General features: G+C 35.9%; 2 protein-coding genes across 2 annotated transcripts; one reads left to right on the forward strand and one right to left on the reverse strand.

The window, feature by feature from the left end:
* Positions 1-29,006: 29,006 nt before the first annotated feature.
* Pex7 (peroxisomal biogenesis factor 7) lies at positions 29,007-34,940 on the reverse strand. Its single transcript, XM_073985595.1, has 3 exons — positions 34,852-34,940; positions 29,415-30,146; positions 29,007-29,338 (listed from the first exon to the last, which is right to left on the reverse strand). Exons 1-3 carry the CDS (start codon positions 34,938-34,940, stop codon positions 29,176-29,178), a joined length of 984 nt encoding a protein of 327 aa, XP_073841696.1. The 3' UTR covers positions 29,007-29,175.
* Positions 34,941-36,269: 1,329 nt separating this feature from the next.
* Arr2 (arrestin 2) lies at positions 36,270-44,030 on the forward strand. The gene is made up of 3 exons (XM_073985594.1): positions 36,270-37,380; positions 43,269-43,463; positions 43,532-44,030. Exons 1-3 carry the CDS (start codon positions 36,525-36,527, stop codon positions 43,687-43,689), a joined length of 1,209 nt encoding a protein of 402 aa, XP_073841695.1. The 5' UTR covers positions 36,270-36,524; the 3' UTR covers positions 43,690-44,030.
* Positions 44,031-72,089: the final 28,059 nt, after the last annotated feature.

The following is a 72,089-nucleotide window of genomic DNA, read 5'->3' on the forward strand; positions in this document are numbered from 1 at the left end:
TTCGTGTGATCTCTTTAACATCCTGCTGGAAAAGGTTATACGAGAGGCAAACGTCAAAAGAAGTGGCACAATCTACACCAATAGTCACATGTTACTTGCTTATGCTGATGATATAGACATCATGGGCCGATCAGTAAAAGAAGTAACTGATACCATTATGAAGGTCGAAGGAGAATCTGCTAAAGTGGGTCTGGCGGTAAACGGTGAGAAGACCAAGTTGATGGTGTCGACGCGCAATGCGTCCATTGAGCTCGGACCGACTGTGGAAGTTGGTTCCTATAATATTGAGGTATAAAAGACTTCGTCTACCTCGGCACCTCCGTAAACACAACAAACGACATCAGTTGTGAAATAAAAAGAAGAATTGTATTGGCCAACAGATGCTACTTTGGTTTAAGTAAGCAGTTTAAAAACAAAGCCACATCTCGTCAAACAAAAATAACGCTCTACAAAACACTGATACTACCCGTGCTGATGTATGGCTCCGAAGCCTGGGTACTTGCGCAAGAGAGAACAATTTTGACCAGTTTTGACAGTTTTCTCTTTTACCACTTTTACCATTAAAAACAGAGCTTTTATCATTTGAAGACAAACCTAGTTACGCTACGCACACTAGGTGAAGGCCCAATATTCGATGCAAATATCGAAATGTTCTCTTCTCCAAAAATTACAACTTTTTTTCTAATTTTCATTTATTATCTTTTTGTTTCAGGAGAGGGCAATAATAGGGGTGTCTTTTTACTTACTAAATGTTGCTGAAACATTTTTTTCATCAACTTTTCCTTTATAAAGCTGTCAAAATCTGCAACATTAGTAATAATTAGGTTTGTCCTTTTACGTACTGAACTTTACTGAACATTGTCTCTTCAGTAATGTTTAGCAACATTTCAATTATACAATTGTCAAAACTTTACTGAAGAAAAAATGTTCAGTAAAGTTCAGTACGTAAAAAGACAAACCAATTATTACAAATTGTCACGTAAAAAGACACAGCTCATATTCGAATAGGTAAGTAGCATATGTCAACTTACATACTTATTTTTCAGAAAAAAAAATAAAGTTGTGACTTTGGATAATAAAATGACAATTGATTTCCAATGGCAAAATCAATTCCAGTTAAAATTACTTTTCACTTATAAAGAAAAATTTCCCACTCACTCCTCCCTCATTGCCAATGAGCGAGCACACATTGTTTATTTAGATCAGATAGCGAGCGTCTTGGCCTAAAAAGGATTACCTTGGCGAAACAAAAGACTTTGCATTTTTTCCTTGAACTAAGGCACAAACTAAACTAAATGTTACAGTTTTTTATTGTTGGCAAAACAAAACTCCTTTTATTCTTTATCCTTTGCTTCGGACATGCACTCTTTTTTCTGCTCTAATATCCTACTTTGGTCATTGGTTTATGACACAAAACAACAAAAAATCAGAGCGTATCTAAAAAAGGATACTCGCCTGTGCCTTGTGCTTTTTGTGTCTTGTTCTAATTTCAAAGAACCCACCGAACTAGATTACTAGAGCAGAGCACGCCGCCGCCTAAGCAACAACCTTGGCATTGTCGCTCGTAAAGCCATAAAATCGAACGAAATTAGATTGTCGCGGAAAAAGGGGTAATAAAACGCGCACGAAAAAGGGTTGTTGATGATTTTCTTGTAAACACGAACGCACACAAAAAACTAAAGATGCACAAAAAAAACAAAAGAAAAGTGAACAAATAAAAATGAATATGTCACATGCCTGTCACGTATGGGTGGATGGATGTTCTTTGACAATTTTTGGTCTATTTTTAGAGGGAAATTGTAACAAATATTTGGTTCATTTGCATGGCCTCGCGTCATGACCTTGTCGTCAATTATGGCCACAACATTTTGTTGTTGTGAATATGCACATTGCTGTTGTTGTTGCTGTCGCATAGCAGCGATAGAGTTGACGTGGAAATTTAACTTTTTCAGTTGACAAATTACGGCGTTGAGACACCATCTTGGCGTTGATTTTTGATGGCATTTTATGGTTGGTGTTTTAAAGTGAAATTGACATTATTTTTTCCCTAAAAGAGTTTCAATTGATTTAAACGGGCAGACGATGTACTGTTGTGACCTTCAATCGTCAACGCTAATAACAGCAAAGAGGGCGTGTACGCTTGCGCACAACACTGTATAACAGTTACAACAACAACAACAATTTATGACAATGCAGTGACGACGACACTATGCCTGCCACCTCTGTTAATCCTTTTGCAAAAGAGGTGTAACGTAGACAGATTTCGTTGGCGATTTGACTCACTTAATCTCTCCAAATCTTGGACGGCATACCAAATGCCCTCTCTGAATGCATGACAAGCATGTAGCGGAATTTAATCCAAACATGTAGGCGTATTGTTTAGCAGCAAAATCAAAACATTCACAAATCCCCCAGGATTCCCAAAGCCATCTCAATCCACCGTGGCTTGTTTCTTAATCCTTGCCTTCCTTGTTAGGGGAAAATATGAGATCTAAATTCGTAAATCCTTTTTTTCCTTACTAACATTACCATGAATTACTACTTAAACGTTGAAAAACATGGCACAATATTACTTGGTGTGTCTGTAAAAGTCATTGCATAGACAAAAAAGTCCTTGAAATGTTAACGCATTCAAAATGTTAAATTAATTATGATTTGTTTAAATTTAACGTTAAAGAGTGTGGTGCCATGTCACTCAATTCTCTCAAAAAATCAATTTTGTTATAACATAAGTTGGATCTAGGACTATTATTTTGATGTGTTACAAACTTTTGGGGTATAAGCCAAATACTCCCTATGTCAGTTTGACTACCAGCCACCGGGTATATACGGCCTTTTAAACTTGTAGCCTTCTTCCAAAATTAACGTTAAGGCTAATTTTCGCCAAATAGATCCTCTAAAAATTGTGCAGGATACGTTTATGACCAAAATCGGTATATAATCTTCGAATAATGGTTTTAGGATACATTTGTATGTATATTAACGGCCTGTAGTGGGATTCTGTAACTCGTTTTTGCTGTTATCGATAATTGTCGGTAAAATTAAAATGCTTATAATTTCGATAATTAACGAAATTTTTCGGTAAGTTAACGATGAATAAAAAGTAGTCGCTAGCCTCTACCGACACAAACAGTGATGCCAACTTTTCTTTATGTTTTTAGTCATAACTTTGCGATTTAATTTTACCGATTTTTGTCGGTAACAGCAAAATGAGTTACAGAATCCCACTACTGTTTCTTTAAGACGATTCGAATTAAAATTCGTTCGAATGACAACCAAACTCCTGTTTTGTGTAGGAAATATTTGTTTGATTGAAACTATAAAAGGCCCCACTCATTTATCAGTCTGTGCCGTCAGTCCGATGAACCCTTTCTGTATGTGTGACTGACAAGTGTGTAGCACGAACCATCAGTCAAGTCTAAAAATCTTGAATTTCTCCTCCAAAAATGAATGAATTCCACATTTTTTGTGTTCCTACACCAATATTATGTTCTGTTTTTCAAAATTGTTTATTGACAATTTGAAAATAAATACAATTCACCCAGACTGATGAGGGTTCATTTTGAAATCAAAACTATTTTGATTTTCATCAGTCTTGGAAAACTCACACATACATTCTCAAAATTTCAAAATTTATACATACTACCATAAATGCTGGCAGTCAGACTGACTAATATTGTTCAAAAAACAGAATTTTGGTAGTAGTTCGAACGAATTTGTATTCGAATCGTATTAGTGAAACAGGCCATAAATTTTTATTTGGAACTCCTCCCCTCTATTTTTTCCACGTTTGATCTAAAAACATTATATGTATATGAAATTTTATTGCGGAGCCTCCCGTGCATTCTTTGTTTCCATAGTAATTTATTTGTTTGAGACCAAATACTCATTTTCACGACAATTTCCTTCAGTCCAAGCGCTGAAAAAACGTTACCAGTTAATTATTGTGGCTAACAAACGATTTCTACAACAAGTAAAAAGGATCAGTCGGCTTTGCCGACAGAGATATACCCTCAGCCTGTGTAAATTGAAGCATTTTTTTTCACAAAAAAAAAAAACGTATGTATATATTTAAGGGGTTTTGAAAATTTGGGCGTATGAACCGACAAAAATATGGATTTGGATAGAAGCTCAACAAGTTTTGCGGTTAAGGTATCTAAAGGAATGGGCCTACATATTCCATTTTGAAAGTGGGTCTTATTTTGGGTGTCATTCTCCACGATAGATATCGCGACCACCTGTTGTTTCAGTTGGTCACCATATAATTCAGAGGTTTTGGACCCTTATATCAGGTAGCATGTACTTGCCTACGAAAAACATGATATCGCTGTAAACAGGACCACTAGGTAAAAATGTTCAACGGGTCCTCGCACAGACCCTTAGCCGGGTTGCTCTGTTTAAAAGATATCGCTCGTACTATTTTAGCTAATATTTTCGAATTTTTGTGGGGGAGGTACCGGAAGGAATGGACCTACAAGCACCACCTTCGAATTTCATCTAAGAAATATTATGATATGCAAAGTGTGGATCAACTCAGTATTTGGTTCGAGAGTTGTCGTGCTCTCCAGCCACTACATGGTGCCATAGAGGTTTTTACACTTTTCGGGCTGTTATCTCAAGAAGTATGCACTTGCCCCTGAAAAAAACTTTTACCGTCGTAATTGAGGCAGCGAATGAAAGTTGCTTCGACAAAAATCAAAGTGATTCCAGAGCAGTTCTTAAAGTGAACTTATAAAAAATTTGTGGGAGGTACCCGAAGGAGTGGACAAATATAGTCCATATTCGAACCTGATATATATTTGGTAGATATATTGGGATGTGTAAAGTATGGGCCAAATCGGTCACTACCATCAAGAGTTAACATGCGCACAATTTTCCGAACATTTTTGAACTCTTGTGGGGGAGGTACCTGAAGAGTGTATACTAAGTTTGTACAAAATATTACGAAGGCTAAATTTTGGACCGAATCGGCAGATCCGTTTAAGAGTTATCTTGCGCTCCAACTACTACACACGGTGTCATAGGGGTTTTTGAACCTTTTAGGCTATTTTCTCAGGAAATTTGTACTGTTGTATAGAGGACAGTGAATAGAAGTTGATACAACAAAATTCAAAGCGATTCTAGAGCAGGTCCTTACCTGAACATTTCCGAAATTTTATGTGGGAGATACCCGAAGGAGTGGACGGATTGGGTCCATATTGAAACCTCATTTAAGTCTAGTAGAAATTTCACGATGTGCAAAGTAGGGACCAAATCGGTTACTCGCTTCAAGAGGTTTATGGGGTTTTCAAACTTTTGGGCGTATGAACCGACAAAAATATGGATAGGATTATAATATATAATTGTTCCACAAACATCCCAGATGGGACAAGGGAGACTTCTCTCATATCAATGAGTGCACGCCGATTCATATTGGCTCAATGATATGGGACCTACTTTTTATTGCCGAGTCCGAACGGCGTGTCTTACGACACCACTTGTAGAGAAGTTTTTCATGGCTTAAATACTCAGGAAATGTCGCCAGCATTACTGAGGGGGAATTTTGCCACCGTTGGAAATTTGGGCCTGGGATTCGAACCGCAGACCTTTTGAGTGCAAGGCGGACGTGCTAACCATTGAAGCAACTTGCATTCGCTGCCTCAATTACGACGGTAAAAGTTTTTTCAAGGGCAAGTCAATACTTCTTGAGAAAACAGCCCGAAATGTGTAGTAAACACCTATAGCACCAACTGTAGTGGCTGGAGAACATGATAACTCTCGAACTGGTCCAAAATTTTGCCCTCGTCATATTTTGTCATAGTTTCAGTTCGAAGATAGGCAATGCCGGTGCTTCCCCCAAATATTTAAAAAATGTCACTTAAATGCTATGCACCACATCTCTTGAGCAAATGTTATCCAAACTTTGGATCTCCTAATATTTTGTCCAAATTTAGTTAAAATTATAAAGTGGAGGTACCTTAGGGTAACCACCAAAGTTCAACATTTGTGTCAAAGGGCAGTTTAGGGTCTGTTCGAAGATCCTTTGGAAATGTATACCGATGCTTTAACGAATGGACGGATATGGCCCGTCTTCGAACTTAAACTAAGTTTGGACAAAATATAACGAGCCCAAATCGACTCCAAATTGTCCGAAACGGATGTCGTCCAAACGTATTTGGGGTCTAAAACCATTATTAGCCTAAAAGCTGCAAAAATACGAGGATACGTTGTTTCTAGTCAAGGATAGATGGGAGCACCATCACCTAGAACTGGATACAGCAGCAGGTGCGTGAGACGAAGATGTTCTCTGTCAAAAGTCAGAAAGTCATTGACGACGTCATCATAGGCGAGATCAAATTTAACACACCAGGTACGCATACAATACCACAAAAACAATACAACCCGGAACACCACGGTAATACGCTAAAACTTGCCAATAAACGATCACCACACGGAACAATGTAGGCATATAGTTCTAGGTCTCCTTTGGATTCCTTGAAGGTGTTGCCTCCTCGCTGTAGAAGTTGGGAAGTCGTACAAAACCGACTATAAAGAGATCGTCAAGACCCACCACAAGAAGACTGACTTCTTCTTCTTGTCCAAGATATTATGTTGAGCAAAGACTTCTATTGTGCATTCCGTCTCGCACTTTCAGCCCTAGAGTATGTTGTAGACTATTTCCTGAAGAGTTGTAATTTAGAATGATGCTAAAAATGTAAATTGGGCCACCATATGTACCCTCGGTGTGGTTTGAAGATCGTCTAACAGTTTCTATTTGTCTTTTAGTGACATACTTGCTACTCAAAAGTCACATACTGATGGAAATTCGTCATATCAATTAAATGTCGAGCAACTCACCTTGTTTTGACTACATTTTAGCTCTGCTCTAATGTAAACATTTACAATTAGATTCTTAAAATAGATCATATTGACCAATGCTGTGATTTTGCTGATGCATTTCTAAAATATGTGAAAGATTATTTATGTAAGACTATTTTTAAATATTTACAAAAAAAGAAAACACACACATACATACATGCAATTTATAAATTGCAATTTTATTTTCAAAAACATAGTAGCTCGCTCACACTTACACAATTGCTTACGAATGCTTTGTGCATAATATGTACATTAGACTATCCCAAGAAGCAAATTTTTTCTTGTTGAAATGCCCACCCTCAAAATTGGTATTATTTGACACAAAAAATCTAAATATGAAATATTTTTAGGGAATATTTTTTCAACCACCATCAGACCAAGAAACGTGGATTTTTAAAGAATATTTTTTCAACCACCAGGTGAAGAAACGTGGATTTTTAAAAAATATTTTTTCAACCACCATCAGATCAAGAAACGTGGATTTTTAAAAAATATTTTTTCAACCACCATCAGATCAAGAAACGTGGATTTTTAAGAATATTTTTCAACCACCATCAGACCAAGAAACGTGGATTTTTACATATTTTCCAAGCACCACCAACGTGGATTTTTAAAGAATATTTTTTCTGCCACCATCAGACCAAGAAACGTGGATTTTTAGAGAATATTTTTCCAACCAATATCAGACCAAGAAACTTGGATTTTTAAAGAATATTTTTTCAACCACCATTAGATCAAGAAACGTGGATTTTTAAACAATATTTTCCAAGCACCACCAACCCAAGACAAGTGGATTTTTAAAGAATATTTTTTCAACCACCATCAGATCAAGAAACGTGGATTTTTAAACAATATTTTCCAAGCACCACCAACCCAGGACAAGTGGATTTTAAAAGAATTTTTTTCAACCACCATCAAATCAAGAAACGTTGATTTTAAAATAATATTTTTTCAACCACCATCAGATCAAGAAACAAGGATTTTCAAGGAATATTTTTTCAACCACCATCTGACCAAGAAATGTGGATTTTTAAAGAATATTTTTTTAACACCATTAGACCAAGAAACGTGGATTTTTAAAGAATATTTTTTCAAATACCATCAGACTAAGAAACGTGGATTTTAAAAGAACAATATTTTTTCAAATACCATCAGACTAAGAAACGTGGATTTTAAAAGAACAATATTTTTCCAACCACCATCAGTTCAAGAAAAGTGGATTTTTAAAGAATATTTTTCAATACATACTCCTTGGGTCATGATAATAATGACCTTCGCCCTAATAAGACCACAATAAATAAAAAAAATTGTTTTCTTGGGGCAGTCTAATGAACGTATGTTCATATATACGCCGTAACTCAGCGCACACGATCTTGGACGAGATCAACGCGGCGAATGTGTTCCGTTTTACAAATGCCAGTGGTCAGATTTTGTTTGGATTTTTAAAAATAGACATTAAATTTTGAATGCAAATTGTGCTATATGCCGGAATGCGTGTGCCAAGCCAGTACGCTGCATATAGACATAAATAATTCGGCATTTCAAAAAATTTTAATGAAACATTAACTTTTTGCCAAATTTTCCTCCTGCATCCACATAACGTTTCTTCTGTTATTTGGTAAATTCCTACATTTTCAGTTTATAAGTCATACGTATATAATATATGCAGGCAATCTGCTTGTCTGTACAATGGTATCATGTGATTTTATGCGAGATCTGTTTTTCATCTTTGACTCGAGAAAATTATTTCTTGGTCTAATAACCAGACAATAATGAATGGGTAATTTATAGACTTTTCTACACGTTTTTATTTCTTCAGGTTTATGGCTTCAGAGAGTGTATATTCGTACAGTCTTGTAAACGTGGTAACTCTCAATGATTAAATCAAGGTCAAAGATGAATTATATTTGTCAGTTTAAGGGCTGTTCGAGAATCTCTTTGAAATTTTTAATGAAGCTGGTGTTATTTACTTCCTGAGATGGTGTCATAAAAGCTGTAAAAAAAATCGGCCGGTACCGACTAAAATGACCGAAATGACCACAATAAATGACGAATTGAGTATCCGATTTGGCTGAAACCTTGCAAATCGTTACAGAACTTCCAAACTTCCAACATTTAGAATTAAGTGCACTTTAAAGTTTGAAATTTTCATCAAAGTTATTTCTTGTGTGTCACCGTGGTGCAATGGTATGCACGCCCGCCTTGCACGCAGAAGGTCGGTGGTTCGATTCCCCGGCCAGGCAACCCCAAACATTTTTCAACGGTGGCAAAATACCCCTCAGTAATGTTGGCGACATTTCCTGAGTATTTCAGCCTTGAAAAACTTCTCTACAAGTGGTGTCTTAGGACACGCCGTTCGGACTCGGCAATAAACAGTAGGTCCCATATCATTGAGCTAAATATGAATCGGGGTGCACTCATTGATATGAGAGAAGTCTCCCTGGATGTTGTGGAACAATGTTTTACGTATGTTTGTTAGTTCTTGTGATTCTGATCCTTTTCTGTTACTCACATGAGTCTAATAACCTATTACCAAGTAATGTAAACAAGCTACTTCCTGCATTACAGTAGACTGAAAAATATTAGGCTATTTTTTTAAAAATGTACAAGGTAAAAAGACTTACTTTACTTAATACCGAGTAATAAGTATGGTGTATGTGCCTCCGTGCGTGTCCGACTACAAATCCGAGGGTTGTGTGTTCGCCGCTCGCCGTCGGCCCGGGAGTTTTTTGTTAACAAACAGTTGATGGTGCACTCGAAAGCGTTTGAACAACCCTTAATGTTCGTACGCGTGACACAGTGTGTGGTGTGTTTGGCTACAAATCAGAAGTTCGCATGATCAAATCCAGCAGAGAGCAACATAAAACAAACCAAAAATAAAGAGTGTGTTAAAACAAGCCCATATCAACATATGTTTTTTAGCTAATTTTTTAACTCCTAGTGATCATAGAATTACTAGTTAGTCAGTGCGACATGCCCTTGTTAAAATAATGGATAAGTGACTAGTTAATCAGACATGGCCTTGTTAAAATAACAGGTTAGTAGGGTGTTTTGTAAGTAGTTGCGATTAACAAAATGTACTATAAAAACCCATTATTTTTTGGAACTGATTTCTTTTGGTGGGTATGATCGTCTTAAGGGGTTACGGTCACGTATTGAGCACAAAAAAATTTTTCATGATTTTTTACAAGAAATCTACCAAGCTTGTTTTTAGAAGATTGTGTTTTCCTCTCAAAGGTCACATATTGAGCTACTTATTTGTTAAAAAAGATTGCACAGTGCTCTGACAAATGGCCGCCTACGAAAGACTGTTTTTACTAAAGCAGTTTGCGGTCCCCACTGTAGCTCGAAAACGAATAAACTGATCAGCATATACTTTTGTGAGGTCATTAAGAACCTAATTATCTTGTCCTTAAGCGAAACGGAATTAGAAATATACGCCAGTGCCGATTTTCTCGCTAACTACACGCGCTAGAAAACATCCGTTAAAGGCAAAATTGTGAGATCAGTGAAGATCTATCATCTCCCATAAGTTGACAGTGGTGTCATGGATATGATAACGGAGGCACGAGGTTTTGTGTTTTCAAGGTATTGGGAAAAATAATTGCGGTAGTTATGTATGTTTTGTGATATCTTCTTTACCTTTTGTGATATCAAAAACATATTTTATACCCTTAGAAGGCAACTACTGAAGAATATGAATCCCAATAATTCGCATGAAAAAACATTTACAAATGTCAATATATTAATATTATGAAATATGTAAGGGGTGGGGCGCCTACGCCATGACAGGGGTGTGGTGCTTTAATGTTAGAAATTTGACATGTTTAACTTAAATTCTTTATGCCATAGATATAGCACACTATAATTTGAAATCAAATATTATACCTAAATATTTGTACCTAAATTCATAGTACCTACTAAAATGAAGTACTAGAATCTGGTTCTTTTTGTGAATTCTAAAATTATTTTTGATTATTCAATAGAAAACATGTTCCTTTTTCACATAATGTTGATATTTAAGGAAGAAGTATGGTAAATTACATTTTTAGAGTCGTTTCACAGTGGATCCACTTGTATGGAGAAAGTGGCCAAAAATATTTAGAGTGTAAAATTCAAGCCAATGTGCCGGTTACAGCTTTGTGCTGCTGCGAAGAGTGTTTTAAGAACCCACGAGCGCAACATTCTCCCCCCTTTCCCCTCTGGAAGGGGTATACGGTAAGAATAGTTTTATGCTGTTAACACAAAATGACCGATTATCTTATGATGCAAAAATTGGCTTGGGGAAACAAAACAATCTCCAAAACAACATAAAATCCAACCAATTTTGCGGATTAAAAAATCAAAATGTTTGTCTGAAAATTGGTAAAATTTTTAATAAAGATCTTTTAGCGTTCTTCTTGGAAAGCACGTACCGCCAACGTAAGACAAATTTGGAAGAAGATTTCTCCATCTTGCTACTGATGCCAATTATGTTAATGTACGTGGTCAAATAACAGAGGTATACGCTAATATATCCATAGAAACCCTATTTTAGAGCAGCTTTAGTCAGTGACCCACCGTTTATAGTTTGGCACTAGATGACAGCTGATTTTAATACTGAATAATCTTAAACCCATGACCTACTTTGGAAAATTGTTCCCGAGGTGGGCACTGGTGGGCATCATGGCTAAAACCTTAGGTCAAATTTAAGTATATGATCGAATTGACATTACAAAATACTGTAAGCAAATACATATGCAGCTAACTAGAATTCCACAACAGGCTAAACACTATTTTTTAATGAAAAAAGCTATTACCTCCTCCTTCAAAATCCACTATAATAATTTGCTATACGTATTAGTTTCGCTATATTTTGAATATACATATTTACTTGCACTTAAAATATAGGTTGTACTCACAACAAAAAATATTAGTAAAATGTTCCGACTTTTGAAGCTATTCTTAAGAAGATCGCGTTCGAATGAAACAACAACTAATATATTTTTAAAAAGGTCAATGTCATAGCTGTTAAAATTGCCAGATGATGTACCAAAATTTTGACATTAATTTTTTTTTATTTTTGGCCAATGGGTGGACCCACTGTGCTTTTGGGGAATGTTCCATATCAATGGCGAAGCTGCCCCATGGGTGGGTAGGCTTCGCCACTTTTTAGACATTTTGTAAATTCTCACAAATAGTAATTTAATAACCATTTATATATCAAAACTTATAGTCATGATATGGTACTATTTTTACCAAAAATAATATTTGAAAAAACTTTAACGGTGTCGAGAAATGAGAAAATTTTGAACAAAAACGTGGTGAAGGCGCCCCATGTTACCATATATATTTTTTTGTTTTTGTAGAATTTGCACGTGGCCATAACCCCTTAAGGTATGGCCGATCGAAATCCATTTCCCTTGTTTTATCTGCTTTTGTATGGGTTTCTCGTTCGTTAACTTCCATAGCTATATGTTATTTATCGTGACATCATACATACGATTTATTTATGAATTCATGTAGCTTTCGTCTGATGGTGTTAGACACAAGCCAGGTTTCCCTGCCGTATAGCAGAATCGATTTTATGCATGCTTTGAATATTTTAACTTGGTTTTCCTGGATATATGTATGTAAGCTTCTCCATACACCTTGCAGTCGTCCGAATGCTGCTCTCAATTTGTTTATCCTATTGGTTACGCCCGTTTCAGCTTTCAAGATATCAGAAGCTATCGTCATATACAATTGCTTGGCATGATTATAATGGCCTTAGTTTTCGTGATGTAAATCTCAAGTCCAAAGTCGGGAACCAGTCTCACCATGTTAGTCTCAAGAGGCATAATATGGAGTCTCTCACGACTCAACTCGAAGACATAGATTATGCGGATGATATGTGGTTTCTCTCTCACAAGATATCTTGTAATAGTGAAAACAGGTATCATCCGCATAATCTAAGTCTTCGAGTTGAGTCGTGAGAGGCTCCATGTTACGCCTCTTCTCTTAGAGCAGCCTTCATTTATTATTTGATCGAGCACAATGGTGAACAGTAGGGTAACAGGGTGCATCCTTGCTTTACTCCCGCGTTTGTGAGAAACTGTTGGATCATGTTCCCTTTGTGAATAACTGGGAATTCTGCACCCTAAAACATCGTTCGGTTTACTCGTATACTCTTTTTGCTCAACGCTCAATATTGCAGTTCGTTTGATAGTGTCGAAGGATTCCTTGAAATGGACGAACCGTAGATACAGGAAATGCACCATTCTATAGAGTGTTCTATTATGACGCGTATGGTGTTGGCCTAGTCCATACAGCTTCTATTTGGACTGAAGCCAGCATTTTCATCTCTCAGTCGCATACTTGCATTTGAATTTTTTATTGTATTATTGTTGTTAGTATCTTGTATATGGCGTTGGACAGAGCTAGTCCTCACCAGTTATTACAAGCATTCAAGTCGCAATTTTTGGGTAATTCTACAACGATGCCTTCCTGCGACGTGGGAGGCAGTCTTTCTTCCTGCCACGATGTGGTTCAATCCTTGATCAAAACATCAAAAATTTCGGCGGTGACAAAGCAGCAGGAGAAGATGGTTTACCGGCGGAATCCCTACAGGCCGAACCACTGTTGAGTTACTTCGACCTCACATCAAATATCGGTCCACTCCTTCAGCTACCACTCACACAAAATTCGAAAAAAATTGAGGTTTAAGAACTCGTCTCGCACCATTTCCAATTTTTTTTTCCTTGCGGCTTCCTTTACGACGGTACAGTTTTTTTTTGGAGGCAAGTCCATACTTCCTGAGATAATGAGCTAAAAGCTCCAAGAAACCTTGAAGGCGCCAACTAATATGGCAAATCAGCTATATAACTGTCGCGGAAGTTTCTGATTGGTGCAAACTTTCACATGGTTTTAGTTCATAAATTCATGTATCAGGTTGGAAAATAGATTATTTCGGTCCCGTCCTTCGGGTACCTCCCACACAAAATTTAGGAAAAGTGCAGTTGACTCACGTTTTGCAAAAGGTTGTTTTACGGTGTTATTACAGAGGAGTCCCTATATCCGGGGTAAGTCTAAAAAACCCCTACCGGAACATACTAAAATGGATATTGTGTCCCGTGGCTACGATGTTTCTGTTTTCATTTCAATTTTTTTTAATTTCACCTATGATGACCTCGTGGTCACTGGTAATGTCACTGCCTCTTTTGTGTCTGACGTCTGGCATAGAGCTTATCCATTTTTTACTCACGCATATGTGATCTATCTGATTGCGAGTATTGCCAGTCGGCCAGATCCACCTGGAAGTCGGAGCCACCAATAACCAGCGGGAATGTTTGACACCGTTCTCTGAGTCGCTCTACGTTTTTTATTGCTGAAAGGGCGTTGGTGTTGTCACTCCGTATTTTGCGTTAAATTCACCCATGCGTAAAATTATTATAGAGTTGTATAGTTCAAGAATGGAATAGTTCAAATAAAGGGTTCATTGAAAAGACCGTAATAAATAGACAAGTCGATATAGTTCGTTATAGGTACCTTGTTCAATGAGCACCGACCGAAACATGATGAACGGGCGTTGGTCTTATCTATTTATTTATTTATTTATTTCAGTCTTTAGAACATAAATTCCTTACAGACTATGATAACAAAGTTAAATTTAATTAAATACAGTAATAAAATACAATTTAAAGTTCTCTTTCGAAATGCAAAACTCTAAATGTTGATTATATTTCCTTTGGTAGTTCATACTAATCTCATTAATATAATAAAAAGCACGCGTTAAGGGACTATGTCGAGCATAATTTGTTCGATGCATTGGTATATTAAAAACGTCAACGTACCTCATTTGCCGCGGAGGAGCATACATTGGTATCAATGATAATAATTCAGAAGAATTAATCTTATTATTCAATAAATCAAAAATGAACAAAGCCGATTGAATTTTCCGTCTATGCTCAAGGGTTTGCAACCCAAGCAACAGACATTTTGATATGTAAGTGGAGGAACCAACGAACTGAAATGATCTTAAAGCATATTTGACAAATACTCGCTGAACTCTCTCAATACGAGAAATATGGTTTTTACTATGTGGATTCCATATTATTGAGGCATATTCAATTTTAGATCTGACATACGCCGTGAAAATTATTTTCAGGGAATGAGGATCTGTAAAATCTTTACCGTTTCGCTTTATGAAAGCTAGCATTTTATATGTTTTTGGGAGTATGTAATCAATGTGGGGTAAAAATGTCATTGCTGAATCAAAGATGACCCCGAGATCACGAATTGAAGTGACAGTTGTAATTGCATTCTCACCCAATGTAAAAGAGCAATGAATAGGATGACGTAATTTATTATAAGATAAATGAAAGCATTTGGACACATTTAATGGTAATTTATTTTTCCGACACCAATCATAGAAATTATTCAAGTCTGATTGAATATAAACAGCGTCAAGTACAGAATTTACTTTTGAGAAAATCTTAAGATCATCCGCATAAAGTAAAAACTTTGACCTGTGAAAACATATTGAAACATCATTAATGAATAAATTAAAAAGGAGAGGGCCTAACACACTCCCCTGAGGAACTCCGGATGTTTGTATATATGAATATGATAAATAGTCCCCAACAATAACTTGACAAATTCTGTTAGATAAATAGGACTCAATCCACTTTAAGAAGATTGAATGAAAACCCATACTTTTCAATTTAAGTAATAAAATTGTGTGCGATACCTTATCAAAGGCTTTAGAAAAGTCAGTATAGATAGTTTCCAACTGACTTCCCTGCTCCAACGTTGATAAACAAAATTCACTGAATGTTGCCAAATTAGAAACGGTTGATCTGCCCGAAAAGAAACCATGTTGATTAGGCGATATGATCGATTTGGTTAGAAAAAATATTTTATTGTATATGATATGCTCAAATACTTTAGAAATTGAAGATAATTTTGAAATTGGTCTATACGCCGTAACATCATGTTTATTGCCATCTTTAAACACGGGGGTAATTAACGCTGACTTCCAACGGTCAATGAATGTACCTTCTGTGAGGGATAAATTAAAAATGTAAGAAATAGCGAAACTAAGACTAACATTACACTTTTTCAAAAAATGAGCACAGAGCCCATCTGAATCTACTTTGGTGCCATTTTTCATTTCATTGATAGCTTCATAAACATCATCTTTAGTAATACTAACAAAACCAACATTTAAATTAGTCTCCAGAACATCAACATTAACATTGGCGTTTGAAGAAATCTCAAAATTTGATTTGAAATAATCGGCAAACAAATTGACTACTTCATTTTCTGTTTGTGACATTATTCCATTGAATGTTACAGAGGAAGGGATGTCAGTCTGGCGCTTTTTGGACTTTATGAAAGACCAAAAAGCTTTTGGGTTAGATTTAATTTCACTTTCTTTATTAAATAAGTATTGTTTGTATAAATACTTATTTAAGAAATTAAATTCACGTTGGTAATGAAGAAACATTTCCCTATCATCAGGAGAGTTCGATTTTACAAATCTTTTCTGAAATTTATTTCGAAGATTTTTAATTTTTTTAAGATTTTTATTGTACCAAGGCTGCCTATAATGCTTATCTTTCTTACGTGGCACGTGCTCATTAAGTATAGTTAAAACTTTATCAATGAAAATATTATAGCATTGTTCTGTAGAACGTTGCGCAAACAAGGTTTCCCAATTAACCAAGAGCAAATTAGAGTTTAGCATTTCAAAATTACAACTGTTAAAATTAAAGGCTGGCGTGATATTATTAGAATGACATTTAATGAATTCAAAGGCATTAATTTCCAGTGAGAGTGGATTATGATGAATATTAGATGGAGATAAGGGCGTTAATGACTCATACAATTTATATATAATGTCATCGGAAACAAAAACCAGATCAAGGAATCTGTTCAGTTTATTAGAAACGTGATTAATTTGATTTAAATTCATTGACAAAAGAGCATCAATAAAATTAATTTCATATTCTTTTATAACGTTAATAGGAGACAGAGCCTCATTGCGTACGAACTGAACCCATGAGATATTGGGCAAATTAAAATCACCCAATATACACATTATGTCATTAAGGGAATCCCCATCTAATTTTGAGATATTAGCTAAATGTTCATCATACAAATCGCCAACGCTACCAGGGGGTATATATGATACACATAAATATAGTTTTACCTTTAAGCCAAAAATACATACAATAAGTTGATCTAGAAGACCATTATGGTCATTAATAATACATAGCGATGATTTATACTTATTTCTCACAGCTACAAGCACTCCACCACCTCTTGTACAACCAGTAAGTGCAGCATTTCTGTCTTTTCTATAGACATTGTATAATTTAGCATCAAAAAATTCGGCATTAGCAAAATCATCATTCAGCCACGTTTCAACAAGTACAATGATGTCAACCCGTTTTTCTTTTTAGTTCGGTTGCTCATTTCATTATTTTTATTATTTATTGCTTTAGCGCTGTTAAGAGGCGCATAGTGCCGAACAAAATTCCTTAAATTTATTACGATCTTTAGCTATTGCTTTTACTTGAGACTAGCTACAGATCTCGTTAACAGACTTTATTTCATTATTTACATTTCTACGCCAAGAGCATCTGGGTTCCAGTCTAAGGCTTGTCTAGCTATGTTGTGTGGAGATTTCCGCAGAGTGTTTCCAACCCATATCCAAGTTTTACTATCCATTTCTTATTCGATTGGGATTTGATTACATCTTCTATGCAATTCGGAATTTGAGATCCAATTATCAGGCCACCATATGTGTAAGATATGCCTTAAGCTAGGGTCACACTAGGCAAATATTTGCTCCAGCGACAGGGAGTGTGTGTTTACTGAGAGCAAGTGAGCATAAATGCAATGCATTATTTACGCTCATTTGCTCTCAGTAAGCGCACACTGCCGGTCGCTAGAGCAAATATTTGCCTAATGTGACCCTAGCTTTAAGCAACAATTAATAAAGTATTGTAATTTATTTGTGCCTCTGGTGGATACTAGCCATGTTTCAGATCCGTATAAAAGTATGGATTTTACGTTTGAGTTGAATATACCAATTTTTGATTTAGCAAGACTGGCTTCGATGTCGGCCTGGGTGCCACCATCGGGTGTTAAAGCTGGTTACAACGTCGATTACTCTGCCGTCAAGATGGAAGTTGCAAGGGTAACCTTATTTAACTTCATCGACTTAGTCTTATTAATATTGATATTTCTCTGCCATGGTTTACAAGTCATTTAGTTTGCTTTGAATATGTCAGATCGTTTAGGTACTCCATGTTTACGGGGTACCATAGAATACCTCTGTTTGGTGGATCATTTACACTTAACCGGAGTAGCTCATCCATCAAAAATATAAGAGGGGATAGAATGCATCCCTGTCGAACACCGGCCACAATATCTATTGGTTCTGTCAGTGTGTCATTATGAAGAATTCGACATTGAAATTCATGGTATTGCGCTTTTAAGATGTTCACAATATTATTGGGTACACCCTTACGGAGAAGAGTGTCCCATATTTGTCTGGTGATTTAAGCGGTCAAAAGCTTTTTGGAAGTCGACGAAAACTAGATGTAGAGGCTGTTTGAATTCGTTCATTTGTTCAATAATTACTCGAAGCGACGCAATATGGTCGACACATGACTATTGGAGTCTAAATCCGGCTTGTTGCTTGCGAAGTGTGGGCTCGATTTTGCGCGAAATTCAGCCGAGTATAATCTGACAGAAAAGTTTGAGTGGTGTGGATAACAACATGATTCATCTCTAGTTGAGGTTGCGCTTTTTTGGAACTTTTACAAGTGTTCCTGCCTACACCCCCTCGGGAAATTTCAGTTTGCCATATGGTTCCAAATAGGGGCTGAAAAATCTGAACGCATCTGTGTGGGCTTGCTTTAATCATTTTGGGTACGTAGCCATCTTTTCCCGCCGCTTTGCCAGGTTTGATCTTGCGGATAGCTAGTTCGATTTCATTAATGCTGGGAATTTGGATATTAATGCGCTATATTTTAGGGATGTTGAGTGAGCTTACGGTTTATCTGAAGACCTCGGTAAATGTTCTCTCCAGCATTTAAGCTGATCTTTCAGATCTGTGAGCAATGTTCCATCTATATCTTTGATTGGTACAGCCATCTTTCTTTTGTTTGCTCATTTTATAGAATCGTTTAATTGAACTGTTTATTCTTGAACCAGCAGTTCACTCCTTATTCTGAAAATCTTCATGTTCAACAGAGTTTAATTGTTGTAATGAATTTCAACATTCCATAGCAATTACTTTGGATTATCCTCCACTTGTGGCAAAAGTCATCGATAAATACAATGAATATTTTTAATCTGCAAATGTGTGGGTGGATGGACGTTTAGTTGTTTTGATTCTATTTTATATAAATTTTATTTATCTCTCATTTGGCTGTATTCATAACACCTCTAAACAGAAATCACGCGCCTCGGCATCATTTCATCAACACACAAAAACAACAATAAAACAAATAAAAAAAACATTCACATGTTTTATTTCGGATGCAGGTTCATGCTGACGAAGATCATCATGCTTACCATCACAATCTCAACGATGATGATAATGATGATGCCGATCATAATAAGGTGTTGTGGTGGCGTTGATGGTGGTAATTGTGGCGCGGTGGCACAGGCAAGCAGCCATGGCGTTGTTTGGCCCAAAGGAATCTGTTACGCCAATACTTTTTGTTCGTTGGCCACTAATGCCGCCGTCTTCGTGGTCGTCTGACTGATGGCAACTAGTACTAGTGGGAGAGAAAATTCTTATTTTTATCGGCTGACGTCGTACACTGCATGTGATCGTTGGAATTTATCGAATTTATTTTAAAATTAAAACAAACAGCTACACAAAAAAATGCAACAACAACTACAACAATAGAAAAAGTCTCAACCCACTAATAAGAACCCCTTTCACTCTTGGCCAATTTTGGTTTATATATTTTTTTGCTCGTATATTGTTTACGAGGCCAGGAACAATTGATTGAAATCGATTTGAAAACAAGTACATACACGGTACTCGTACTGTGGGAAAGTCATGTGGACAACTTTCGTCGTTGGGATCACCCTACAGTTGTGGGTTTCCGGTTTTGATGTATAGCAGAATTCGGCACCTCTTTACTCGCGAGCATGTAAAGCGTGCTTCTCTCTCCACTCACTAATTGAAAAACCATGCACTAACAACAGTGTTTGCTCAAATTGTTGTTGTTGTGTGCCGATTGCTGATGTATAGCAAAATATATTTGTCCACGATAGGGTTTCGGGCCCAGAATTCCCACACCGGAACTTTCTGAGAATTATGGAAATATTTGGACGAAATAACTTGTTTAAATCCCGGGAATATGAGATTTTCATGCATTTTTCCTTTGTGACATGGCATCTATGTAAGAACGGCTACTTAGGAAGTTCTTCTTCTAATTTCTCAGAGAGGCGAACTTAAGATGCAGTTGAACAACAACAATATGACGCGAGAGTAGTATCAACAACTAGCAAAGCAAGTGATGAAAGCTGCTAGAAAACAAAGCTGCTTAAAACAATAGAAAAATGTTGAATATACAGTGCTAAACAACTGAACAACAAAAACAAACAACAAAAAAGCAAAACAAAAGAAACTACAGGCCGAAGCCAGAACCGCAGCTGAGTTACTTCGACCTCACATCATACCAGCTTGGTAAGAAGAAAGACTGCTTCCAACGTAGCAGAAAGGCCTTGTTCTAAAGTTACCCAAAAATGGTGATTTGAAAGATTGTAGCAACTGGAGAGGAACAACCCTGCTCAACATCATATACAAGATATTGGTAGCCCTAATACAACAAAGAACACAGTGAAACTACAATGTCCATAGATGAGAAAAAACAAAAAAAAAATCGTCCGAGCGATTTTTAAATAAATCACGGCCACAGTTCTCATTTTTAGGGTTTTTAGGTTTCCTAGGTGTAAGCGGTTTTCATTTAAAGTTAGTTAAGACGCACCGTACATGACACTGTTTTATAAGGTATCGCCTCCTTATAAAACAAAAATTTTTCCCACAATGGTCAATTTCACCTGAAAAATACTATTCGACCATTTTTGAAAATTATTCGCATTTTCCGTGACCAAACCTCTTACTTCGTGCAAAAAATTTTCAGTATTAAAATATAACTGCGACCTCTAGTGTGATTATGGTTACACTACACACAATTCAAACTATGGGATCCCTATATACACTAGACTGTAACTACGTTATCTGACCACGTACATGAATATAAATGGCATCAATGGGAAGGTCAAGAGGTCTTCTAAATATAACTTCCGAGGTGGAGCATATCTTCCAAGACTAAATATATGTTACTTACTTAGCTGGCCTTTTACAGAACATTTGTTCCATAAGTCGAACTAAGACAAGATCTCTATTCCTCTCTGTTCCTCTCGAACATATCAAGCACTGCTTTATCTGCCATTTACCCATGCTTCGGAACCATACATTAGCACGGACAGCATCAGTGTTTTGTAAAGTGTTACTTTTGTTTGAAGAAATGTGGCTTTGTTTTTAAACTGTTTATCTAAGCCAAAGTAGCATCTGTTGGTCAATACAATTATTCTTCGTTTTTCACAACTGATGTTGTTAGTTGTGTTTATGGAGGTGCCGAGGTAGACGAAGTCTTTTACTACCTCAAAATTATAGGAACCAACTTCCACTGTCGGTCCGAGCTCTATGGACGCATTGCACGCCGACACCATCAACTTGGTCTTGTCGCCGTTTACCGCCATACCCACTTTAGCAAATTCTCCTTCAACTTTCTTTAAGGTATCAATTACTCCTCGATCGTCTGCATAAGTGTCGTTTGGGTCTGTACTTTCAAAAAATCCTTAGCTCAAATTGTTTGCACAATATTACATAAAAAAATATTGGACAGTGTATTCCGATATCACGATGAACCTTACTTACTTACTTAGTTGGCCTATTACAGAACATTTGTACTATAAGCCGAACTAAGAAAAGATTTCCAATCCTCTCTGTTTGTTGCATTGCGTTTTGGAATACCGCGTCTTTCCATTACTTCTTCCATCTGTGTGTACCACCATGTGGCCCGTATTTATACGCCTTTTTAGTGGGTTCATCATCGCTCATTCTTATGACATGGCCCAGCCAACGCAATCGTTGTATCTCGATACATTTAACTAAACTGATGTCGTTGTATAGCAGATACAGCTCGTGTTTCATACGACATCGATATTGACCGTCAACGCAGATTGGCCCGAAGGTCTTTCGAAGAAATTTTTCTCTCAAACACACCAAACTTATCTGCTTGCGAAAGTACCCAGGCTTCGGAACCATATATTAGCACGAGTAGTACAGTGTTTTGCAAAGCGTTGTTTTTGTTTGACGAGTTGTGGTTATTTATACCAAAGTATAAGCATGTGTTGGCCAATACAATTCTTCTTCTTATTATTTCACAAATTATGTTTGTTGTGTTTATGTAGGTGCCGCGGTAGACGAAGTCTTTTACTACCTCAAAATTATAGGAACAAACTTCCACTGTTGGTCCGAGTTCTATGGGCGCATTTCACGTCGACACCATCAACTTGGTCAGTAGAGGTAAGATGAGGACTCAGCGTTTGGGGGTGGGACATCTAGCGGTCGAAAGTGGAACATAAATGAGTGTTGGCAGCTGTTACTAGCGAAGACAAAAACCAAAAAAGTAGGTGTTGACAACAGTGTTGCCAACGATACAGCTGTATCGATATAACTTTCGACCGCTAGATGCCGCACCTCCAAAAGCTGAGTCCTCATCTTACCTCTACTTTGGTCTTCTCACCGTTTACTACCAAACCAACTTTAACAGATTCTCCTTCGACCTTCTTAAAGGTTTTAGTTACTTCTTTTACTGATTGTCGCATGATGTCAATATCGTCAGCATAAGCAAGTAACATGTGGCTAATGGTATAAATTGTGCCGTTTCTTTTGAATTATGCATCTCGTATAACCTTTTCCAGTAGGATGTTGAAGAGATCACACGAAAGGCAATCTCCTTGTCTGATGAATACTCCTTATCAGCGTGTCGCAACAGGTCGGCTGGTAAGTCATCGGCTCCTGCTGCATTATTATTCTTCAGCCGATTTATTGATGTCTTTACCTCATCTTGGCAGGGCGGTATAAGTACATTCAATAGCATCTTCTGGGAGTGGATCTGTGGTATCGTCGTCTTCCCTACTATTGAATACCAAGTATCTCTATATGCCCATTTTTCTCTTCGGTGGCAGCACGACACTCCTGATCATACCATGGGTTTCTTGGTGGAGGTCTCTGGTATTCAAGTTAGGATTTTGGGGCTGTTTACATGGAGTGGACAATATATACCGATGTCCAACTTCCGTGTTGGGTGTGTTCGTGCTTTATTTGCAACGTTTAGACGGGTATGTACCTTTGCTGCAACAAGGTAGTGGTCTGAGTCTATGTTTGCTCTTCGAAACAATACATCCAACACGCTCGATAAATGTGTTCCATCTATCCCAGCGTGATCAATTTTATTACTTGTTCTTTGATCTGGAGACAGCCAGGTGCCCTTATGAATATCGAGATGTTTAAATCTGATACTGCTAACTACCATTTTTTTTTTTGCCGCTGCGAAGTCTATCAGCCTCATTCCATTGCCAGATGTTTCACTGTGGATACTGTATTTCCCGACTGTTGGGTCAAATATATTTATTCTCTTTTCCAATTTTGGCATAAAATATATCTTGGCTCGTAAAATATATCTTGGGTCTATTCGTCCTTGTCTTCCGACCAACTATAAATCCGCAGCCAAACTCATGCATTGTGTCAAGGCAGCTATAATACAGTGCGTCACTTTAGGTGTTGTTGTGACGCCTTTCCCAATCCATCGTATTTCCTGTATGGCAGTTATTTCGGTCTTGTACTCTTCAAGTGTATCTGCCAATACGTAAACTGCACCTTCTCTATAAAAAGTGCAAACATTCCAGGGGCACATTCGCAGATCATGGTCCTTAAAACGTTTGCGGGGATCGACAACGTTAGAGGGGTTTGTTTTTTTCATTGTACGATGCTTTTTTCAAGGGGTGGGTTACTAACCCCACGCCCAACCCCAAGTTTTTTTATCGTTCTTATGGCTGAACGCGCGACACACTTTAGCTCACTATCTTCAACAGGTGTTAAAGGCAGCTCCCCAGGTGACACCACGGGGAGGTCCGTGTCCACTTGGGATGGGAGAAGAACCTTGATAAATCTTGGGATTTGACATGTTAAATCCGGTCAGGGCCGTTGCTTGGTATCTTTCATCGACTACGTCACCCAATATTATTTGATCGGATCATCATATTAAATTACAAGCTTCTTCTTTGTCGTCAACCCAAACCTTATTTAAAATTTCGCGTCGATCAGATTATCATTGCGACCTACAGAGCCACTACAAAATCGGATAAAAAATTTGGATTTTGTCTCCACCAAAAACGAATTGTTTCTATTCTGGTGGGAACCCGCCTCCATACAAAATTTCGTGACGATTGGTCCATAATTGCGACCTGGAGTTTGACTACAATTTTTAATGGACGGACAAACATACTTCTAAAAATCGTGTTATCTAGTCGAGATATAAATTTTAGTATGCACATGGGGGGGGGGGGGGCTACAACGTATATTTCGGGGTGAAAAAAACAAACTTATAATACCCATTCCACATTGTATGATTTGCCATACAAATGCTCGTATCGTGTTCATCATTGCCCATAAAATAGAAAATACAGAACTCTCAGTTCTTCACAACGGGAACATAGGTCAACCTTTTCTCACAAAAGCGGAAGTAAAGCAGGGATGCCATCTGCCACCTACTGTTCACAATTATGCTGGATAAATACTGAATGAGTTTTGCTCTCAGAGAAGAGGCATAAGATGGTCTCCCTCACGGATGATATCTATCTTCTCGCTTACAAAATTTCACACATGCAGTCAAAATTTGAAGACCTGGAGAGACTGGCTCGCATAAACAAATGTCTCAGGATTGCACGCAGAATATTCTGGCCCAACAGTATACGTAACATAGAGTTGTTGAAGTTAATGAACCAGGGGCTCAATTCTGTTTCTATGAAAATGTGAAATGAAAACTTTAACTACTAAACCTAAATAACGACGGGACGTACACAAATTATTCACCAACCTACCAAAACAACGCTCTCTGAGCGTCCGTACTACCCAAATTTAAACACAAAATCAAATTTAAAACACAAAATCCGTGACCGAAACTTACTTACATCTTTTCATTCGTAAAACAAATAATTTTCCTTTGCAATGAATTGAATTTGATGTTTTGTTGGGCTTTTGTTTTTAAAATACAAAACACTCACATATACAAACAATAACGTTCTGTCAAAGTTAAACTTTTTCAACTTACAAAAAGTATACGCTCGACGTATTTCGGTAGCTCTCATAAGAATACATGTGTTCTACTTTTTTCACCACACACGCCCTGGGTATACATACGTCCGTATATAGGTATGGGCCTTATAAAGGAGAAAACTGTCAAATGAAAAAAATTATAAATGAGATATTTTTCATTTCAAATTTTCATAGAACAAGAATGCAGCCCCAGGAAGACATTCAAAAGCATATTAAACTTAGGAATTAGAGATGCATTGGCCACAAATTAAAAACAATTTCATAGCATATCCAGGATAGCGTTTGAATTGAATATCCATGTCTGAACAGTTTGTATTACACCTTTCTCATTTTTCATGTCAAATTGATTGAGGTAGAGAAATTAATTATGACCAGAGCAGGCAAGATCACCCATATACGTTAACGTGACTACAGCAACGCCATTTATACTCTATATTCTCGTCTGTCATGGTTTAGCTACAGAAAAACTTTCTCAGAGAGACTAATGCATAAAATATTTTGAGCACCACCGTACCAGAGTTTCGATTAGCTCGATATTACTCGCGAGTGGGAGTACACGAAGATACGAATTGTACAGGAAATTTACGCTCCGCTCTTTTGATTTATTGACGGCTATCGCTGTTTCTCTTTTTCGAAAAATAAGAGTGGAGTAAAAAATGTTCGAAATAAAGTAAGAGTTTAATCCAGAGCTGAGAAAAATCGTGAGAGAGGCAAATTTAATAATAATCTAATATTTCTTGATGTTTCATTACTTATTTCAAATTTTTTTAAACATTAATGTTGTCTAAAATCGTCCACAATGCAAATTATTAATAAAATATAAATAAAAAATTGCATAAACTTTTTATTGTTTATGGTTCACAAAAAACTAAGAGTACGTTTTCACAATTTGCATGTGTGCTAGCACACAGGCGTGCCCTGGTTTAACCTAAAAGTGAAATAGAGTAGGAAAATAAATTTATTATTATTATTATTTTTTTTTTTCAAAGTAGTGGGGCTTAATCCCATTGTTGTCGTTTTATTATTTTAAAACAACTAATTTATTAGTGGAAAAAGGTTGGCATTGTTCGCCAAGGGGTAAGGCAGGTAAGATTAGTTTCGATCCACGCCACTGGATCTCATCAGTTCCCTTGTCCCACTGCTATGTGTCGTCGAATTTCGACGAATGCACGTAACAAAATGTAGTTGGTAGCTTGTAGCAGCCGACCATACAAACGGTGTCAGTGTTTCTCAAATCGAATTGGTGGCGTCGTTTTTTATTTCGCAAACACTGTCGTCGTGGTTGTGTTAGGTTGCCAAAGAAAAACTTCTCATTGAAGTTAATTTATAAAAACACATTTGCTTTTGAAAAACGAAATGTTCTAGGACAGAGAGAAGTCATTCCACAGTCGATACGTCTTTCCTTTTTCACTTGCAAAAAATTTTCGATCATCAAGCTTAACTCTAAACGAGAAAATTAATATAAATTTATTTTTGCCGATTTGTGTGTTCGATTGTGTGTTGTAGTAGGAAACCATATGCTTTGTTGGGACAGATTGTCCACAGTGATCTCCAACGTATTTCTTTTTGTTTGAAAATGTTCCATATTAGGCCGCAGATCATTTTTATACCCTCAGCATTTATGCTAACGAGGGTATATACACTTTCATACGGGCAAAATGTGTCTCATCGAAATAATGGTTTTAGACCCCAAGTATGTTTGGACGAAATGTGTTTCAGACAATTTGTTCGTCCGTCTGTCTGGCTGGCTGGTGCGCACGATAACTCTCAAACGGATGAACCGATTTGGTACAAAATTTGGCTTTCGCAATATTTTGTCCAAACTTAGTTTAGTTTCGAAGATGGGTTATATCGGTCCACTCCTTCCGGTACCTCCCGCACAGAAGTTCGAAAATGTACGGAAAATTTGTGCGCACAATAACTCTTGAAGGGAGTAATAGGACTCAATCGGTCCACTCCTTCCGGTACCTCCCGCACAGAAGTTCGAAAATGTACGGAAAATTTGTGCGCACGATAACTCTAGAAGGGAGTAATATGGACTCAATCGGTCCACGCCTTCGGGTACCTCCCACACAAAATTTCGGAAATGTTCAGTTTAGGACCTGCTTTCTAATCATATTGATTTTTGTTGTAGCATCTTGTATTCACGGTCCCCCATAGGGCGGTACAAGTTTCATCAGGGACAAAACCCTACTACCCTAAAACAGCCCAAAAGTTGTAAAAACCCCTATGGCGCCATATGTAGTAGTTGGAGAGCACAATAACTCTTGAACTGATAGACCGATTTGGTCCAAAATTTGGCCTTGTCATATTTTGTCCAAACTTAGTTTAACTTCTAAAATGGCCCATATCGGTCCTCTCCTTAGGATACCTCCCCCACAAAAGTTCAACATTTGTGTCCATGTGCAGTTTAGGGTCTGTTCGGAGATCCTTTGGAAAATTATAGCGATGATGTACAGCCATATTATGTTTTCCGTGGACAAGTCCATGCTTCCTGGCATACTGGTCCAACACGTGTACGATAACCCACTGAAATGACTAGTGGGCGCGATATCTATCGAAAAGATGTGACTCCCAAAATAAGATCGACTTCCGTTATGCACTATGTCGGTCCATTCCACCCTCCGCAAAACTTTTGAACTTTAATCCTAATCCACATTTTTGTCGGCAAGTTCAAATGTCCAAAAAGTGTCACAAAATTCTAAAAAGACTCTAAATACGTTCTGTATGTCCGTAGATGAAAGTTCCCATTCACATAGGCTGAGGGTATATCTCTGTCGGCAAAGCCGACTGATACTTTTTTACTTGTTAATATTAATTTTTAATTAATTTCTTGTTGGAATCGAGCTTAATGACCGTTTATTTTTGCAAGTGAAAAAGGAAAGCCGTAGATTCGAACACACTCAACCGCCACTATGTGATATGCATGTTTCGTTTTTGGTAGAGGCTCTTCAGACATATCGGCTGTGAAGCGGCTTCTCTGTCATCGAACTTTTCTTCTTTCAAATGCATTTTATTTTTTGTTTTTTTACAACAACAATGGGTATTGGCCCATTTTTGTTTCGTTTGCGTCTGCGGAACGAGAAACAAATAATACAACGGTATGACAAAAACTAAAAGGGTACTCGGCAAGAGTAGATTCTGCTCGATTCCGAGCGTATTTTACTCCCACTTGAAAACGAGCAACGTATATTCGTTTTTATTCAAGTGGCATAGAAAAATTGAGTTACTCGATTTCTTTTTTCTACTTATATGAGTACTACCGCTCGAAATCGAGTATAGAGTGAAACTCGCTCAGAGCTCTGCTTATCATAATAAGCGATAGTGTAAATGTCGTTTAATATATATCTTTGTTAGCCCATGATTATTGATTTTGTTGTAATATTTTCCCGTTCCATTGCTTGTTACTCAAAAAAAAAAAAAAAAAAAAAACAAATTAAAATTCAACTCTTTCTAATTCATTTTTAAATATCATATTAATTCAAATCTTAAAATTAAATTTTTATTTACATTAAATAAATATAAATTACAGCATTCTGTTCCCTTAATCTAAATCTACTTCATCTGAAAAAAGAAACCGTTTATTTTCAATTTGAATTGTTACTATCACATTTTGTGGCTTGTTCGATATTTAGCTTTGCTATATCCACTATCATTTTGGCGGCTACACTGTGCCCTATACCGTAATCGTATATGATACGCTATGGATTCTTCTTTTTTTGGTCCATCATGGATGATTATTCTTTTGGCTCTTAGTAAGCTTGATTTGGTTGGTGTTCGGTCTATCACATTTCTTATCTTCAATGCTACTACTGCTGCTGTTGTCGTCAACAACAACTTGCATGTTGTTTTAAGGCATATTTTGGTGTATGCTGCATATCTCAAATTTTCGCTCATTGTTTTGTCGGCCTGCCGTCTTACATTTTCAGAGTTTTTGGTGTGAAGATGTTGACTACACTGTCCCACCCACAGTCTGCAAGTTGATGTGGTTTATTGGCATTCCAGTCCAGACCACACACGAATTCGGTGTGATGTTCATGAATTTCAACAGCATCAGCTGAGACACCAAAATCCCAAATCCTAAAGGAAAGGGAAGAAAGAAAATACAAACAAATTATTCATTGCACAAAACATATAAGAATAAAATGTCCTCTACCTTGTGGTAAAATCATAATTTGCCGATGCCAACACCGTTGCCTTATGCGGCGAAAAGGCCAATCGTCTCACAGCAAACTCTCCCGAAAACAGTTCGAATACATGTTCCCGCATATTCCTCAAATCCCATGCCCTCACAAGACCATCAGCTCCACCAGTCACCAGAACATTACGATCCAATTTACTCCAGTCCATCGATAAAATTTCACAGCTATGAGCCTCGGGCACCGACATCAATGGTTTACCTGAAAAATCAAAAGAATTCCATAAATTTAATAACCCGTCCGTACCTACACTAGCAAAAATATTTGCTATAAATGGTGAAAATTTTGCACTGTATATCAAATCCGTGTGACCACTATATGTTGCCACCGATTTTTGACGATTACAATCCCATAATTTAATAGAGCCATCCCAACTAGCCGATAGAATCTGATGATAGTTCCATTTTTCACTCCAATCAACGCTGTATACCTCATTTTTGTGCTCACGCAAACACATTACCGGTTTTTGGGGAATTTTCATTGCCGTCTCACAGTCGGCATCTAAACCAGACCATATCTGCAGAGAGCCATCACCGGAGGATGTACAGGCCACGCTGTTGCTGTATGGACACCAGGAAACATCAAATAGACCATCGGACCATTCGAGACGGGCAATTTCACCAAGTCCTTTGTTGGGCGAATCCTGTAAAAGAAATAAAGAACCACCACCGGCCAGGCCATATAATTGACTGAAATGAGAGGGAAAGAGAAAAGAAGAGAAATTGTTGTTTAATTAAATTTTTCATTTTTGAAGAAAATGTTTTAAAATAATAGGACCTGTTTCACTATGTCGAAAGAAAATGACTGCGAACGAAAAACACCTAAACGTTGGCTTTCATGGCAATATTGACTTTGTGCTTGCTTTAAAACAACTACAAGATTTAAAAATCATACACGAGTTTAGTTGTTTATCTTTGGTTATAATTTTCTTTCGACATTGTGAAACAGGCTGTAAATCTAAGCAAAAACCGTTATTTATACATTATAATTACATGATGAAACCATGTCGATAGAGTGTAATCATTCACAATAATATTTTTATCAAATGGGTGTGTGGCAATGATTTGCATGTGTTATATCCGAATTGAAAAGTCACCCTGTATTAGCCTTGCATTAAACCCCATCATTATTGAAATATCTCATTGAAGAAAGATGGTTCGTGGCTACGATTTCTGATCAAATAACCGTGGACACCGTGGGCCAAATAGTAAATCGATACTTTTTTTGAGCGAATAGATTATTTGAAAGAAGCAAGATGCGGTAGTCAACGTCTCTTTTTGTAGTTTTCGCAGTAAAGTTCTTTCATATAATTAAAACGAATATAGCAGAATTGCCCAGTGGTAGCTGTCACTGGCCAAAGTGAAAGTAACTTTTCTCAATGTATTCAAATGGATGAATAAAAATTCAGTGCGGAATTTGTTCCCTTTCCCAATTATTTCCTTATTTATGTCCGAAAGTATAGTATTTTTGTTTTTTATTAGGTGATTCTAGTAGTTTTCCAGGTTTTAAAATATTGAATTTCAACTTTTTGAATTATTTTCAGCGAGGACAATTTTCGAGGGAAATATTCATGATTTTAAGGCGTTAAAGTTCTGCAAATTTGTCACTAATTACCCCATTGACAATTTAAAACTATGTTTACATATGTCAATTCCATTGCATTACGTCAAATAAATTTTCAAAAAGAAGGTTAACCCTGCAAAAATCTATAATATAAACTAAATAAATAAAATCAATTTGATAAATCTTGTTATATGGAAACGTACTGTTACTTTTTAAAGAATAACATCAAAAGGGAGAAAATGTAATTTTCTGGTTTTCGAAAATGCAAAATTAATTATATTTTGAAAAAAGTTATTGGAATATTGAAAAAGAAAGTATTAATATAATTTTTATGCCTTTATGTGTATGATAAGTTTTTGGACTAATTATTTAAAATGTATGTTTTCTTAAAGTCTTTTATAAAGTCGGCATAAGTGGATTCACTATGTGCAGATGATAAACAAACCATAAAAACAAAAACAAATTAAATTTATTTTTCAAAAAAATTAAAAAAATGTTCCAAAGTTATGAAAATACTCTTTGAGTTTTCATAAAACTCGTATGAAAACTCTTACATTTATAAATGTCCACTTGTTTAAAAAAAATCTGTAATTTATAGGGCAATTTTTACCCATGTAAATTCAATAAATTAAAAAAAGTGCTAAACGGATGGAACGGGTTAGCTCCAAAAGTATATACGAGCTAGAAAAGGACACTCTCGGGCATCATTCTGGGAAAACGGAACTTTGTTCCATGCCGTTCCATAAAAGTTCTAGTCAACTAAATTTGGAATTTCACTAAAATTTAGTACCTGAGGAAAAAATAAAATGGCTCACTTCGTGTAAAGGCTACGGTAATTTATTGAAACTGTTATTAAATTCACCAATCCTACCTACATAACAAGAAAACAAAACAACAATTTGCAAAATCTATGTATTTTCCAAAACTGAGAAAAAAGTTCGTCTTCAGGAGAACATAACGCCCACACAATCCAATATTTTAATCCAGTTTTATACCCTCATTTATGCTAACGAGGGTATATACACTTTCATACGGGCAAAATGTGCCTCATCGAAATAATGGTTTTAGACCCCAAGTATGTTTGGACGAAATGTGTTTCAGACAATTTGGAGTCGATTGAGCAATGTCCGTCCATCTGTCTGTCTGTCGGGCTGGCTGGAGCGCACGATAACTCTCGAACGGGTCAACCGATTCGATCCAAAATTTGGCTTTCGTAATATTTTGTCCAAACTTAGTTTAAGTTCGAAGATGGGCTATATCGGTCCACTCCTTCCGGTACATCCCCTACAAAAGTTCGAAAATGTTCGTAAAATTTGTGCGCACGATAACTCTTGAAGGAAGTAACCGATTTGATCCATACTTTGCACATCGTGAAAATTCTACTAAACTTAGATGAGATTTCAAAATGGACTCAATCGGACCACGCCTTCGGGTACCTCCCACACAAAATTTCGGATAAGTTCAGATTAGGACCTGCTCTCGAATCGTTTTGGATTTTGTTGCAGCAACTTGTATTCATTGCCCCCCAAGTACAAGTTTCATCAGGGGCAAGTCAATACTGCCTGAGAAAATAGCCTGAAAGTGGCAAAAAGCACCTATAACAAGGTGTGTATTGGATGGAGCGCAAGATAACTCTCGAACGGATCTGCCGATTCGATCCAAAATTTGGCCTTTGTAATATTTTATCCAAACATAGTTTAAGTCCGAAGATAAGCCATATCGGTCCACTCCTTCAGGTACCTCCCCCACAAAAATTCAAAAATGTTCGGAAAATTTGTGCGCACGATAAATCTTGAAGGGAGTGACCGATGTAATCCATACTTTGCACATCCTAATATATCTACCAGATATAGATCAGGTTCGAATATGGACTATATTTGTCTACTCCTTCTGGTACCTCTCACACACAATTTCGGATAAGTTCAGTTTAAGACCTGCTCTAAAATCATTTGATTTTTGTTGAAGCGATTTGCATTCGCTACCTCCATTACGACGAAAACAGCCCACCATATGTGGCGGTCGGAGAGCACGATAACTCTCGAACGGTTCACCCGATTTGGTCCAACATTTGGTCTTTGTCATATTATTTCCAAACTTAGTTTCATAGGGCAATACCGGTCCACAACTTCCGATACTTCTCCCCAATATTTAAAAAATGTCACTAAAATGGTAGGACGATATCATTTGAATGGGGCAACCAATTTGGTCCAAACTTTGGATCTCCTAATATTTTGTCAAAATTTAGTTTAAATTGTAAAATGGCTCATATCGGTCCTCCCTAAGGGTACCTCCTCCACAAAGGTTGAACATTTTTGTCTTAGTGCAGCTAATTCCTAATCCACATTTTTGTCGGCAAGTTCAAATGTCCAAAAAGGGTCACAAAATTCTGAACAGACCTTAAATACATTCGATCTGTCCGTAGGTGAGAGTTTCACTTCTCATTGGCTGAGGGTATATATCTGTCGGGAAAGCCGACTGACACTTTTTTACTTGTTTGTTTCCTTAGTTTCAATATGTTTACAATATAATTTTGTTCATGAGCAAGTACATGGTTCCTTACATAATGGTACAATAGCTCAAACAAATCCTACGGTTACCAAGTAAAATGGCTGGTGGGTCAAATAACTACCGAAAGGATGACTGAAATTTATCCAAACTTTGCACATCAGAATTTTTTTCCTCAAACTTAAATCAAGTTTAAAGATTAACTATATGAGACAACAGCTTCCGGTACTTCCCCTCATAAAAGTTGGCAAATTTCGCTTAAGGGGTTATAGCCACTAATTGAGCTGAATGGAATTAAAAAACATACATTTTTAAAAAACGGTGAACTGTCAAATTTCGATTTTAAGAAAAAAATGGAAAGTCTTTTCATTATAAATCCGTCAAAAAATATTAAAAAAAGTCTCTCGCTTAAGGAGATTTTTTTTATGTGTATAATAATCCAACAAAAAAATACGAAGATCTGATATCCGTTTTTGAGCTAATATGGGCACCACTTTCAAATATTCCATTTCGAGAAAACAGCGTTTAAAACTTCTATGGTACATACAAATCACAAGGAATTTTCCCTATCCAAGGGCTAATCGAGAATTGTTTTGAAATTTCCATCGAAGTTAGTCCAGTTCTAACATGGACTATATCTCGATCCATTACATAAGCTACAGTATTATATTTTTACAAGGGGAGGTCAATACTTTCTGAGATATGGGATTCCTACATACTTCTGGTTTTTGTTTTAACGCTTTAATTTTATTATCCATACTCGAATTTTCCAAAAACACCGCCCCTTTGGCATTCCTGCATTTCAGAAAGAGATAACTTTTTGTAGACTATTTTGATTGGGTCTGGCAGCTGAATAAGGTGACCGACTGTTTATGATACCTACCCCCATTATTATAAGTGTTCTTTTGTTAAAGTTTGGATTTTCCGAACAGATTTATAGCGTTCCGGCTAGCTTAAAGCTAAAAGTGATCATTTGGATGATGAAATGAGAATAGGCTTTGTGAGAATAGAATGTTTTACAATAGGAATATGACATTGTTTTTTTGCTGATCTTTGGCTAATTTTTAGTTGATTTATTTTTGTGTGGTAAAATTGATTCTACTGCTTGACTAAACCCACAAAAGCAAAAGATTATTTTTTCAGTTGGAGTTGTTTCCTAGTTGCTATTGATTTTCAATAATTTTCAAATGTTTTCTGTTATAGTGTTTAACTATCAATCATTTTAAATGAAGGTAGTGGATATCACAATTACGAATCCACTGTATTATTACGAATCCACTGTATATGTAAACCTATTCTAAATTTCTGTACAGTAATGACACTTACCTTGTGGCCAGCAGTAGGCGATCTGTTTCAAATGTTGAAAATTGTACACTATACCCATGACGGTCAGGTGTAGTATATGTGGTATACATTTTTGTGGGTAATCGGCTTTAACTGCAAGAAATAAAAATATAATAAGTAAATATGACGTTATTATCATAATCGATTTGGTATATTTTGAAAATTTTAACGAAATTAATGCCGCTTTTACTTGTCTTATTTAAAAAAAAAAACTATATTCAACACCCTTCATAGAACTGCCACAGTCATTCACCCTAATATTTTTCAATGTCGTTCAATTTATTTATCGAATCGTCATAATGAAAAATTGTTGCATTGGACATAATCGTAACGAACGACAGCCACCCAACCATCCTAATCTTTTACGATATAATCAGTATTCGTTCAATTATCGCAGACCTAAACCAACAGTATTATGCATTTCAATTGTTCACCCTGAAAGTATGCTATAATATTTTCCATTTACACCCTTCCATGAAGACGCAACGTAATTAACAAATACTCAGCATACATTTTTGTTTCTTTACATTTTTTTACATAAACTACAATGCAATGCTATTTGGAATTTATTATCGTACCCTGCCAATTGATTTCCATGAAAGAAATGTAAATTAAGGGAAGGTAACCCCTAACCAAAACATTAAATACTAATTAGAAAATGCAAATTATGATATTATGCTGATCATGATGGCTGACATTTTTAAATAAAGACTATGTGTAAAAATATTTGGACGTTTATGGTTGTTCATAAAGTAAGTGGATTATAGATATACAAAACTTATAGCATGTATAGCCTTTTGTCGGTTTAACCTTCTTTATGATGATTTATTTGACGTATATGCAACGGAATTGAAGTTTGAAACCCAGTGGGTTTGTTAAATACGGTTATATATTAACGTACTATTACATCTAATTTTTCTTCAACCTCTGAAGACTTTTTATTTTAGGCTTGCAGTTTTTTATGCCATTTACATACAGAAACTTCCCATAAATATCCCTAAGATCAGTAATTATATTATTTTTTATTATTATTTTAATAATAATAATAATTATTATTATTATTATTGCTATTATTATTACTTTATTTCATTTCCTTTTCCCCTGTTAACCTATCACTAAAATGACTTTTATGTTTTTCTGGCATTAAGGCATACTTCCTATTGACAACCTTATACAAGGTCAATGTTTTTAAGTTTAACTGACAATAAATAAAACCATCAACTACCCTGACATTAGTTTAAGCTTACCACAAAATAAGCCAAACAAAAGTTACCTATTTTGATGTGACGAAAGCATTTCATCATCCCACTTCTATGCCCCATGACTTTCCAACAACTTATGCAGATAGAAAGAACCGACCATAGAAATCGAAGAAGAACATGACAAGTGTGTTACATCAAGGAATTGTTATCGAAGAAGACAAACTACACGACGTTAAAACAAAGAAATTTGTAATCATTAAATCCACTTAGTTGCTGGTTGGACTTTGAGGAAACCCCTAAAATGCTTTGGCCTCCCATGTAGAAGGTATAAAAGCAGGTGGCCAACAACATTTGACCGCATTTTCGCGACAAATTTTAGCGCCGCTTATCAATACTTTAGCAGCGCTTCACCTCAGAACATTAGTTACCGGGTATACCAATTAATTTTACATCATGGTAGTTTCCGTTAAAGTATTCAAAAAGGCAACGCCTAATGGTAAAGTGACCTTCTATTTGGGTCGCCGCGATTTCATTGATCACTTGGATTACTGTGATCCCGTCGATGGTGTTGTCGTGGTCGATGAAGAATATCTCAAGAGGCGTAAAGTTTTCGGTCAACTGGTAACCACCTATCGTTATGGCCGCGAAGAAGATGAAGTTATGGGTGTTAAATTTTCCAAGGAACTTATATTGTGTCGTGAAGTTATTGTGCCCATGGACAATCCCAACATGGAAATGACACCAGTCCAAGAGAAATTGGTGCGAAAACTCGGTGCTAATGCCCATCCTTTCACTTTCCATTTTCCACCCAATTCACCCAGTTCTGTAACTCTACAACAAGAAGGTGATGATAATGGCAAACCATTGGGTGTGGAGTACACAATTCGGGCCTATGTAGCCGATAATGAAGATGAACGTCAACACAAACGCAGCATGGTCAGTTTGGTAATTAAGAAATTGCAATATGCTCCACCCACTAGGGGCCAACGTCTGCCCAGTTCGTTGGTAAGCAAAGGTTTCACATTTTCGAATGGTAAAATTAGTTTGGAAGTTACATTGGATCGTGAAATCTACTATCATGGCGAGAAAGTGGCAGCCACGGTACAGGTCAATAATAGTTCCAAAAAGGCTGTTAAGAATATTAAATGTTTCATTATTCAACATACGGAGATTACAATGGTTAATGCGCAATTTAGCAAACATGTTGCCCAATTGGAGACCAAAGAAGGTTGTCCCATTACACCGGGAGCCAATCTTAGCAAGACATTCTATTTGATACCATTGGCATCGAACAACAAGGATCGTCATGGTAAGTGGGGAAAGAATAACTATTTTGGAAAATTGCTTGAAGGTCTGTGGATGAGAATATAATTTGTTAAAGGAGAGTTGAATGTAGGGGAATGACATACCAGCAGATATACGCGAGGAATTTTTATCTAGAATTTCTTGATTTCCTAGTTATTGCGAGGTTATTAAATTACACAAAAAAACTGAATTTACTAGGCGTTTACACACAGACAGTATTGGCAAGACAATAGCAAAGTTACAAACCATTTTCACCAATACATTCATACTTTTCTGTATACATATTTAAAAATTTATAAATGTATTTGTGAAAAAGGTTTGCATTTTTGCTATTGTCTTGCCAATACTGGCATTTGTAAACGCAGGGTTAGATAACGACCATATTTGCCAAGATTTTATTAATGAATGATTTTTTATAACCAAGGACTTAGATTTTCTTATAATTCTTTTTAATATTGTTATTATTATTATACTTTTTTATTTTACAAATATTCGTGTTTGTAAAATGTCCCTATCCCTGATTTTCGGTTACTAACTAGGCGTTTACACACAGACAGTATTGGCAAGACAATAGCAAAGTTAAAAACCATTTTCACCAATACATTCATAATTTTCTCTATACATATTTAAAAATTTATAAATGTATTTGTGAAAAATGTTTGTATTTTTGCTATTGTCTTGCCAATTTTTGCTATTGTAATATTGGCTTCTTGAGGCAGTTTTGCTTATTGCCCTGTACGTTTTTCCAAATAGTACTATTTCTGAATGTCCCAACTACTGAGCGAAGGTTTTTGTATTTGGAAGTTCGCCTTAAAATATGCCTTATTTTAAACTTCCATCTATCCTTCAACATTGTCATTATTTTTAGGGCATTGCCGAAGAAAGTTGAAGTGATGAGCATATTTTTCGGAGGAATATAAAGCAAACTATAGCTCTGTTCCTTTACGTGCAAGAATCTTCAAGTTTTACAACTTTTTACTCGAAAAGCGTTCCTTTACTTCAGACACCATACAATTCATATGGAAGCAGATTACAACTTTTGCTACTTTTGCCGGTTTTACCACTTTCAAAAGTAAAGGACAGACCATATAATTATACCAAATATTATTTTTGGGAATTGTTTACAGATACAAACTACAGGACACTTTCGTTTATTAGTAAGTGAGTGAAGATGAGGGATGGCTGGGTTTATTTTGGCATCATGTGAACCTAGTCTAGCATAGATTTATTATAAAACTAATAATTTTCAGCGAAATATAGGAAGTTCGTAGCAATATATAAAACTGAATCTGATCTTACTGTTGAAGAGGTGTGGTTTTGTATATGATGATACATACTTAAATGATAGGCCAATGCAAGCAGGGCTGTTCTGCTATCTATCTATCTATCTATCTATCTATCTATCTATCTATCTATCTATCTATCTATCTATCTATCTATCTATCTATCTATCTATATATCAGTAAAATAGTATTTAAAGTTGTTTTAATAAAATATTAAAACAACGGCTATGGGATTAAGCCTGTCTATTTTGAAAAGCAAACTAAAAGTCCCGAGCAAAACAGCTAAGCTTTTGACTTTGTAACTTTGCAAAACATGTTCTAATAGAACAAGATTTGTATATCTTCTGAATGCGATCCATACTTTTTAAATATTATAACATTTTATGTCCAATGGACTTAGGATTTGGAAACAAAATATATTAGAGTACGAAAAGTACATATTATCTCTTATAGAATATTGGGGATTTGATGTTAATTTTGACAGACAGATGGATAGACGAATACGGCTAGAATTTTGCGATGTTCAAGATTATTTATTCTTTATTGAGTCTTCCGAATTTAGGAAGTTAAATCTTGGCCAGTTTCCAGATAAAGAATATTTGTGGATTTTTTAAAAATATTTTCGCCACCAATAGGTTTAATACATATGTATATAAAACAAATATTTTTGGACATTTTTGGATTTTTTAAATATTTTTGGCCACTAAAAATATTTTATTTATTTTGTTGAGACTTTGTCTTATCGGGCTTTAAGGTCCTTTATGTGTCAATGAAAATAAAGATTATTTATTCCATTTTTTATTCGACGAATAAATAATCTTTATTTTTTTTTTATTGACACATAAAGGACCTCAAAGCCCGATAAGACAAAGTCTCAACAAAATAAATAAAAAATTAGAAGGTCGAAAAACAAAATTAAAAATATTTTATGATTCTAAAAAGCACCTTTGATACCGATAAATATTCTTTGATTTTTTAAAGATTAGTTTTGGCCACAAATATGTATTTAAAGAAGTTTTAAAAAACATATTTCGATAATTATTAATTTTCTCGTTTAGAGTTAAGCTTGATGATCGGAAACTTTTTGCAAGTGAAAAAGGAAAGCCAAGGACTCGAACCCACACAGTCACCAAATTACGTTACCTGGTTTCGCTGTTGGTTAAGCAGCTCTTCAGACGTATGGACTGTCGAATGGCTTATCTGTCCTAGAACTTTTCGTTTTTCAAATGCAAATGTGTTTTTTTTTTTGATAATATTTTAAAAAAATATTTTTGGCCCACCAAAATTATTTTATAATTTTTAAAAAGTACCTTTTTTGCCACCGAAAAATATTTTTCGATTTTTTAAAGAATACTTTTGGGCACAAATAAATATTTATGGAAGTTTAAAAAAATATTTTTGATAATATTTTAAAAAATATTTTTGGCCACCTTTTACTATTTTTAAATTTGGTAAAATATATCTTTGAATTGTTTTTAATATTTTGAGGCCACCAAAGAATAGTTTATGATTTTATATATATACTGATAAATATTCTTGGATTTTTTAAAGAACACTTTCAACCACCAAAAATATTTTTGGATTTTTTAAAAAAAATATTTTTGCCACCAATAAATATTTTTAATAATATTAAAAAACAAATGTTTAGCCATTACTACTACTTGAATTTGTAAAAAATATTTTAGGATTTAAAAAAATATTTTTTTTGCCACCAATAAATATTTTTGATATTTTAAAAATATTTTTTAAATATGTTTGGGCCACCAAAACTATTTTATGATTTTTTGAAAGTACCCTTTTGCCAAGGATAAATATTTTTCGATTTTTTTATGAATACCTTTGGCCGAAAATAAATATTTACGGAAGTTTTAAAAAAATATTTTTGATAATATTTTAAAAAATATTTCTGGCCACTATTTTTAAATTTGGTAAAAAATATCTTTGAAATTTTTTTTTAATATTTTGAGGCCAACAAAGAATATTTTATGATTGTTTTTTAAATATATTTTTTGTGTACCGATAAATATTTTTGGATTCTTTAAAGAACATTATTGGCCACCAAAAATATTTTTAGATTTTTTAAAAAATATTTTTGCCACCAATAAATATTTTTGATAATATTTTAAAACAATTTTTTAAATATTTTTGGACCACCAAAACAATTTTTTGATTATTAAAAAGTATCTTTTTTGCCAACGATGTATATTTTTCGATTTTTGAAGAATACTTTTGGCCACAAATAAATATTTATGGAAGTTTTAAAAAAATATTTTTGATAATATTTTAAAAAATATTTTTGGACTATTTTTAAATTTGGTAAAAAATATATTTGACATTTTTTTTAATATTTTGTGGCCACCAAAAAATATTTTATGATTGTGTTTTAAATATATATATTTTTTGTGTAGCGATAAATATTTTTGGATTTTTTAAAGAACACTTTTGGCCACCATAAATATTTTTGGATTTTTTAAGAAAAAATATTATTGTCCCAATAAATATTATTGATAATATTATATAATTATTAATAATATTAACCAATGTTTGGCCACCAATTACTACTACTTGAATTTGTAAAAAAAATATTTTATTAATTTAATTTTTTTTTTGTTGCAACCAATAAATATTTTTGATAATATTTCAAAAATATTTGTAACCACGAATTATAATATGTGAATTTGGGTCTCACAAAATAATTACTTGGCATTACAAAGGGATTACAAAATCAATGGTGGAGGTTATAAAAGTGCTACCCAAGGAGTCACTAATGAACAATTTCAATGATTCACTGAAATGAGCAACTGAACTAGTTGTTGATTTTACTTACATTGTCCCGGTCCACACTAGAGTGATTTCATTGAAAAAGTTGCATGAAATTATGCGTCTCTAGATCCACCTCCATTGTAGAGTAAAATCATAAAATTGCTGTAGTGGGTAATTCGATTTATTTATTTATTTTTATTTTTTAAATATTTATTACAATTAAAAATCGGCCTTAATTCGATTTAAGAACACCTAATTTCATGAAATTTTTTAATGAAATTCACGCTAGTGTGGACCTGGACATTGTAGATTGCTCTTTTCTCAAATGGCAAACGATTGAACTGAAAAGTTTTGGATGAACAATTGAAATAGCGAGTTCACAACCCAGCCAAAGCAGTATTGCAACGTTCAAAGTTCAAATAAAAAATCGTTAAATGAATCAAAAATGATTAACAATGGAACCACAATATAGAAAAGGTGAAGGAACAAAATATCGTATTAAAACAGTAAATGGGTGACTCAAACAGGGAGCTTCTGAGTGTGAACTCAGTTCTGAGACAGATTGAAGTAAAAGAAATGACTATTTGTAAATAAAACTTGTTTCGTAAGGTTTAGAAAACCCTTTTCTGAAAAAGGTTCGACCATAATGCAAATACCAGCTGACCCAGAAGGCGAATTCAGGTCTTCATTTGCTGTAAAAACATATTTTTTAATTAAAAAAACAAATATTTCACTTCTATCAATAATAAAACTGTACAACATTTTTATTGAAGCTTCGCGAAGAATATTTTATTGTTTCCTTCTTTCTTTGGTGGATTCTTCGCACAAAAACTTTTGACAGCAAATGAAGACTAAAGCCTGAATTCGCTTTCTGCAGGCGTATTCTATAACTTTTATCTATTGAGATGTTGTTAAAATTTCTTTTGTTTTATAACACCTACAAAACAAGTTGTTAAAAAGTTACAGAATAGGCCCCCTGGATAACCTTAATAAATTAACCTTGGTTTCGATATAGTAAAAAGTAAATTTCAAAGCATGCTAAAAATTGGAAAGTTCTTGCCAAAAGGATTGGATGGAAATGACATTTTAAAAATATACTTTGAAACGATTAATTTATTTTACCTTCAACTAAAAGGTAAATTTTTAAGTCCAGCAATTACATCACATTTATTAAAGTTTGATGTTCAATAGTTGGTTGTTGTTATTACTTATTTATTCTTTACATTATTTTTTGAAATATATAATGACAATACCGGAAAATTCGGTATTTGTTATCTGAATGTCCGGGTACACACTAGTAATATTTCACTGAAGAAATTATGCGTTCATAGATCGAGTTCCATACTAAAGTATTTTTTAAATTGCTGTAGTGGGAAACTCGATCTAAGAACGCCTAATTTCATGAAATTATTGCATAGAAATCGTTCTAGTGTGGACCGGGACTATGAAAACCCATGATAGAAAAAGTCTGGACGAAAAATTGTATTTCCTATTTTTGCCAGCAGCAACATATCCACCTAGTAGCCGGCAATACTACCTGCCATTGCATATCTTAAGGCGTTTTGTTGTTTAACACCAACTAAGACTTAAATATCAAATCTATTGCTATCGTAGCCGGAAACCAATTTGGGTGTGTTCTGTGAATGAAAGTGAAGTAATTTTAAGCGAAGAATTTTGTTCATGCTCATTAAAAATTTCAGAAAATATATCTCCCAAAAGTAGCTATTATTTTAAGTTTTGAAAATCTTTCCAACATAGACCAAACCCGGCCAAATTGTTCTTAAATTTTAAATACTGTTCTACAACTTTTAATTTCACCATACTTTCCTCTAACAACATAAAAAAGGTATTGCCTTGGATGGTCATCTCAAAGATGAGGATGTCAATTTGGCCTCATCCACCATGGTACAGGATGGTAAATCAACTGGTGATGCCTGCGGTATTATAATCTCCTATTCGGTGCGTGTCAAATTGAATTGTGGAACCTTGGGTGGTGAAATACAAACTGATGTGCCCTTCAAATTGGCCCAACCGGCACCAGGTAATAAGAATATAACACAAATTTCTATAAATAAATATCATTTAAATCCAATTTCATTTCTCCCTTAGGTACCGTTGAAAAGAAACGTTCCAATGCCATGAAGAAAATGAAATCAATTGAACAGCATCGCAACACCAAGGGTTATTATCAGGACGATGATGATAATATTGTGTTTGAAGATTTTGCCAAAATGCGCATGAACAATGCCGAAATGAATGATCAATAAGGCAAAACACGAGAAATCGTATGTCATTGAACACTTGTGGTGGTGATAATCCTTACAGGATACCATATTAAGTTTTTTTTCTAAGACTATTTTTTTTCCTAAGCAAATACAGGAAAAGGACGTTGTGTTATAACAGAAAGCATCAGTTTTATAAAAGTTGCTGCAATTTCTAGTTATTTTCTGTAATTATGGCTAAATTTGTATTCTTTGTTGTTGATGTTCGTTCGCGGTACATTAAGGGCGGACACATATCCTGATTATTTATTAAGTTATTAAAGTGAAAAAAAATAACGTATTTAAACGAAACAATAAATGTATAATAAATTATTATTGGAAACGGATTTGTAAACCGATTTTCTCACTTATTATTAAAGAAACACACAAAAAATCACTTCACTCACCAATTTGAATCACAAGAAATCACTGATTTTTTAAATAATTTTTATTTTCACAAAATTTTTTTAAAATTTAAAAAATTTTTTTTAATTTAATTTCTTGAAAATTGTTAAAAAATTAAAAAAAGGTTTTTTAATTTCTTAAAGAATTTTTGTTAAGGTTGGATTGGTTGTGCGTTTGGTTTCAACTTCAAAAGTTGAATGTTTGTCTCTAGACAAAGATCCTGTTTTAAATGATGATCTTGAGAAGAAGTTCCTTGTCTTCTTGTGCGTTAAGAAATGTTCACTTATTAAGGGTTGAGGGTTGAATAAGGCCTTATGAAAAAACCAAGACAGGCATAGGAAGACTCATTTATGTGGCCACACACTAAACTAACAACCCTTATTTTTGATTCACCAATCACAACTCAATTTATAATTTCCTTTGCAAACTTTGGCTGGATTTTTTGCCATTGTGGTTTCATTTTGGAGTGTGTGGAAACTAGATTTATAAGTGTTTGTAAGTGAGTGAGTGTGTGTGTGTGAATAAAGCAACATGTGTTTGTATAGATATGAAGGATACATTTTGCAAATGTGATTCCATTTGCCATTGTGGTTCCTTGCCCTCATATTTAGTGTATGGAAACTAGATTCCATACTTAATTATTATTTATTCTTGTGTCCATGTGATAATAACATGCGCTGGTATGGATGTTTAGGAAATCTCGTTATTTTTGCAGTCTGTCAGCGCCTTTGCAATATGCTCGAACTTCACCCCATATCCTTGATGACCTTGAGATTTTGTTTTGTTTTATAATTTAAAATTCGTTTAGAAAAGCTCTTTGACCGTTACTCAAACATGTTTTTTCGTGTCCTTGATTCACACACAAATAAATGTGATTCAGTATTATAACGTCTTGCCACAAGGATGGTCATTAGTGGAAGATTTTCAATTGTTTTCCAAAATTAAAATAAAATCTGCGCCAATTTCAAACACTACAAAGTTCCCAAAATTGTATTACAAGTCTGACAGATGTGGAGTACTTCTCTCCAAGCGAAATAATTAATACATAGAAAATAGAAATTTGAACAAAGCATTTTCTTCAGCAAAAAAGAATGGCGTATTGAAATAAACAAACAATTGAAAATAAAAATAAAGCAAAAATAAAATAAAGTAACGCCTGTCATAAGAAAGGAATAGAAGAATCTAACTCTTTTAACCTTATCCGCGCTGCTATTAATAATAAACCAGACCCGACGGAGTAAACATCGGGAAAGGTCACTATATGATACTGCTGTAAAATACGTTGGGTAAGTATTAGAATATAATATTGTTAATCTTTAGTTATTGTACTTAGGCAGCTATACCACAACGTCTTGGGACCGGAAAAAAGTCATGGTCAGTAAAAGCTGGCGAATCTTGCGAAATTCTGCTACGACGCACGTCCCAGGTTGCAAGCTTCAAAGAACAACCGAATATTATTCAACCTAAACACAACAACATCTCATCACTATGGTCCCAAATCCAATTTTCTGGCTAAAATTATTTAAACCTCCATTTAGTATTAACAAGTAAGAACGGCGTTAAGTTCGGCGTGGCAGAACTTTTTATACCCTCCACCAAGAACTGAAGTGAACAATTAGTTTCCTTTTATTTAGGAAAGTACTAAGCTCTTCCTCCACTTTAAGACTTATTCCTTGGATCAGTAGAATATCTTAACTGATGAAAATCTATTTATTTTTTTGAAATTTTGCCTTTTATGGCGAAGATAATTTTTAATGATTTTTTATTAATTTTCACGTTTAGAGTTAAGACTGATGATCGGAAATTATTTGCAAGTGAAAAAGGAATGCCAAGGACTTGAACCCACATAGTCACCAAATTACGTTACCTGGTTTCACTGGTGGTAAAGCAGATCTTCGCACGTATCGACTATGTAGTGGCTTCTCTGTCCTAGAACTTCTCGTTTTTAAAATGCATAAAACACATTTCCATTTGAAAAACGAGAAGTTCTAGGACAGAGAAGCCACTACATAGTCGATACGTCCGAAGATCTGCTTTACCACCAGTGAAACCAGGTAACGTAATTTGGTGACTATGTGGGTTCGAGTCCTTGGCTTTCCTTTTTCACTTGCAAATAATTTCCGATCATCAGTCTTAACTCAAAACGAGAAAATTAATAAAAAATCAAATGTATTTATATTGATAATTTTCAGCGTGGAGATTCCAAAATACCAAATTACATCCACTTCACAAGTAAAATGTGTAAAACCCTTTAGGAGAGCTCACATGGCGCGTCATCGTTGTTCTTTCCAAAATATGGGCGAACCAATAAAATTTTCGGTATTTAGCTTTTGTATCTTCCGACAACACACAACACCAAACTGCAGCAATCTCGATTCGAAAATTTTACAAAAACAAAACCTCGAAATACATTGGGACATATCGGTTCATGGAGGCTAGACTAATATCTGGATATATGTATATGGATGGGTTTTGCGAACACAAAATTCCAATTAACAATCAATTCGGCAGAAAAATGTGACTAAAATCTTCAAAAAATTGTAAATCGGGTGGTACCCTTATATAAGGGCTATACAAAAACGTAGGCCTTTACTGTATGATTTTTTGCTAGGGAACGAAAACTAAATCTCAGTCATTTCGGTTTAATTTTGTGGCTAAAACTAACAAATTACATGCTGTTGGAAATTGTATATGGGATATTGAGGCCACAACCTTCAACATAACGAAATCGAAAGATACCCTTCTATGGCGGTTATATGAAAACCTGAACCTTTACCGACTAACTTCAGATAAAAGTTTTACACCTCCAACGTAGGCTAAATTCCGAATTTCAGCCATTTCGGTGGGACAAGGCCACAACATTCAAAGTACCGAAAATCAGGAGGTTCCGTTCTACGAGGGCTATATGAAGGCGTGGATCTATACCGACAAATTGCAAGTGGAAAGTTTTGTACTCCCAACGAAGACTAAATACTATATTTCAGATATTTCGGTGGAATATTGAGGCCACAACCCTGAAAATATCGAAAATCGGGAGGTACCGTTCTATGAGGGCTATATGAAGGCGTGGACCTATACCGACAAATTTCAGGTGGAAAGTTTGTTATCCCCTATGAAGACTAAATACCAAATTTCAGCCTTTTCGGTGAGATAATGAAGCTAAATAAATAAAATACCGAAAATCGGAAGGCTATATGAAAACGTGGACCGATGTAGCCCATTTTCAATACCAAATATCCTGGGAGTAATAGAAACTTCTACACCAAATTATAAAGCTCTATCTTAAAAATTGCGAGCTGTATCTTGATTTCAACAGACGGACGGTCGGACGAATAGACAGACGGAAGTGGCTATTTCGACTTAGAATTTTATGCTGATCAATAATATATATACTTTATAGGGTCTTCGACGAATATTTCGATGGAACGACAAACTTTATTATACCCTCCTCCATATTATGATTCTTACCTTCCAAAAAGTCGAAATACAAAACTCCAGCCAAATTGGTTATGAACATTTCTAAATATATATCTTAATTCGGACAGTACCATTATGTGTGGGCTATGACAAAAGGTTGATCTATCTTCAAAAAAACTTTACAGACTTGCCAAAAATACATATACATAAATAACAAATTTAAGAACATTTTGTGCGTCATGTTTTTTTTATCGAATTACATATCTTCATTTACCTAAACTTAAACAATCTAAAAAGTATAAGTCGGCTTTGTCGACAGAGATATACCCTCAGCCTGCATTAGTTGAAACTCTAGTTTTTTGACAATTTCGAATTGTATATCGGCTACGCAACCGAAATTCTTTTTCCTAGTAATTACGTATTAGGCTGTTTCAGATTTTGTGGCCTTTTTGGACGTACGAACTTGCCGACAAAAATATATTTGGATTATAGCTCAAAACTGTTGCGGAGGTGGTAACTGCAAAAAGGACCACAAAGAGTTACATCGGTATACATTTCGAAAGGATCTTCTAACCAACCCTAAACTGCACTTAAACAAAACTGTTGAACTTTTGTGGGGGAGGTACCTGAAGGCGTGGACCGAAATGGCTCATTTTCTAACCTAAACTAAGTTCGGACAAAATATTACGTAGGCCAAACATACTTGGGGTTTAAAACCATTAATGCGATGAGGCACATTTTGGCCGTATAAAAGTATATAGCGATTTCTGAGTGAAATCGGACACTTTCTGAAAATGTGGTTTTTGATTTCCTTTATTTTGTGTTGTGTTGACTAACAGTTCCAGAAATTTCGCATGTGCAAATAAATGCTCATAACTTATTTAATATTGGTCCAAATAGAAAAAATCTTTTTATACCCTCAGCATTTAGGCTAACGAGCGTATATGAGGAAACGAAAAAAAAGGAAACAGTTTTTAAAGCTACACGAAAGATTTTTGGTACATGGATTGAGAAAAAATTCCCATTCGCAAATCTGTTCGATATACTTATTTCGGTTATTGCGCGTAAAAGTTATAGCGGTTTCAATTCTGATAATAAGAAAAAATATTGAGAAACATTGTACATTAATGGCTTCCTACACACTATATGATTACTGAGGTCCCAGTGAAAAATATGTCAATTTTCGTAGAAAACAAGAAAGAATTAAAAAAAAATTTTAATTTGCATCATGTTTTAATAAAATTCAAGCTGCATAAAATCTTAAATATATTTAAAAAAATATGTACGTAATCTAAACATCGCACAGTTGTCGCAATCACAAAATTTTTGGCCAAAATTATTTTTTTGAAGTTTCATATTTTTATAATTTTTTTGCGCGGAATAATAAAAAACACTTCAAACCATCCGAAAATAATTGGTTTTTCTAAATACCATTAATAGCCGCTCGTTGGTGTAATGCTAAAGTTGAAAATTTTTTTGTATAAAAAATAGAACAGACTGTGTGCTGTAAAATATATACTTTTTGGTGTGCTGTGTGGTCGAATGGGTATACGAAATTCAGACCAAAGTTATTATGAATCTGGAAGCTGATAATAAGTGCTTTCATAATATATAAAGAAAGAACGAAGAAAGTTGTAATATCTGGGTAGGGAGATAAAAGTTTGTGTGTATATTGAAAATTATTTTTTACAAATATTTTTGAAATCGTCTTAAACTTTAGAAAAAATGTAAAAATATCGTTTCCTCCAAAAAATTTTTGGAAGCTGGCAGGGGTATGTACTATCATATTCAGATGAAATATTTTGCCTTATTTTGCCTTTTTTAGAAAAAATGTATTTTTCTACTTTAAGTTGAGTGAAATTTTTTATAAATTGATGTTTTTATTGTATATAGTATTGAACTGAAAATGTGGGATAAAGACAAAGTTTCATCCGATTTTTCTTAAAATTGATATTTAAGGTTTTAATAGTATAAAAAACATTTCTGCAACATTTTTTGAAAATTGGCCCACACTGTGACATAGCCGTACCGTCCGATTTAAGATATTTTGAAGATTTTAGCGATATTATTTAACCGATTCGGCTCTAACTTTGCATTTTGACTTCATGAAAGTATAAACTGTTTGCACCAAATATTTTGGTTAAGACCTCCCACAACGGCGCCTCACTATTTAATTAATTTTCGCTGTTTTTGGCGAAAATACATTTCAATTGATATTTTGGGACATTTGATTAACCTAGTAATCAATTTTAGTATAAAAACGTCGCACAGTTGCCCCGACAACATTATTGGTTTTGCTAAAAGCGTTAATTGCCTTTAGTAGGCGCAGTGTCAAAGTTGTCACTTTTTTGTATAAAAATAAATCAGACTGTTTACTGTAAAATATACATTTTTTGTTGCGTGTTGTGATTGAATGAATATATAAAAGTGAAACGAAAAATATTATGAATCGGGAAGCTGAAGGTAAGTAATTTTATAATATTTATATATATATATATATATATCGTTTAATAGAGCATTGGATACATCTGATCCACTTATATCATCTATACGCCTAAACGTCCGCTTACAAGAAAGAAAGCGGTTAAACCTGCCATCTGAAGTAATCGAATTGTTAGTTTGTGAACTAAACGATGAATTACGGCCCGCGAATGATACTGATTGTGATGAAACCACAGATGAAGAATTCGAAGAAGAATATGGCGATGAAAATATAGTTCTGGAAAACGAAATATCTACATATATTCAATAATTAATTAATTTAAAACTTAATAGAGTTCTTTTATTTTCTTTACTTAATAGTATAAAACAACCTTCTTAAGCCTGTTTTAAGTCATACTTTTATAAAAAGAGTAAATTTTGAATTATGTTTACCGCATTTTATTTTGTTTTACAACTCATGTTTGTACTAAAACATCACATTTTGTACCCTAACATTTTGTATGTCTTTGCATATCTAAAAACCTAATAAATAGTACTATATTGTACCTTATGATTGCAGAAACGCGTTTTAACGGATTTGAAATAAATATTAATATTATTATAATAAATATTAATCTATTTATAAACGAAAAGTATACATTATGTTGTATTAAATAATTTTGGCCAAAAAAAATTGAATTGGGACAACTGTGCATCGCCAAGATTCAAATGAAACCAAAACTTTACAAATCTGTTCAGCGGTTCGCATATTATAACAAAAAAAATATATATGCATTAGGGTGGGGCGATTTGTGTGGAAGGAAAAAAACCTTAATGAGCCCTTCGCGTTTCTGATTCCTGGGATTGAACTGAGCAAAAAAGTCCACTGGACCATATATCTACCGTGAAAATCGAGCCTCCCGATTTTGACTTTAATTTTTTTATTGACGTTTTTTGGATATTTTGGCATATAACACCCAAACCATTGAGATTTTCGATTCAACACAAAGACAAAAATTGTAGTCAAGACAGTAATTGAAAACTCTCTAATACATCGCAAAAGCATTGGAACGCTCCTTCAGGCAGTTTTGGCCTTAAGAATGTGCAAACTTTTCGGAAAATGTCGATAAATGACATTGTGCTACAAAATTTGACCAGAAAATTATTCAAGCGTTCTGATGCAAAATTCTACCGTGTGGACAACGAAAATGCCTTTATTTCGATTGGGTAACTCCGTTTTATTTTTTATAACACTAAAAGTAGTGAAAATCTGGGTTTCTTACATTTTCAAATTTAAACGGACATATCTTCTTTTTTCTTATGAGAAATTAAGTTATAGTTTTTTGAGGGGGTTTTCAGACTTAAACCACTATAACTTAGCCATTTGTTAACCGATTGAAACAAATAATAACTTGTTCTAAAGATATTATTCACCCCTTTAAAAGGAAGAAGGATCACTAGAAATCCGTTGTGAAAAAAAGAAGATATGTCCGTTTAAATTTGAAAATATGAGAAACCAAGATTTTTACTACTTTTACCGTTATAAAAAATAAAACAAAGTGACCCCAACGAACTAAAGGCATTGTCGTTGTCCACGGATCCCAACACGATATAATTTTGCATCAGAACACTTGAATATTTTTCTGCTCAACTTTTGTAGCACAGTGTCATTTATCGACATTTTTCGAAAAGTTTGCACCTTCTCAAGGCCAAAACTGCCTGAAGGAGCGTTCCAATGCTTTCGCGATGTATTGGAGAGTTCTTAATTACTGTCTTGGCTACAATTTTTGTATTTATGTTGGATCGAAAATCTCAATGGTTTGGCTGTTATATGCCAAAATATCCAAAAAATGTCAATAAAAAACTTAAAGTCAAAATCGGGAGGCTCGATTTTCACGGTAGATATGTATATGGTCCAGTGGACTTTTTTGCTCAGTTCAATCCCAGGAAACACAAACGCGAAGGGCTCATTAAGGTTTTCAAATCGCCCCGGCCTAATATACATATATATTGAGCAAATTTAAAAAACGTTTGTAAGAAAAACATAGTTTTTTAAATTTATTTTGTGAGTTAGTTGAAGAAAATGTAGGAAGACTAGGGGCCATTATTATATGTTTTCTTTTACTATTGTATGGATTTGAAAATGCAAAATAAACCAATTTGAAGGCATTAAAAATATAATTTTTACTTAAAAGTTAATGCGAAGAAGGTCCTCCTTGACATTTAATTATTACTTGTTACTTTAAGTTCACCGGAACGCTATAAATCTGTCCGTTAAATCTATAATTTTACAAAAGAAGACTTATAATAATGGGGGTAGGTCGGAGTTATTCAACTATTTTAGATACAATTCACTCGAAAACGCACATTTACCATTGTAATCACTTCCCGAATACATGCTCACATCTTGAGGAAGATATGGAAGATTTTCATATAAATTTTGGGTACCTTTCAATGGGGAATAATTTTGAAATAAAACTGTATCGGGAAATATACATTTTCAAATGAGTGTAAATCGCGAACTCCTCAAAATCACTTGATACAACGAATTGTGTTCTTTTCATTTGTAAACATTTACAAAGATTTACTTTGGCGGCGGCGATGTAGCATCGTCTGCAGTTTAGTATGCAAAAAAATTTATAACGCTAATAATTTGCACAAAGCGCACACACTTTTTATGTGTATCTGATTTATCAACCGTGAAAAAATACATGGATCTAAACCTATTTCAATAAAATCCATCAAGAATCGTGGATGTAGCATCACATAGTATTTTTGTGATAAATCGGATACAGTTTCCATACCGCTAAGCTAGGTTTTATTGAAAACAAGTAAAAAAGTATCAGTCGGCTTTGCCGACAGAGATATACCCTCAGCCTGTGCAAATTGAAACACTTTTTTTCACAAAAATCTTTTGTATTTAGGGGTTTTCAAAATTTGAACCGACAAAAATGTTGATTAAGATTAAAGTTCAAAAATTTTGCGGAAAAGGTACTTAAAGGAATGGACCTACATAGACCATGGGGGTGCCCTAGGGGGTTTTTACACCCTTCGGGCTGTTTTCTCAAGAAGTATGGACTTGCCCCTGCAACAACTTTTACCATCGTAATTAAGGCAGCGAATGTAAGTTGCTTCAACAAAAATCAAAGTGATTCAATAGCAGGTCTTAAAGTGAACTTATCCAACTTTTGTGTGGTAGGTACGGGATGGATTGGACAAATATAGTCCATATTCGAACCTGATCTATATCTGGTAGATATTATGAGAATGTGTAAAGTATGGACCAAATCGGTCACTCCCATCAAGTGTTATAGTGCGAAAAAATTTTCCGAACATTTTTGAACTTTTGTGGGGGAGGTACCTGAAGGAGTGGACCGGTAGGGTTTATTTTCAAACTTAAACTAAGTTTGCACAAAATATTACGAAGGTCACATTTTGGACTGAATGGGCAGATTCGGTCGAGAGTTATCGTGCGCTCCAACCACTACACACGGTGTCATAGGACTTTTTTGTACCTTTCAGGCTATTTTCTCAGGAAGTATGGACTTGCCCCTGAGGAAACTTGTACCTTCGTATAGGGGACAGTGAATACAAGATGTTACAACAAAAACCAAGGCGATTCGAGAGCAGGTCCTAAACTGAACTTTTCCGAAATTTTGTGTGGGAGGTACTCGAAGGAGTTTACCGATTGAGTCCATATTGGAACCTTATATAAGTCTGGTAGAAATTTCATAATGTGCAAATTATGGACCAAATCGGTTGCTCCCTTCAAGAGTTATCGTACGCTCAAATTTTCCGAACATTTTCGAACTTTTGTGGGTGAGGTACCGGAAGGAGTGGACCGATATAATCCATCTTTGAACTTGAACTAAGTTTGGACAAAATATTACGAAAACCAAATTTTGGACCGAATCGGCAGATCCGTTCGAGAGCTATCTTGCGGTCCAACCACTACACACGGTGTCATAGGGTTTTTTGTGACTTTCAGGCTATTTCTCAGGAAGTATGGACTTGCCCTAATGAAACTTATAGCGTCGTATAGAGGACAGCGAACATAACTTGCGTAAACAAAAATCAAAGCGATTCGAGACCAGGTCCTAAACTGAACTTTTCCGAAATTTTGTGTGGGAGGTACCCGAAGGAGTAGACCGATTGAGTCCATATTGGAACCTCATCTAAGTTTTGTAGAAATTACACGATGTGCAAAGTATGAACCAAATCGGTTATTCCCTTCGAGAGTTATCGTGCGCAAAAGTTTTGCGACAATTTTTGAACATTTGTGGGGGAGGTACCTGAAGGAGTGGACCTATATGGCCCATCTTCGAACTTAAATCGAATCTGGCCAAAATATTTCGATACCCAAAATTTGAATCGAATCGATTAATCCGTTCGAGAGTTATCGTGCGCACCAGCCTGCCAGACAGACAGACGGACGGACATTGCTAGATCTACTCAAAATTGTCTGAAACGGATATCGTACAAACATACTTGGGGTCTAAAACCATTATTTCGATGAGGCACATTTTTGGTCGTATCAAAGTGTAAATACCCTCTTTAGCCTAAAGGCTGAGGGTATAAAAATATCGCACTAAATATTGGCCTTTGGCAGTAGATTACTGTGATTCTGTGTGGGCTACATAGTCAATATACTAGAGTTGCTGACATTTTGAAGCCGGATTTTTTGATTTAACTTGGACGCGCACTCTGGTATTTATAAAAACCAATCATAGGATTAAAGTACTCGCGATTACGCATAATTTGAGAGTTGGGCAATCTCGTTCAATTGAAAGATCCGGATCACTGTCCTCGTTCAAAAACGAACGATAGCTCTTAAAGGTAGTAAACGATTTGGTCAATTTGTTTACACATCGTGAATGAAGTTCCAATATGGACTCTATCGGTCCACTGTTTCGGGTACCTCCCACACAAATTTTCGGAAAAGTTCAGTTTAGGACCTGCTCTGATTTTTGTTGTACCAACATGTATTTGCTGCCGCCATTACGACAGTACCAGTTTTATCAGGGGCAAGTGCATACTTCCTGAGAAAATTACCTGAAATTGTAAAAAAACCTATGGCACCAAATGTAGTGGTTGCAGTGCACGATAACTCTCGAACGGATCAACCGATTTGGTTCAAAATTTGGCTTTAGTAATATTTTGTCCAAACTTAGTTTAAGTTTGAAGATGGGCCATATCGGTCCACTACCTCGGGTACCTCGCCCACAAAAGTTAAACATTTTTTTGATAACTCTCGAACGGACTACCCTATTTGGTCCATACTTTCATATCGTAATATGTCTACCAGGCATAGATCCCTTCGGGTACCTCCCACACAAAATTTTGGAAAAGTGCAGTTTAAGACCTCATCTCGGATTGTTTTCATTTTTGTTTTAGCAACTTTTATTCGCTGCCATTACGACGGTACAATTCTTTTCAGGTCCTAGTCAATACTTCCTGAGAAAATAGCCCGAAAGCTATTATTATGTTTTTTTGTGGGCAAGTCCATGCCTTCAGACCAACTGAAATCACTGGTGGGCACAATATCTATCAAAAGAAATGACTCCCAAAATAAGATCCACTTCCAAAATGTGCTATGTCGATCCATTCCCTCAGCATATATATTTTTGTCGGCAAATTCCAATACAATTTTTTTCTTTATACCAGCGAACCATTTGTTATTTAACAAACAAAAAAATAAAAAATACATTTTTTAACATTTGGATTGTATAGGACAACTCCTTCCGGTACCTCCATCACAAAGTTTAAAATTTTCTTATCGTTATAATGACTACAAATGATAGTTTTCTATCACATGAGATATGGGTCCCCATACTCTTCTCTCGATAACGGTCCGAATGTGCCAAAAACCTCGTCCAATTAGTATTCTTGCAATATACGAAAAATTACATTTCTTTTGAAGAATGCGTTGATTGGGTCTGTCAGTGGAATAATTAGGTCCACTGTTTATGGTAACTAGCCCTCAAAGCCCTAGAAATGTACGATGGAAACTTCCAAAACTCTTTTCGTCACCTACGAAATTTATTTATTTAAAAAAACTTGGGATCTGTTCATAATCCATTTAGATCCACCCCTCATGTTACTGTTTCTTGTTCTTGTAGGCTGAGAGTATATGTGATAATTTTTACTTTTTGTAAAATTTAATTTCTCTTCGTTAATATTTTACATATTTCATGAGTTAAAGTTCATTAAATAATTTCCAGAAATAATACATCTAAACTATTAACATCGCCCAAATAATCATAAATACTAAAGTCCAGCTGATCCACGAACTAGACACTTTTAAAGGCCATAATGAACATTATCTATTAATACCCTTCGTTTATTATGACCTTCTTTCGTTACACCAAATACATCGAAGAGTATCAGGGTTATCCTTCAAATATCCCCTTTTACTAGCAGCAACTTTTGAAAACTGAAGTTACTCAAAGTCCACATCACAACAACTGAACTCATTTGCATAAAGGGGAAAAATTATAGCGGACGTGAAAGACAATTAAAGAAGCCCTACCACTGATCTACAAACACACAACGCATCATCATCATTCATAGGATTAAACCAATGGGAAAAGGGGTGGCTTTCAACATTTTTCTTGTCTTGTCCTTTAAGACAAAATCATCATCGGCAATATTCTCACGTTAAAAGTGGTCAGTCCAGTTTTTTTCTATTCCTTCGACTTCATGTGTTGATTTCATCCTTTCAAAGGGTCATTCCTTCAATGCATGTCTCCAAAGTCCAAAATGTTTTTTATGGTCTATCTGTTTTCAGTTGTGTCCTTTTCTTTGTACATATTTCTATAGTTCATTAAAACCGGTTTTGTAATGACCGAACGGCCAAAACGTCTTACATATGAGTTAGATAAGACAAATGTTTATGTGAATAAATTACGAACATACTCGTAGGTACTGAAAGGACATTTTGGATAAATAGATTATTGGGTCGAATGATATGCCATTTGACGGGCATGTGAAACGATTGAGTGTTTCTCCATTGAGACTAGGTCAGTATGTTTTACAATAATGTTTTCTTACGATGTTGTTGTTGTAACAGTGTTTTATTATTATGTTTGTATGTTCGTTCTCCTGTTCAATCTGCCTCTGGGTCTATCTCCAGTTCCAGGAAGTTGGCTACTTCGAGGTGATGTAACCACAGATCCACTGGAGTCAGATGAGTAGGCTGTTGAATAGGTGCTTAGTTGAATAGGTGCTTAGCATCGTGCAGGCCCATGCCGCATACTGGGCAGATGTCTTGCACGGTGCTATCGATTCCCGCCCAATAGGAATTTAGGCGACTGCAATATCCCGAGCGTAATTGAGCCAAAAGTACTCTGGTGATGTGCTCCGATAGATGGGGATGTGCTCCGATGACTGCATTCACACAATAATTGCTTATGGTCTTAGCACCTGTGTCCGTGTGAAACTGTTCAAACCTGCCTGATATGCTTGTTGATCTAGAGGTTCTCTCCTATATTGTCTCTAGAGCATGAATATCCTTCTTGATATGCCTGGGTGTATCGGTGGCCAGCAGATGGTGATTGGGATGGCTCTCACGGTAACACCAGAGCAAGTACTGCAACGATAGCATTTCATTATATTGTCGTACTGGAAGAATCTTTGCCTCCTCATGTAGATGGTCCACTGTAGATTTGAGGAGGCACCCTGTTGCTGTTCTCAGGGCGGCGTTCTGACAAATTTGAATCTTATCCCACTGCGTGTCATATAAATTCGGGGACCAAACTGGCTTACCACAGACCGACCTATCGCTTTATACGTGGTCAACAAGGTTTCTTTATCTGCAACCCAAGTGCTGCTAGCTATCGCAGATAGCTGTGGCATGCGCGGACGCCGTGAAAGTGGTGTCGAATGTGACCCCTAGAATTTTGGGGCAGTTTGTGGTCGGAATTCTGCTACCATCGACCCTGATATTCAACACTCTTCTATACTGTGCCGTCCATGTGGTGAACAGAGTGGCCGTCGATTTAGTGGCGGATATCTCAGATGTCTCAGGTAGGTACCTGACACCAGGATCGTACAATCCTCCGCATACGTTACGATCTCAATGTCGTCTGGAGGGGGCGGAATACAGGAAAGGTAGGGGTTAAACACCACCTACGACTGGCGACCACACATATAGTTGATTATCCAACGTTTCAGACTTGGCCGGAGGGTTGTCTGCTCGATGTCCTTGAGTGCTTGACAGTATCAAAGGCTTTTGATAAGTCAAGCGCCACCATAACTGTTCTATTACACGGCAGCTCCTGGTTGAGTCCTCGACAAATATGTGTGGAGATAGCGTGCAGCGCTGTTGTCGTGCTGTGCTGCTTACGGAATCCATGCTAATGATCGGCAACTTGATAGCTATTTCTAATGCTGGGGAGGACTAAGGCCTCAAGGGTCTTCGGTACAGGTGACGACAGCGAAATCGGCCTGTACGATTCACCTTTGCTGGCATCCTTGCCTGGCTTCAGTAGCGGGACCACCCTGCCTATTTTCCAGACTTCGGGAACAATAAGGGTGGCCAGCGACAGGTTGAGAACTTTATGAGATACTCCACTTTCGGCTCATCCAAACGTGACTGAAGTCCTGCCATCCCTCCTTCCGGGGTTCGAGAGTGACTTAACCGTTGTCCACAATTTACTTATCCCGGCTCCAGTGTTTCAACTATTCAGATGATTTAACCACTTGTTCCGCTTATGTTCGCTGACCAGCCTGTTACCTTCCAGTGTCAGCTCCCCGACTCTGGGGTCGTCGGGGTTGGTTCGACGAAGCTCATCACGCTCATTTGCTAATCCCGTCGCCTCTGCTGGGAAATTTGGTCTTACTTCGAGTATTCGACCAGCAGGTATATGGCGAGCAGCTGCAGCATTGATAATATCTCGGAACGTCCTTTCCGCTACCTGAACATCAGAAGGACTGGGCAGTTCTCTGAAGCGATGATTGGTGAAATCTCTGAAACTCGGCCAATCAACTTTCTTATGATTGACGAATGTGCGGCGTTCAGAGGTAATGAAATCGGGTGGTCTGCTAATGGAGACAATTATGGGGAGATGGTCTGATACAAGGGAAATAACGGGTTGCAAGGTAACGTCATTTGTCAGACCAGGTGACACGATGGTTATGTCTGGCGAGCTGTGACACTCTCCTCTAATTCTGGTAGGGGCGTCCTCATTGACCGTACAAAACGTAGAGCTGTCAATTTGCTCAGCCAGCGCTGTAACTCTCTGGTCGTTTCCGAGGGCCGAATGCCACATCTCATGATGTGCATTAAAGTCCCCCAGGACCAGACGATTATGACCTTCCAAAAGCGGGCTAATGTTAGGCACGTAATCTGAGATACAGCTATTTCTCGGCGAGATGTATACGTTCTGCAACTCTATCTCGGCAGTTCCACACCTGACTACTACCCCCATACATTCCATGTACGGGTCATTAGAGACAGGCTCAAACAAGATAGGTCTGTATTGGACAGACTGGTGCAATGGGAAAACTAATCCCCCACCTGCACATCTGGTGCGATCCTTCCTTATTACGTTGTAACCATCACAACGTACTGAGCTGTGGTCGTTCAGCATGGTTTCCTGACCTTGATCTTCTTCCGATTCATAAAGTCCACTATTTCATCGATCTTACCTTGGAGCCCATTGCAATTAAATTGCAAAAAGGATGCATTTTCTGGGATTGGAACAACAACGGCTGGTGTTAAATGCTGCGCGTGCGGCTGCTGTTGTTGTTTCGTAATCCGACGACGAAGGAGTTTCGTAATCTGACGACGACTCACTGGGGACTGTATTCACACAGCATGCAGCAACATAGTCCCTGTCGTAGTCTCTCACGTGGACAAGTCTCTGCAACCCCTTAGATGCACCCACTCCTGACATCTATTGCATCTCACCGAAGGCTGGATGTGGGTGAAGATGCGAATGTGACAAATCGACCACAAATATATTGGTCCTGGGTTTTCCTCCGTCCCGGCACGGACCAATAGAATTCGGAGCAGGCATTCCAGCACAGAAAAACGAAACAAATACAAGCATATGTACACTGAGGTGGCAGCCGTTGGCAGGAACAATGATGTTGTGTAGTTTCGGGTCAATCCGGTACGAATGAACCCGCTGCCGTGGGATTGTTGGTATTTAGTCTTCATTTAGGGTATAAAACTTTGCCCCAAAAATTTGTCGGTATAGGTTCACCTCTTCATATACCCCCATAGAACGGTACCTCCCGATTTCCGGTATTTTGAAGGTTGTGGCCTCAATATTCCACCGAAATTGCTGAAAATTAGTATTTAGTCTTCGTTAGGGGTAAAAAACTTTCCACCTGAAATTTGTCGACATAGGACCATGTTTTCATATAGCCCCCATATAACGGTAACTCCCGATTTTCAGTATTTTGAAGGTTGTGACCTAAATATCCAATCGAAATAGCTGATATTTGGTCTTAAGTCTTCGATGGGGGTATTCAACTTTCCATTTGAAATTTGTCGATATAGATCCACGTCCTCAGATAGCCCTCATAGAAGTGTACCTCCCGATTTTCGGTATTTTGAAGGTTGTAGCCTCAATTTCCCTCCGAAGTGGCTGAAATTTGGCTTTAAGTCTTCGTCAGTGATATGAAACTTTCCACCTGAAATTTGTCGGTATAGATCCAAGCCTTTATACAGCCCTAGAACGGTTTATATATAGGCAAAGAACGGTACCTCCCGATTTTCGGTATTTTGAAGGTTTTGGCATCAATATCGCACTGAAATGGCTGAAATTTGGTATTTATTATTCTTTGGAGGTATACAGCTTTCCATCTGAAATTCGTCGGTATAGGTACACGCCTTCGTACAGCCTCCATAGAACGGTACCTCCCGATTTTCGGTATTTTGAAGGTAGCGCTCTCAATATCCCATCGAAACGGCTGAAATTTGGTATTTAGTCTTCGTTGGTGGTATAAAATTTTTCCACCTAAAATTTTCCGTTATTGCTTCATGTCTTCATATAGCCCTCTTCGAACGGTCCCTTCCAAATTTGTACATATTGGTCCATGTTTTGTAAATAACTACGATGACATCCCATATAAGCTCTATTGGAGGCAGTGGAAAGAGGAATGACTTAGTACTTTTAAAAACGAAACTTCAGTACAGTTCTTGGTGAAGGGTACAAAAAGTTTGACCCGGCCGTACTTAACGCAGTTATTTTTACAGTTTTTTATTTAATTTGCTTTGGTGTCTGTTTAGTAGATCAATCGAACTAAAACTTTGCACACTTTTCAGATTTGGATGACAATACAATAGGGCTCCATTATTTCTTATAGCCCCACATAACGCTACCACGCGACTTCTGGTATTTTGAGGGTTTTTTCTTCATTCTTAGCCCGAATTGGCTGTAAATTGGCATTTGGAGTTCCAAATGGTACAGACACTTCCCACCAAAAATTGTGGACATAACTTCAGGTTTTGGTATAGCCTCCATACAACGGTACTACCCGATTTCAGGTATTTTGAGGATTTTATCTTCATACTATCGACATTTTTACAAGAAATGTCAGAACTATCGATGGGTTCGACTATCGATAGTTTGCCAGGTCTACTCCACAACTTTACCTCAAACTGGATTTGGTTAGTGGTTTCAAAGAAATACCAACTGGTAACCTTGTTTCTCTATTTCCTCCTTATTCAATTAACCACAATTTCACAATTCACTGGCACTTTGGTATTGCCTTATTTTGCTACCTACTTCCGATTGCGATTGCTATATATGAACCAAATGACAGTTGTAATTGAAGTTTAGTGTTACAATTATCTTAACAGATTAACATAGTGTGAACAAACTATGTCATTTTTACGGATATTACTGATAACGGGACTTTGCCAAGGCCTCATGAACAATTTGTCCCAACCAATTCAATATACTATCCAACCATCAAGGGAAATTACTTATGGGAAAACAAGGCCATATCGAATATCCAATAACTCTTCAGATAATACTATAAAGTATACAACAAGGATAATAGCTGATGCCGGTGTTGGTACAGAAAGCCCCACAGTGTCTTATAGAGGCCGCCAACTCCCTGCTGAGCTAAAAAACAACAATTCTAATTATACCTCGAAAAATACAAACAAAGATTCTAGAAATGCGAACAAGAGCATATGTCCCAATCTATTTCAAACAAACATTGAACCACAACCATACAAGTCTGGCACAATATCTGATCTCGTTAGTCATCAAAATTTTAATCATTATCCAATGATAAGGGAATATCTTAACCCGCCGCCACACGGTGCAACAACAATTTTTCCCAATGTCAAGGAATATAATCCCGTTCAGCAATTCAATAAGAAAATGAAGTCTCCAATTCAAAACAACCTAAAGCAACCACGAACACTTGTTCCTGCCACATATTTACACACCCAAGTGTTACATGAACCACAAACAGAAACTACCACAGCAAACAATGATCGTCCGTTAATTAGCTTATCAACTTCTCGTCCTGCATCAGTTCATTATAATCAGTCAATTGTGCATGTAAATGAACCAAAATATTTACAAAATCCTTCTTTTATTGCAAGAAAACAAAGAAATCTGAGGGGAATTTTACGGGACAATTATGCGGATAAACTAATTGAGCGTGTGGATGATCAAAACAATGAAACTCAATATGATGATGAAGAGGGTAAGAATGAGGATACGACGAACAATGATCATGAGGATGATGGTGATGACAACGAAGACGATGCCAACGATCCTAACATGACCGAGGATGCTCTAAAAACATTACCCACAATGGAACAACCACCCCTGGCGAAGAAACATAAAATACGATACTTACAGTGAGTAGTCGAGTGTTGACACACCCTTTGTTAATTTTTTTGGGTAGGGTCGTTGTTATTGTCTATTGAATTTTAAAGATTAGTATTGACTTTTACACTTTGTTATTGTTTGTAGGCCCTTGTCTTCCGAAATCAATAATTAATTAAGGCGATAAAAGTGTGGCCCTAGATTTGATAAACAAGAGAATTAATTCAAGACTGCAAGTTATTCATGACTTGCATATTAAAGAAGTCAATGATTATGGAAATTCAAATCGCATTTAAAACTGTATTATCGATTCCTTGTGAATGTTTAGATTTAATGCAATAAGTCTACATTTTTGAGGGAACTGGAGAACATTCTGCATACGACATTAGAGTCCGCAGTCAGTTGTGTGGAGGTATATAAAGTTTGTTTTTCTGTTTGTTACACATCGAACTAATCATTTCGATAGAAGATAGAACGCTAAGATTTTGCACCCGAGTAATGTTTTTCCATGAGCAGGTCAAGTTCGAAGATAGGCTATATAGATTCACATTTTGGTATAGCCCCCATATAACGGTACTTCCCGATTTAAGGTATTTTGAGGATTTTAGCTAAATTTCCGCCCAAATTGGTTCCATATATGTTTGAGCAGTACTAGCTGTAATTTGACACTTGAGGTTTTCAGTGCTCATGAATCGTCTCCACCAAAAATCGTTAACATTTGTAGGTCCTTGTTTTGGTATATCCTCCCAGATTTACTCTATTTTGAGGATTTTAGGTAAAATGTTTGACCGAACTATCTAAAATTTGACATTTGAATTTTTTTAAGGTACCAACAGATTGAAGTCATTTTTAGATACATTTTTTGACCTAATTTAGGTCTTTTGGAATATCCGCGGTCGAACAATATTTGCACCTTACATGACACTAATTATTCGATTTTTTTTTTGTGCTTAAAGTGGCCTTGTTCCTTTCGGCTTCTTGGTCGCGGCGGTATTTCCACAACAATTTGTTAAAAGGTATTTACACCTTGTTGTTTCTTATTTATTTTTAAAGTTACAAAAGCTTTTAGGTTATTATTTTAAAGCCCGTGGGCGTATAATCTAATTTGCGTCTATGCGTCTTTTCTTTGAGCCGTCCGAAGACGAACTGAATTATTCGATTTTAGTTCAGAATATTTGATTAATGTTTTTACTTGTTTGGCTAATAATGATCATGGTACAACAATATAAGGTAAATAAAATACTACAACAAATCCAAGGAAATGTCTATAAATTGTTAAGAATGATATATACCAAACATTTAATTAATTAAATTACGTTAAATTAAATTTGGAAGAAATTTTTGAAAAAGTTTTGGAGTTATCTTGCACAGTAGCCATTTTAGTATGTGCTGGCAGGGTTTTGGAGCTTTTGGGCCACTATCTAAGGAAGTATTGACGTACTCCCTAAAATTGTACCGTTGTAAATGAGGCCGCTAGAACAACCTACAGAAAAAAGAATCTAAACGATGCGAGAAGAGCTCTTAAACTCTACTTTTTTCGAATTTTGTGTGGAAGGTACCCAAAGGAGTGGAACATAGCCCATATTCCAACCTGATACATCACTGGATGAAATAACATGATGTGAAAAGTCTGTACCAATCAGAAACTCCCTGCAAGAATTATCTTGCGGATTTGCTATTTTGTGTGGTGCCGTTAGGGTTTCTTGGAACATTTTGCCCAATATCTCAGGAAGTATGGATTTGCACAAGATAAAAATTGTACCGTCGTAAAGGGAGCGGCATGGACAACCTGCTGAAAAAAAAATTCAAAACGATCTGAGAGGAGCTGTGAAACTTCACTTTATCCGAATTTTGTGTGGGAGTTACCCGAAGGAGTGGACCAATATAGTACATATACGAACCCAATCTATGTTTGGAAGGAATAATACGATGTGCAAAGTTTGGACCAAATCGATTGTTTCCTTCGAGAGTTATCGTTCACACCATTTTACAGACAAATTTTTACTTTTGTGGGGGAGGTACCCGAAGGAGTGGACCGACCGATAAGGCCCATCTTCTTAAACTAAGTTTGGACAAAATATTACTAAATTTGGTTCGAATCGGTTGATCCATTCGAGAGTTAACCTGCGCACCAGCCAGACAGCCAGCCAGACGGACGGACGGACATGGCTAGATCGACTCCAAATTGTCTGAAACACATTTCGTCCAAACATACTTGGGGTCTAAAACCGTTATTTCGATGAGGCACACTTTTGGCCGTATCAAAGTGTATATACCCTTTGTAGTGAACCAACTTCCAGTTTTTCAAGTATATGGATAGAATAGGTCTGAAGATGGAGAACGAATGGGAGTCGTTGATAAGGCTAGCGTTCAGTCGGCCTGGGGGGATTCTTGTTCTCCATTACTTCCAAAAGAATCAAAAATTTGGTTCAACATAAATTCATTTATAGACTCCCCTACTGAAAACTAATTATAACAACAGCAAAAAGCGTGAAAATTGATCTACACATTTCAGATGGCAAAAAGGAAACTCCCCTGTCGACCAATAACTGCAAAAAAAATAATCACTACACGTTGTAATCTCCGTGATGTTTTGGAGATTGGTGCTCTATACCCTCCCTTCCTATGACGTCAGCGTGCACTTTTGTTACTTATTTGCCGAAGTCCCTGAAGCCCTACATCAAGTTTACCTGTTGCTCACACCCGGTACGGAATAACAAGTTCACTTACAAATTCATCATGAATTCAAAATTTATTATAAAAAAATATTAGTTACTAGGATAATGAACATTAACTTAAATAATCAAGATTATGATTTCAATCCTATATCATAGATCTGACTGGTATTACTAATCATGTGTTTAGATAATTTCATTATTCAATTAAAATCACAAAATAGTTTATGATGAAGCTTTTGAAAAGTTGAGATATTCTACTTCAGTAGCATAGGGGTTCAGTGTGATTGCAGGTGGGCAATAATGAAACCCATGAAATTAGGAAATAATAACAAAACCAATGAAGGTTAGAACAAAACGATTAATGAAATTGGGTCATTCATTATTGCCTATGACAAATTCTCTCTACTGCTTATTTACAAAAACAATGCAAAGCAAAATTACATATGATAAAAAATGGAGGAAGTAAAAAATAAAAAAACTCACCGATGCCGTGACGTCGCTGCCGCTGCGGGATGAGGCCTCTTCCTCTGCTGGCGCTGTTGGCTTTAGGAGGTAAAATGTGATTTTGCTTTGCTAACTTGATGCTTACGTGTAACTTAATAATTATCTTAAGTTTTAATTGTTGATGTTTCTGGACTCTTCATAATAATGATGATCAGTTTTTCTGCCTTTTGATACAGGTTCAAAGAGTTACTCTACATCCGGCATTAACGCATCTTTTGTCAGATGAATAGATGACTTGTTGGATAATGATGTACTTAATACAGGAATCTATACATATATGTAGAATTGAGAATGTCGATTTCGGGTATTATTTGGCGAATTTTTTGACTAATTTGTGAGGTGTAAGATTAGTGTTGGCCAATTTGGTGCTGAATGTCAGGAAAATATTGCGTATTTAGAATATTTATTTGACTAGATTACCACACATATTCTTCTGTTGGCTTTGGTAGTTTAGAGACCATCATAACCAATGAAAGTGATGGTGATGTCTTACTGGTGTAAACTGGTAGGCAATCACGATTCAGGTTTTTTTTCTGGCGACTACTTTATTGTAAATTTGAGTAAGAAGAGTGGCAGAAACCAGAAGCCAGACTCTCCAGGTTATAGATTATGGAAATAACCAATGGTTGTGGATGATTTATGAGATCGGGAGTACTGATGCACTATCAACTGTATACGTGTTGGCTGTACAGATTGGCTTACAAATTGCAGGCAGGGAATCAGATTGTGATGCAACGTGTGTTTCTAGAGGTTTTTTTGTTTTTTTTTGGCATGTAAAGATTTTGCGAATTTGGTACAGAACGATCGTGGCGGGGCCAACTAGCCTAGCCAGCACTGGAATATCTTTAACAAAATGTCGATATTTTTAGTTAAAGCCACTGTTCTATGGGAGTTCCGTTATAACTAAAACGTGATTATGTGACGGCGGAACCCTCCGCAGGGTTGAGGGGTCCAAATTTCTTTAGACGATTTTTCCTGAGAAGTTTTATGTTAATAAGCGTTGAAGTAAAATTTATTTGATAGAATTAGAAATATTCTTCTGTGATTTCACGTTGAGTATGGTTTTGTTCCGTTTTGTCTTTTCAGTTTGAGAGTTGATATAGGAAAGAATGTTAACAAGTCAACGTCGCTGTCAAGAGGCCTACAATCTGCCATTCTCTGCTAAGTATTGACTGAGCGCTTGCTGTAATCTATGGTTATCGATAGATATTATGCGTTGTGTGTACAGTACTTGTGCGAATAGAAGGGTATTTAATACAGTCTCTAGTATTTAACGTTTATATGTGGTTTGAAATTTGAAATTTTGAACCTGACATTACACCTTTTAACCTAAAGGCTGAGGGTATAATTAATGAAGAAGATGCTGTTTTAAACGTTTGTTTTTGAAATCAAAAAGGACAAGCATAAAACCTCCCCCCTCCCCCAAAACAAATAATTTACCCACCCCAAATAAACTTCCCAAAAAAATTGCACCCAAAAAAACTCACATCCTCCCCCCACTTTTCACACGCAAGTATATCGGAGCTCTGTGTTTACACTGCATAGTTGGCATCCATGGAAAGGTCAAGGGTTCCTCTTCTAAATATTGCTTATCTTCCAGAAATAAGGATATAGTCATTATACCAAAAAATTTGACAAATTTTCACACAAAAGTTTTGGTCCATTTCAACCGCTAAAAATTATCTGATCATCATGTCAAAGTGCTTCTAAAAGCTTCTTCTTTGTCGTAAACCCAAACCTTACTTAATATTTTGCGTCGATCAGACCATCACTGCGACCTACAGAGCAGCTAAAAAATCGGATAAAAAATTCGTTTTTGGTTCATTTCACACCCTAAATATTTTCCGATCACCATAAAAAATAATCGTTTCTATTTTGGTGTGAACCTGACCCTCATACAAAATTCCTTGACGATTTGTCCTGGAGTTTGATTACAAGTTTTAATGGATGGACGCTTTATCTCATCAAGATATGAATTTTGGTATACCTCATTGGGGGTCTAGAGAGTTGTGCCATATGAACAAGAGTGGCTGTCACTGAAAATGATGCAACCTGAAATATAAAATATAAACGTTGATAACTTGGAAACGAGTTGAGATTTTTTAACAATTGAAAAAAACAATTTTGTTAGCTAAAACTTTGTCTTTAAGATACCATACCGTAAGTACCGCAATACTAAAATTTTACGAAATCAAAAAATGGACATTTTTAAATTGAGCATTGAAAATGATGCACCGCTATCAGGGCAACGCCGTTAAAGACTAGTATAATATAGGGCAAGCCTGGCTAATAAAGGACTTTCCATACATCATTATATTGTTTGTACGTACTCTAGACATAGTATTTTTTTTTTTTTTTTTTTTTGGAAAATATCTTCAAGAACTAGAAATTTCTAGCCCAATTATCTACAAAGGGACATTAATTACAATCATGCCAAAATTACGGCAGGAACATCATTTTTTTCTATAGGAATCAATGACAAAACTACTAAAAACAATAGGGAACCTATTATTCCACCATGGCATAAAAAGCAAACAAAAAAATGGAAATTATTAATCGATTATTGTGGTGCATCATTTTCAATGCTCAATTTAAAATATTAAAATATTAGTATAAAGGTACTGTAAACGGAATATTTTTGCATGCCATCTTAAAGGCAACTTTTCAGTCCACAAAATTGCTTTTGAATTGTTAAAAAATCTCAACTCGTTTCCAAGTTATCAACGTTTACATTTTTTATTTCAGGTTGCATCATTTTCAGTGACAGTCACTGTATATTGAAGGACCTAGTTCACTATCTAGTTCAAAGGATACCGGTTCTACGAACAAACTGCATATATGTACGTAATATAACACGTTAGTTTGCATGACGTTACTCATATGTTTTTGAACTAGGACAGTGACCTAGGTCGTTCAATTGGTCAACTCTGCGGTCTACGACGAATATTTCGCCATGCTAAATGTATTTTCAGAAAGAAAAAAAAAACAAAACGAAAATTAACATATCGTACAGAATTTGACCCTAACATTACAGCTCAGTTCAGTCAGCTGGATATTGCTGTCACCTTATATAGTTCTATCATAAAAATGATATAGAAAAAAATTGGGTGACACCATTGCCTGGATAATATTCGAATGATAGTTTCAAATATTAATTACACTGTGCAAAGTTTGTACCGTATCGGATACTCCGTTTTGTGGCCACTATCTTAAGAAGTATGGACTTGTCCACAAAAAATCCTTTCCAAGAGTGACCAGAATTAAGTTATCAGCTGTCTCTAAAGTATACTTACACAAAATTTGTTATTTTTTGGGGTTGAGGAGGTGTCGAAAAGACTGATCCGGTTCATATTGATGTATTCTTTGAGTATTTATAAAAATAGACACAAAAAGCCCCATTCTCAAGGCATATTGTAAGTCTAAAGCAATCATTAATCCCTATACATTTTTCCAGTGATATTTTCATAAATTATCCCAAGGCTCATCATGCAAATTATGGCCATGTGCAACTCACGCCCGAATTGTTTGAGAAACGTTTTGAAAACACAAAAGAAGCGAATCGTTACAAGGGCGAAGTAAGTCTTTGAGAATGACTAGAAAAAATGCAAATTACTAAACTTTTAATTTTTTTCACATTTCAAGATCTTTTGGATGGATAATAAAGGCGGTTATGCTCAACACTCTTGGAATTTGGCTTTGGGAAAACTTTAAGGAACCCCACAGAAGAATGAACAAAACGTGACTTGGTGAAATTTTGCAGTATTTATTTATATTTAAAAAATAAAAAAAAGAATTCAGACAAAAGAAAATTGCATTGGGTTTTCTTTAACTTGGAGTAGGTTAGATGGGGTTGGGAAATAGAACAAATCATTTGCATATCAAGCAGAAGAATGCGTTCAAAACCTCAAAGCAAGGATTAGAAGATGATCACAAAAAGGGGGTTGCTATGGCTATGGAGAAATTTTCTCACGTTAAAAGTGGTCAGTCCAGTTTTTGCTCTTTCATTTTCTTCTTGATTAGTAAAATGTCATACTTTGAAAGGTCATTTCCTAAGTCCAAGTTGGACAAATTTGTGTTTAGGGCTATCTGTTTGTTTACCTTTCTCTTTATCGAGAATCCTTTAGAGCAAAACCAGTTTTGTAATGACATTTTACAAGTGATTCCTCACAAACGAATGATATTGTCCTAAGGATATTAAAAAGGATTGTTGTGTAATGTAACATTGTAAAGGGTTGTTGCTATGAACATCTTTAAGATCAATGTCCTTGCTGGTGGTGTTGTGTATGCAAATGTGTTACTGCTGCTAAAGAAATAGGGGTGTGTTTTGTTTGCTTTCTTATCTCTTGATGGGATTGTCTAACTCCGAGACAAGCGAGAGACAGCAGCTTCATTTGCATATCCTTTACTAATTTTCAAAATATTCTTGTAATGACCACTATTTTGGAATTTCTAATTAAACAGCTGGTCTTTGTTGGACATCAAGACCACTGGCCTTCTTCGCTTTTTATTCCTGGTAGCCTTTCGCCATGGGTATGACCAAACGGCCACCCCATTGTGTATGTTTTTTATAATAACTTTGAATTGTTTAACAGTCAGTTCATCAACTTAATCAATACAAATATGACAACATAGCAGAGATACCTTTAAGATTTTCTTATGTTTGTGTGCGTCTGCGTGTCCTTTTAATGCTTCCTGTCCCTTTATTATCTTCTTTAGCTACGTTGATGTATGATGTCCAGAACCGGTTTTTGTTTTTAGTTTTCGTTTGAGGTCATTTCAAAATCATTTAACCCTTTTTCCCACCCGAACGCATCTTGGGCGACCATTTCCTTACGTGGAGTTGAGTTTCTTAATGTATGCAGGGCTTTTGCAAAATGACACTTCCCTGATAATGATGACAGAACAACAGTAGCAACACAGAACATCAGTTCTTCTTTGTAAGTTTAACAATTTTCCCACTGATCAGTTTGGCCGACCGGTTTGGCTAGTCGGAGACCATAAGTAAACCAAACAAAGTAATTAAAATCTACACCCAGTGCTAGACAAGGAGGAGCAAACCAAAGATATAACGGAGGAGTCATAGACTCCGATGAAATTAACATGTGGCCAAAGATATCGAAAAACATATTGGAATGGCAAAGAAAAATATTAGAAGTTTTCGAAATCTATTCTTAGTTCGGCTTATGTGATTGACATTTTGTATCGCATAATCTAATCAAGTAAGTATGTCTTATTCCTATAATTTCATGTATAAACAGAGTATGGACCCGCCAAAACAAAGAGAATTTCCAAAGGTTGTCCATCAGACATTGACACTTGGACAAATACCAAGCCTTCTTATACGTATTCAAAAAAATCATACAGAAGAAAAATCTTCCCTGAACTAAAAAATATATTGAAATTATTCCCGGAATTACCCCTTCAAAAATTAGCAACAAGGCTTTACAAAATAAGACAAAGTGTCAAAGACCCATGCTACATCAAATAAATATTGGGTCAGAAGCAATATCTGAATGCAGTTTCAATATCTGATCTAATTGGTCATCATCAATCACTTACAATAAATAATTGGGAACATCGTAAGTTAAGGGAATATCTATTTCCACCAACAACCAAATGCAATACAGCAATATTTCCAAATGGAAAACGTGTATCATCCCGTTAAAAAATCCAATAACAAAATGAAATCCACATCCCAACCATTGACACCTGCACATCTCACATCTTTACACACCCAAGTGCTGCGTGAAACGTAAACAGAAAATAGCGCATCAATCATTGATCACCCTTTAATTAGCTCGTTAACTTCTCATCATTTTCGTCCTACTTCAGTTGATTATACTCAGTCGATTGGGCATGTAAATGAACCAAAATATTTACCAAATCCTTCAATTATTCTAAGAAAACAAAGAAAATTAAGGGGAATTTTACGGAACAATAATGTGCATAAATTAATTGAGCGTGAGGATGATTCACAATCACGATCCTCAAAACAATGATACTCAATATAAGGATGAAGAGGGTAAGAATGAGGATACAAAATGTTCCGACAATGATCATGAGGATGACAATGACAATGAAGACGGTGCCAACCATGCTACGATCACCGAGGATGCTCTAACAACATTACCCACAAGGAACAACCACCCCTGTCGAGAAAACGGTGAGTAGTCTAGTGTTG

Source organism: Musca autumnalis, unplaced genomic scaffold (genome assembly GCF_047663935.1).
Source record: "Musca autumnalis isolate F117 unplaced genomic scaffold, ASM4766393v1 scaffold_4, whole genome shotgun sequence".
NCBI lineage: Eukaryota > Metazoa > Arthropoda > Insecta > Diptera > Muscidae > Musca > Musca autumnalis.

Coding starts and splice junctions, on each gene's coding strand:
- Pex7 (XM_073985595.1), bottom strand. CDS start 34,940: ATGTATACCACATATACTACACCTGACCGTCATGGGTATAGTGTACAA. Junction 30,147..34,851: donor CGCCTACTGCTGGCCACAAG/GTAAGTGTCATT, acceptor CTCTCATTTCAG/TCAATTATATGGCCTGGCCG. Junction 29,339..29,414: donor AATTATGATTTTACCACAAG/GTAGAGGACATT, acceptor CCTTTCCTTTAG/GATTTGGGATTTTGGTGTCT.
- Arr2 (XM_073985594.1), top strand. CDS start 36,525: ATGGTAGTTTCCGTTAAAGTATTCAAAAAGGCAACGCCTAATGGTAAA. Junction 37,381..43,268: donor GAACAACAAGGATCGTCATG/GTAAGTGGGGAA, acceptor AACATAAAAAAG/GTATTGCCTTGGATGGTCAT. Junction 43,464..43,531: donor ATTGGCCCAACCGGCACCAG/GTAATAAGAATA, acceptor TTTCTCCCTTAG/GTACCGTTGAAAAGAAACGT.